The sequence below is a fragment of the Cotesia glomerata genome, linkage group LG7 (genome assembly GCF_020080835.1).
Source record: "Cotesia glomerata isolate CgM1 linkage group LG7, MPM_Cglom_v2.3, whole genome shotgun sequence".
Classification (NCBI taxonomy): Eukaryota; Metazoa; Arthropoda; class Insecta; order Hymenoptera; family Braconidae; genus Cotesia; species Cotesia glomerata.
In genome coordinates this window covers 11,270,888-11,342,976 of record NC_058164.1, presented here as the reverse complement: position 1 = coordinate 11,342,976, position 72,089 = coordinate 11,270,888, and the positions used below count along the sequence as shown (strand labels likewise).

General features: G+C 29.7%; 8 protein-coding genes across 11 annotated transcripts in view; 1 reads left to right on the top strand and 7 right to left on the bottom strand.

Moving 5' to 3' along the window:
- Positions 1–1,386, bottom strand: part of LOC123269965 — a 2,508-nt gene extending 1,122 nt beyond the window's left edge. Inside the window, exons 1-3 of the mRNA XM_044735922.1 lie at positions 812–1,386; positions 555–731; positions 1–476 (exon numbers count right to left, since the gene is read on the bottom strand). The exon at positions 1–476 is cut by the window's left edge and continues 33 nt beyond it. Coding sequence (XP_044591857.1) covers positions 1–476; positions 555–731; positions 812–1,044 — 886 coding nt within the window. The 5' untranslated portion in view covers positions 1,045–1,386. The remainder of the gene's footprint in view (positions 477–554; positions 732–811) is intronic.
- The window catches only part of LOC123269093, a 25,183-nt gene extending 13,638 nt beyond the window's left edge, over positions 1–11,545 (bottom strand). Inside the window, exons 1-2 of the mRNA XM_044734621.1 lie at positions 11,212–11,545; positions 2,105–2,142 (exon numbers count right to left, since the gene is read on the bottom strand). Of these exons, the coding sequence (XP_044590556.1) occupies positions 2,105–2,142; positions 11,212–11,545 (372 nt within the window). The remainder of the gene's footprint in view (positions 1–2,104; positions 2,143–11,211) is intronic.
- Positions 11,546–15,617: 4,072 nt separating this feature from the next.
- Positions 15,618–28,891, bottom strand: LOC123269957 (protein bicaudal C homolog 1). Of its 4 annotated transcripts, none has more exons than XM_044735910.1 (11): positions 28,773–28,891; positions 27,760–28,004; positions 27,569–27,612; positions 25,660–25,729; positions 24,609–24,688; positions 21,666–21,881; positions 21,349–21,588; positions 20,074–20,629; positions 18,425–19,267; positions 17,983–18,102; positions 15,618–17,841 (listed from the first exon to the last, which is right to left on the bottom strand). In XM_044735910.1, exons 2-11 carry the CDS (start codon positions 27,980–27,982, stop codon positions 17,711–17,713), a joined length of 2,523 nt encoding a protein of 840 aa, XP_044591845.1. In that variant the 5' UTR covers positions 27,983–28,004; positions 28,773–28,891; the 3' UTR covers positions 15,618–17,710. The 4 variants fall into 4 exon arrangements, with proteins under 4 accessions (XP_044591845.1, XP_044591846.1, XP_044591848.1 ...); XM_044735911.1 differs by having other exon boundaries at positions 18,425–19,255; positions 28,773–28,890; XM_044735913.1 differs by lacking the exon at positions 28,773–28,891 and adding an exon at positions 25,944–25,989 and having other exon boundaries at positions 27,760–27,831.
- Positions 28,892–39,603: 10,712 nt separating this feature from the next.
- On the bottom strand, positions 39,604–50,588 carry LOC123269967. Its single transcript, XM_044735924.1, has 4 exons — positions 50,218–50,588; positions 40,551–40,808; positions 40,206–40,256; positions 39,604–40,129 (listed from the first exon to the last, which is right to left on the bottom strand). Exons 1-4 carry the CDS (start codon positions 50,314–50,316, stop codon positions 39,614–39,616), a joined length of 924 nt encoding a protein of 307 aa, XP_044591859.1. The 5' UTR covers positions 50,317–50,588; the 3' UTR covers positions 39,604–39,613.
- Positions 50,589–50,924: 336 nt separating this feature from the next.
- On the top strand, positions 50,925–58,326 carry LOC123269090 (UPF0746 protein DDB_G0281095-like). The gene is made up of 5 exons (XM_044734615.1): positions 50,925–51,219; positions 56,807–56,934; positions 57,011–57,424; positions 57,517–57,588; positions 57,676–58,326. Exons 1-5 carry the CDS (start codon positions 51,039–51,041, stop codon positions 58,324–58,326), a joined length of 1,446 nt encoding a protein of 481 aa, XP_044590550.1. The 5' UTR covers positions 50,925–51,038.
- On the bottom strand, positions 51,442–53,143 carry LOC123269972. The gene is made up of 2 exons (XM_044735929.1): positions 52,302–53,143; positions 51,442–51,580 (listed from the first exon to the last, which is right to left on the bottom strand). The coding sequence occupies exon 1, from the start codon at positions 52,887–52,889 to the stop codon at positions 52,305–52,307; it is 585 nt and encodes a 194-aa protein (XP_044591864.1). The 5' UTR covers positions 52,890–53,143; the 3' UTR covers positions 51,442–51,580; positions 52,302–52,304.
- Positions 58,327–66,770: 8,444 nt separating the features above from the next.
- On the bottom strand, positions 66,771–68,276 carry LOC123269087 (ATP-dependent DNA helicase PIF1-like). Its single transcript, XM_044734611.1, has one exon. It carries the CDS (start codon positions 68,274–68,276, stop codon positions 66,771–66,773), a length of 1,506 nt encoding a protein of 501 aa, XP_044590546.1.
- A 910-nt stretch (positions 68,277–69,186) lies between these two features.
- LOC123269086 lies at positions 69,187–71,852 on the bottom strand. Its single transcript, XM_044734610.1, has 3 exons — positions 71,222–71,852; positions 70,948–71,004; positions 69,187–70,403 (listed from the first exon to the last, which is right to left on the bottom strand). Exons 1-3 carry the CDS (start codon positions 71,406–71,408, stop codon positions 69,187–69,189), a joined length of 1,461 nt encoding a protein of 486 aa, XP_044590545.1. The 5' UTR covers positions 71,409–71,852.
- Between the last annotated feature and the right edge of the window lie 237 nt (positions 71,853–72,089).

Here is a 72,089-nt window from a genome sequence, read left to right as displayed (position 1 = left end):
TACAAACACATACGAAATGTGTACCACTACTTCCAGCAAGAATACAATAAGTAGGCCTCAAACTAGCGAATTTAGAAAATCCGATTGCCACTGAATTATATTGCGCTTTGAAGCTTTGGTACAATTCTTTTAAATTACAAAGAATCAACTTTTTTTGTACCCTAGTTCGATTTCCATCACAATCCTTCACAGATTTAAAATCTTTCATGCCCGCTAATTGTTTTGAGTTTTCTTCGCTTTCATAAAAATCAATGACAAGTTTTTTTACATCTAATTTAAGCGGCTGATTGCCTGGAACTTTTGTGGGATTCAAAGTATTAGTAGTCATTTCACCAGAGTCTAAATCAACATTCTCAGATTCACTGATATCATTTTTAAGATTCAGTACCATTTTTCGAGAACAGTTAAATTCAGATGCTATACGACTGACTTCCCAACTGTCGGGTAAAATTGAAAGCAGCTTCTTTTTTATTGATCTGTAAAGCAAACGATCGATCGTATTAATATGAAAAAATGAAGATATTTTAAAATGATCGATTGTTAAAAAAATTTACTTGTCACTTTCAGCGTTATATAATTTCTTCACTTTAGCTATCATGGAACAATGATCTTGATTAATTTTTCTGTAGGTAGATTCAGGTACTATTCCAAATTGTGATTGGAACTTATTCTCTAGGGCAGCATAGCTCTCATCAAGTTTTTTTACTCCATAATTTTTTTCAGAATATAACCTTAAATTAAACGCATAGGAAAATAATTAAGTAAGTTTTCACTCAGTAAATGAAAAACTTAATCAATAGAAAATTTTTACCTGTCTTTTTCAATAAGAGGAATTTTCAAAAATCGCTCTAAAGAATGATCATTGTAATCACATAGATTGTCGCTAAAATTACTGACAGTTCGAGATAAACTGCTTCCTTGAGTACAAATTTCAGCTGATATACTCAGACTTTCAACACTAATTTGACTTGAAATAATTTCCTCTTCCTCTGATGCCGGCGGAATATATTCTTTGACACGGAATCGACAACGCACACATAACATTGAAGTGTCATCTAAGTCAGGAAATTTCCAACGATCTTCGTCGGGAAATTTTCTTAAATCTTTAATTCCTTTTTTATCGAAAAGTTTCGTTTAATTAGATGTCAAAAGTCAATATTAAACACAAGGCCATTAATTTAATTGGTTCTACGTAGAGGTTATACATAAGAGGTCAAGTGCACTGTATTAGTTACTTACGTGACTCATTGAATGAATTACAACAATTTACTGACCGTATACGTTTACTTATGGCGATGAAATATCAAAGTAACGCAACAATTATTACTTAAAAACTTGAGCAATTATATTTTTATTAAGAACAAACGATCCGAAAAGAAATCGCTCAAGAAAGAATCACAAAATGAAAGTAAATAGAGGGAGTTGTGAGCGCCATCTGCACGATAAGTGACGAAGTATAGACTCATCTTTTAAGCAGGTGGTTCAAAACTTCTGAGTACTATAATTTTAGTATTAAAGAGAAAATTATATTACTATTCTGAATTATATTACTGCATAGTGAATCTAACATTTAATTTAATTTTGACGAAACAAAAAATATGCACATCGGCAAAACGCTATATTTTGTGCAAAAAACTCTCAGCTTTCAGAAAAAAAATTCAAATTTGAAGAATTTTGGGCTGCACACCGAAAAAAATCAATTTTTCCACTTTAATTCGATTTTTAAGAGTTTTCTGATGAGTTTATGAAAAAATAAATATTTTCATTCAAAAGCTGAGAATTTTTCCTACAAAATACAATGTTTGTCGATTTTGTTTAAAAATGTTTTTCATATCAGAAAAATTGACGAAAAAGTTGAAAAAAAAATTTTTCCAAAATTTCAAAAAATCATAACTTCAAGACCGCTGCGTATTAAGAGCTAAAACTCTCAGGAAATTTTTGTCTTATGATAGAGAACACCTCCATAAATTTTAAACATAATCCGCGAGGGTCGCCCCGTAAAAATGTTCTTATTTGGTGGAATGACCCAAATATATATGTATTTGAAGCCCTACTTGGTCACTCTACTATTGAGGAAAATAAAATACAGTTGTTAACGACTTACTCTTTGATGTGAGGTGGAAGGTTGGCTCTTTCGCAAATCTAGTTTTACTTTGTATTGTTTTCACACTTGCACTTTACAATTGTCTGATTTACTTAACATTAATGCACACCCACAACTTCTTAAAAAGATCACTGAGCCAACCCGGGATGCTGTTTCGCTGCTGTTGAATCTCGTCTGTCGCTGTTGAATGCTGTTGATTGTAATCCACTCCTCGTTGTTGGTCCTTCACTGATTAATGTTTTGTTGTTGAATGTTGTTCACTACCGTTGATTGAAGTCCTCCACTGGTTGTTGATTCTTTGCTGATTACTGTTCTCCGTCGGCAGATGTTATTTATGGTGTTCCGCTCCAGATTCGTTGATATAAGATTTGTAATTATGACAAGATGGATCAATTATTACCTGTGATAGCAGCAGAGTATTGTCAGTCGTGAAAATACTGTGTGGCTACTGTATCACCTCTTCCGGCATTCGCCCTACGTCCACAGGAATAAACCACACAAAAAACCTGGGTGGAAGAGTGGTATTGATGGTTATTATACTAACGATTGAACTGTCTATGTCACTCGATTGATCACTTGCACTTGATTTTTTTAACAAAGATATTACACAGTTTGAATTGTTTTTTTTTTTTCGCGCCCGTAAATTTGCGAATCCCACCGCTGTCACCACTGTTATGATCTGATCCGATGTTTAGTAAGTTTTTACTGCTGTAGATGTCTCAATATTATAGTTAGATTCGGCTCAGATCGGCGGGCTCTTTAAAATTCGCTAAAGAATACGAAAGTATTCCTGTTACGGACTTTCGTGAATAATAATTAATATTATTATTAATTTATACTAGTTAGGATGAGGATTTAGCATTCGGTATTATGAATGATGAGATTTTATATGCAAGTTATATGGGATATATTGTAAGATGTTTCATATACAGGAGTTACTTGCTTACCGCTATATCTTAATTTTCCTAAGTTTTACATCGAGTTAATAACTTATTTTAGAGGGGAGATTTTAGCTTTAGGGTTGGATTTATTATAAGAATGATTTCTAATTGGCCGATTTCTTCAAGAGTGGGACTCAAAAGTAAAAGTGACGCCTTCGCTTAATTTTCTCTCGAAAAAGTGAAACTAACCATGTGTTTAACACATGGCGTCGTAGTCGTTGCCTGGTTAGAAGAAAAGCCATAAAAAAGGGAATATTTAGTTTAGCCTAGGATAATAAAGTCCTTTATTCAAAGTCGTAAATTGTAGTATTTTACTAGAGTCTTTAAGAAACAAAGATGTATTTGTTATTTAAGATTTTAGTTTCTCCTTTTTATAGCTTTTCTCGAGATATTATATTTTATTTTCCTCTCGAGTGACCATTCTATATTTAAGTATTCCATATGTTTTATTTTCTTTGTTACGATGTTCTTAATATTATTCTTATTATTTTTCTACAAATAATTATTCTTATAATTATATTATTAATCAATTATTTGTCTGATTTGAATTTAAATAAACCGCTAATTTATATCCTATGTAGATGGCGGCATGTGCTGCTGCATTGTGGCGGTCCGGTCGCCTCTCTCACGCCACAGCGGCCTTACACTGAACTAAATATACCTCAACACCACCAACGACGAGAGAGAAAACTACAGACCTTCCCGCCTACAAATTATTATTATTATTCTAATTACCAACCGACATTACGCGCTACAGCTGTAGCTCACTAAAAGTTTATTTATTTAAATGTAATTGTTTAAACTAAGTGTTCGTTTATAATAAAGTTTATTAGACCACGAATTTACTGATCACCTATTTATTTAATAGTAGTAGTAATTTACCCGCTACAGCATCACACTGGTAGACTAGTGGCACCGCACACGGACACTTCCAACATGTGCATGCGTATGCACATATATGTCCATGTGCGGGATAAATTCAGATTTCTACTTTATCTCGGAACGGTCATTAAGCTACGTATACTTTTCATCTCTGTCTTTTAATTGTCAAATTCTGTGAGCAGCGTTACTTTGTGCATTAAGATTAGGCGTAGCTGATGAAGTTTTGTTTATAGTGAAATGAGAAAATAATAAATGAATTTTAAAGTAAAAATTAGAAATGAGTTTCGTTAAAATTAAAAATGAAAATGTTCATCACAGGTAATTTTACGGCAACATTTTCATTTTTAATTTTAACGAAACTCATTTCTAATTTTTACTTTGAAATTCTTTTATTACTTTCGCATTTCGCTATAAACAAAACTTCAGCTACGCCTAACCTAATGCACAAAGTAACGCTGCTCACAGAATTTGACAATTAAAAGACACAGAGATGAAAAGTATACGTAGCTTAATGACCGTTCCGGGATAAGGTAGAAATCTGTATTTATCCTGCACACGGACACATGCGCACGCGTGCACATGTTGGAAGTGCCCGTGTGCGGTGCCACTAGTCTACCAGTCACCAATGAGCCAACCCGGCTTCCGTATAAAACATGAATATCACTTTCGCTCAACTCGAACATAAATAAATTAAACATAATTTTGAAGTCAAGTTGAGCTCAAAATGAATAGAAATTTTCTGCCAATTTAATCACAACCTTGTTCTCTTCAATTCTTACCGTTTAACTCCACCTACAAATTCCGGCAGTAGATTTCCGCAAAGTTACCCTCACAATGCTCATCCGGGATTATTAAATAATCTTTAAATTTTAGGCTGATGGTAAATTTTGATATAAATCTACAACCGAAATTTATCAAATTTATTGATAAGATGATCATCTGAATCATGATAATAGTATCTGTAATTTAATTTTAGATTGCTGCTGTTAATTAATTGTAAATTTACAATATATCTTGTAGTCTAATAATACATCAGCAAGATTTTGGTGTAATATAACCTGTGAAAAATAATTTTTTTGCTATTTTTCTTTAACTGTTATCGAAATTTACGAAATAATCTTGGATTTTAACGTATTAATTTTTAGTTTGAAAGAAATTAAAAAAAAAAACTCAAAAACCATAATTGTTTTCTAAACTATAGCTCCTACTGACTCCAAATTGTGTAGGAATATTCTATATATGATGTAGAAATGATCTAAGAACGGATTTTATAACAGTTTAGCTCCAAATGGGATTGGAAGGGTAAGTGTTAACAATGAAAAAATTTTAATTTTCAAGCCATAGCTCACATAGACTGTAAATTTGGTAGTAATTTATTATTTGTGATGTAGAAATCATCGAGGACAGAATTTTACGAAAATTCTTCTTTCAAAAAAGAGTGGGAATATTATTTGTAAAACATTTATATTTTTGAAATACAATTTCTACACCCTCGCGGTCTCGAAATCACTAAGGATCCATGGTGGGTACATGAAGGGTCCACTGAGGAGCTACACGGGATGTACTGTGGAACGACAGTGGATCCACTGTGGATTTTGTGACGTTTTGCCATCGTGGTTCCACTGTGGTTAAGCAAAGGCTTTCTTGTGAATCTATTGTGGTTTGACTGTGGTTCGATGGTGGTTTAGCGGTGTTCCGACTATGGCTCCACAATGGTTCCATTGTGAATTTGCAATGGTTCCATTCTGGGTCCCGAGTCGAAATTCGAGTTCTGTTTTAACCGTAATTTTTTTATTATGAATAATAATTATTATTGTTATAAAAAATAAGTAGTAGTAATTAATAATAATTGTTATTAACATAAAAATTTTTAATTAACAATTATTACAATTACTACTATAAAAATCGTTTATGAACACAAAAAAGTATATAAATTAATTTTTTAACAAAAAAACAAAAATTAATGATTTCCCCAATTTGGGAGAGTATTTTTTTACGAACAGGGATTATTTACTGTCCAGTTTGTACAGCTAAGGAGTAAGGAGGTAGGAGGAGAGGATTACTTATGCTAAATTAATCTAATACACTCCGTAAATAAAGAAATAAATAAAAATCGCGTTGCCCTAACCGAGAACCGAACTCGAAACCTATCGCTCGCCAGACTTACGCGCTACCCGCATCGCTACACGGCCGACTGAGAAAAGTTGAAGCTCAGTAGTCACATAAACTTTTTAAATGACGCGTCTTCAAATGACTAAGTTCTAAGTGGAATCTGAAAAGGAACTTTACGAAGAAATTAAATGAATAATAATAATTATATCTACAGACATTCAAAATTGAAATTTAGTTTCCCATTCTCAATTATTTATCTTATACTTCTATTTTCAATTGTAAGATTCGGTAATTATTTATTTTCACGGGGTGTGAAATCAACATGTTTAGATTATTTTCTACTTAATAGATATTTTTTTTTTTTTTTTAGAATAAATCTAAAATAGAAAAATTTTTCAAATTTTTTTTTTCAAAAATGGTAATTTTTGGGATAAGAAAAATTATGAAACATGTCAATTTTTTAACTAAAAATAAATTATGAAAAATGTCAAATTTTGGGTTAAAAAAAAGTTTTAGCAAAATATCTAAAAATTAATATTTTTGAAGAATTTTTTTTTCTACTTGTAAAATATTTTTTTTATTAGAGTAAATCTAAAATAGAAAAATTTTTTTTAATTTTTTGAAAAATTTTCATTTTTGGATTAAAAACAATTGTGATAAATTTTAATTGTAGAATAAAAAAAATATGAAAAACGTCAATTGTTGGATTAAAAAAAAAAACTGAAAAAATATCAAAAAATTAATATTTTCGAAAAATGTTTTTTTTTATTTGTTTATTTTTGAGTACCCTTTTCTGAGGTAGTTATTGTTATTATTATTATTATTATTATTATTATTATTATTATTATTATTATTATTATTTATTTACTTATTTATTTTTAATTTTTAAATGTCAACTTTTCATGAAAATTTGTTTGAAGTGATTGTCCCGAGCGATTCCGAAATCTTATTAGCTAGAAATCTTAAAGAATTCAGCAAAAAATAAAAAACCTTTAACCAAGAGTATTAATCGATTCCAAAAACTAATTATCTTTTTAGCTTAAAAAACAACGCCATTTTTGCAATTGCTGAATACAGATATTTTCTAATTTCACTACTTTTGTTTTAGGCACACTCACCCACTCGGTTTCATGGTATTATTTATTTAATAAAAAAAGTTGAAAATTTGTTATCTGACCGTATATGTAGAATTCATCTGTCAACTCTACAAATTCAAGGGGGTCTTCTGGTTTAACGCCCTGATTTTTGAGCATTTTTTTAGGATTTTTTTATAAAGACCAATGAGGAGATAGAACTTTAAACTTTTTACTATTTATTTATACATATTTCAAGAGTGTATAGTTGAATTTTCAGCCATGAGTGGAACCACAGTAGAATCACCACCAAATCACGATGGATCCACGATGAATCCACAACAAAACCACAAATTAACTTACGGTTGAATCACAGTAAAACCACTGTGGAACCACGGCAGAGTCACGACAATTCTACTATAAAACCGTAGGTTGAACCATGATGGAACCACGATCGAACCACAATAGATTCACAGTTAATCCACTGTAAGACCGCTGTTGAACCACGGTGGAATCGCAATGGCAAAATGGCACAAAATCCACAATGGATCCACCGTGGTTCCACCGTGGCTCCACAGTAAGTCCACTACTACCGTGGTTCCATCGTGGATCCACCGTGGTTGCTAAACTGCAGACATGAAATTTGATAAGAACAATTTTTTTTATCATGTATATATGAATTAGTAATGAATTTTGCGAAATTCCACCCCTACAAAAAATTACGGGGGCGTTAATATAAAAAAAAATATTCTCAAAATTTACATTTTACAGATTTAAAATCGGTAGGATTATTTCTTTTATTATGAACAAGAATCAAATGGAATGTAGTATGTAAAAATATGAATTATACAAAATGAAATGAAAACAGTTAGTAATAGTTCATTAATTTTATACAATAAAAAAACCGTAATTTGGCCACACTCGAGATAGAATGATAGATTTCTTGAATGGATATTAAGAAAATTTTTTTTCAAAATTTAAAAAATTTTGAACCGATTTGAAAATACCATGGACGAATAATAGCTCAAACTGACAAACATTGTGTAAACTTTAAGATAAATTCAACAGGCTTGAGCTATTTTTCACTATTGAAAAATTGTTTGAAGATAAAGACCCAAAACATATTTATTGATTAACTTTTTTTTAATTTTCCTAGTCACAAAATAAATTGAAAAAATTATCAGAAGTGAATGAATGATAGCTCAAATTAAACAAAATTATGCAAACTACTGCACGACTCATGATGCGAAGCATCAGAGAGTGCTTTACGATCGAAAAATTTTTTTCGGCTCATTTTGGCGGCTATTTTTATTATTATAGCCTTGTTAGTTCACGGAATCAAGATATTTTGCTTACTATTGTCGAGATAATTTAATGGAGATTATTTTCATACTTTTTAAAAATTGATTTACTGCAATAGAATTGGAAAAAAACACCAAAATAGGTCAAAAAATTTTCCTGTCCGTCATGTGTGAAACCCGGAAACACTGTAACTTGTGAAAAAATCCATTATTTGAGTTAAATTTTTTTTTTTTAAATTCTAATCGACGATTGTAGGTCACTGAATGCGAATGATTAATTAATTCAGTGTCGTTTAATTGCAATTAATAAAAAACGAAAACTACAAGACTGTATATCTATATATATCCATGTAAAATTAACATGGATGGTGACATATCTATAGATATTATGTACATTTATTCCACCAGAGGCGCTTGTGCAGTATCTTCCTAGTACAGCTGTTTTTTCGGCAACTAATTTTGAACGACTTATGTTTTTTTTTTTTTTTCATTTTATACATCATTTTATAATCATTCGAACATGATTATGAGCCATTATCAAAAGATGTTGCTGAGGCTATACATCCGATTTTCACAGATTTCAGCAGTGAGAATTTATTGGAGATGTGTAGGTGGTTTTAACCAAAACAACAACGAGAGCTACAATCAACTGATTTGGAAAATCTCTCCCAAAATTGTTCCAGCCGGTTCGAAAACTGTGGAAATTGCTGCATACATAGCTGCTGGCATATTTAATGAAGGAATGGCATCACTATTGTATTATATGAATGCAATAGGAATTACACTTGGGCCCAATGCGCATTCATATTAGTCTAGTCAACAAGTTCAAAAACGTGAAAAATAGAGATAAAGGTCCTAAAAATATGAGCGATGGCTCATTCGATTCGGAATCACCTCTAGAAAAATGTTTTTGAAGGATTTTGGTGCAGGTAAAAAATTGCAATTGTTATTAACAAAATAAGATGGAAAAAAAACGATATTTCGTTTTTTGTTAATAACTCGAAAAATATTAATATTTAAGCAATTTTGAAAAAAGCCCGTTAAAGAGGAGAAAATTTCCAAGAAAAAAGTCCGTACTCCCGGAACTCTATCTCCATTATTTATAATTTTAATTTGACGTTGAAAATAGGGCTCCGCGCGGCTGTTACGGCATGCGCGCGCCGCCGCTAAAGAGAGCTCAGCAATAAAAATAATTTTTTTATAACATAAAATGTGATTTTAAAAATTTGAAAAAATTCTAGTATCTTCTTAACACTTGAAAGAATCGAGCCGCGAAGAAAAAAAAGTTTAATCACCATTTTTGAAAAAGTTATCTAATTGTTAACTAACAAATTTTTTCCCAATCTCCGTTGGCATAAACAATGGGATAAAAGGTATAAATAATTGGCCTATAAATTTTAAACTTCATTGGAGCCCTTTTGATATATATACTTTATAAGATCCTGCGATAAATTTTCATTAAAGTTTATTAATTTGTTAATTATGATTTTTATAACTATTGAAAAATTAAAAATCTAAAAAAGTTGATAAAAATTTTTTTTCAACTAATATTTAGCTATGCCTGTTTTCACATTAAGCAATGGCAGTAATTAATATAGGTTATGAATTTTTACGTAATTTGTTTATAAAATTGTTTTAAACAAATAGAGAAATTCAATATTTTTGAAAAAATTTTTTTTTTTGCTATTTGGTTGTCCACAACACATTATGATTTTTAAAAAAAAAAATTTTTCTTAATTTTAATTTTTAATTGTTTAAAAACGATTTTTTCATATTTCGATTGTTTAAACAATTAGTTAAGAAAAAATTTTGCTTTTAAAAATCATAATTTACACTTTTAAATAGTTTGGCAAAAAAAAAATTTTTTTTATTAATTATTTAATTGTTTATTAGTTTAACAATTTGTTATAAACAAATATTGACCAACGTTATATTTTTTTTCTGAAGCAGAAAAAAATTATAAAAACAGCCATATATAAAAAAGTTCCAAAAAATTTTCTTTTTATTTATTATAATTAATTTTAAATATCATACGGTACGGTAATTATCGCCACTACTTGATTTGTCAATTAAAAAATTGATATATCTTTTAAACTATCAGAGATACGATAAAGGACATTCAGGTCTTTTTTATAGAGAATGAATTTTTCTTTCAGATGGATCTAAGATCAAGTTCGTATCTATTGTTTATTAGCTATTACATGCATTTGTTTATAAAAATTCTGTATTTTTTTGACTTTTTCGTATCTTTTGTGATCTTTAACTTGTTAAATTATGCAGATACAGCAAAAAACCTTCAAACAATTTTGTTAAGGGATTAATTTTCTAACATATTAATTGTTAATCATACTTTTATTGCTAATTGTTTAAACAATATACTTACTGTGTTTGGTGTTCATTTGACTGGAGCTCCGTTGAACATAAATGTATTCTATTTTATTATGTAAAAAATCAAAATTCTTTTTGTGTATATTATTTAAAATTGTTCCCGTGATTTCCTAAACAGTTTAATAGACTTTTCATCGAGATTCTACTTATTTATTGTAATTTTCATCCCAAATTTCTTGTTTTTATTTTATACTGCTATATTCAAGTTCTTAAAAAATAACTTTTTTTCGGTTAAAGTATATAAGATTTTTTATAATAATGAATTAAGGTGGTTGAATAATAATAAAATTTGTTCGATTACATTTATTATCTTTATTTTTATCCTTTACAGTATTGCAAATAGTTTTTACGGTTTTTATTTTATATTTGACGTTTTCTTTTTTTTTCCAAAGGAGAAATTCGTGAAGTACTTGGCTCATCAACGTTAGAAGTCCGAGAGACTTCCACCGTTTCTTCAACTGCATTATCCTCTTCTATTTGATCTTCTTCTTCCTTTTCTCCTTCTTCTTCTTCTTCTTCTTCTTCTTCTGAATCAGTATCATCTAATCCATAGATCGATCGTTTGAATTTCTCGTAAGCTAATCGTTTTGTATTTCGCTTTTCTAACTCTTTTTCCGAAATATAATCAAAATCATCATCATCATCTTCTTCATCTTCGTTGGCGTTTTCAGTAAGTTGAACCAGGTCAGTAGCATTTGAACAGCTCTCCCCTTTACATTCTTTACATGCTCTAGTACACTTCATCCCAGCTTTTTTGCAACTACAATTTTTGCTGCAATTTGAAGTTGAGCAGCTGCAGTGTACCAGTTTCAGTAAATCTATTGGTGCCAAAGGTTCTGTGGTTCTAATCGGTAGAAAGAGAGTTTCTGTTTTCTGCCATCCCCAGTCTTCAGGATTTTTAAATTACCAAGCCATGTCTGCACTTGATAATAAGCTCTTAAAGAATGTTGATGTGTAGCAGAAGCTGTTGGTGGTAAAGTTGCCAAATTTACTGCGGTAGAGTTTGTGACACCAGTTGAGAAGCGTTCGATTCTGCACTGGTTAATCGTATCTTCTTTAGCTGCAAATAATTTCAGCATAACTCGCTCTCCAGCTTCTTTTATCTCGCTGACTGACGATTGAGAGTTATAAAACTTTTCTACTTCCTGTTTCAAAATTGGGTCTTTCTGGATGCATTCCAGTAAGCTGTGTTTACCTTTTTCTAAAGATGGAACTTACTGTATCACACCCGGTGAAAGCATGGCTAAATAGTAACAAATTCTTAAATTTAGCGTTTTTATCAGCTTCGTAAATTACATCTGGTGTTTTAAAATCTTTGGCTTCCACATAGCTATATATTTGTCACTAGGTGCTAAATCGATAATCATTGCAGCCAAATCCACATCTGTGCCTACCACGATAACTTTTTTATCGAACTTCTGTGTTAGTTCTATTGCTGTATGTACTATCAATACATCCGCATCTTCAATTGCTTGGGAAACAGTGAAGCTATCTTTTTGTTGTAAATAATTAATTAGATACTCAACAAATCTCGACTTATTTTTTAGATTTGAAAGGAAGAAGTCTTTATTTCGCGGAATTGGCATATCTTCAGTAAACTTTACCTCTGGAGAAATTTTATTTCGTACTCGTCTGTAGCGCTCATAAGATTTGACCCCAAAGTTGTCGATGTTATAACCATCAAAAACAATTGTAGCATTCGCAGAGTAATGATTGCAAACGTATGCTGAATAATCCTCAAAGACTTTTTGAAATGTTCCATCCTTACGCCAAGTAACTTTATGTAAGAGAAATCCACCATCGATGACGTAATTGTACTCAGAAGGGTCTGGTTTAAAGAATTTTGTAGACTGAAGAGATTTATACAACTCAGACTTATTACTTTCTCTCATTAAGCCTTTATCATTAAATAAGCTCATAGGGAACGGAGCAAGTTCGTGAAGTAAAGCTGTTTTTACAATGTCTTTGTTATTAATCATTGATGCTACAATGCGTTGAAACAAAAGTGTAGTATTGACCGTGATTGGTTCTTCGTCTATTATACAAAGTGGTGTTGTCTTTACAAGAGTTCTCACACAATCCTTCCTACTGAACTTATATGAGTCCGCATTAGCTCCAACCATTTTTGCCAAACTTTTCAGACCTTTTTCGATAGCTTTATGACAATCAACAGTTGAATCGCCGACTAATCCAGTTGAAAGTGACATAATTTTACCTGGTCTTGAATCAAAGAGCCCATGTTCTAAAAGCCAGGTCTTGAATGAACGAACATCTGCCCTATCTTTACTCCGACGAGCGAACGTGAGATCGACATGTTGATCAGAGGTAGCACATCTCGAATTGCTAAACGATTCAAGCTGGTCCATTATGTCGTAAGCATACGGCATGCCTTGGATGAATCGTGTTAGAAAATTAATCCCTTAACAAAATTGTTTGAAGGTTTTTTGCTGTATCTGCATAATTTAACAAGTTAAAGATCACAAAAGATACGAAAAAGTCAAAAAAATACAGAATTTTTATAAACAAATGCATGTAATAGCTAATAAACAATAGATACGAACTTGATCTTAGATCCATCTGAAAGAAAAATTCATTCTCTATAAAAAAGACCTGAATGTCCTTTATCGTATCTCTGATAGTTTAAAAGATATATCAATTTTTTAATTGACAAATCAAGTAGTGGCGATAATTACCGTACCGTATGATATTAAAATTAATTATAATAAATAAAAGAAAATTTTTTTTGGAACTTTTTTATATATGGCTGTTTTTATAATTTTTTTCTGCTTCAGAAAAAAAAATATAACGTTGGTCAATATTTGTTTATAACAAATTGTTAAACTAATAAACAATTAAATAATTAATAAAAAAAATTTTTTTGCCAAACTATTTAAAAGTGTAAATTATGATTTTTAAAAGCAAAATTTTTTCTTAACTAATTGTTTAAACAATCGAAATATGAAAAAATCGTTTTAAACAATTAAAAATTAAAATTAAGAAAAATTTTTTTTTTAAAAATCATAATTTTTTGTGGACAACCAAATAGCAAAAAAAATTTTTCAAAAATATTGAATTTCTCTATTTGTTTAAAACAATTTTATAAACAAATTACGTAAAAAATTCATAACCTATATTAATTACTGCCATTGCTTAATGTGAAAACAGGCATAGCTAAATATTAGTTGAAAAAAAAATTTTTATCAACTTTTTTTAGATTTTTAATTTTTCAATAGTTATAAAAAATCATAATTAACAAATTAATAAACTTTAATGAAAATTTATCGCAGGATCTTATAAAGTATATATATCAAAAGGGCTCCACGAAGTTTAAAATTTATAGGCCAATTATTTATACCTTTTATCCCATTGTTTATGCCAACGGAGATTGGGAAAAAATTTGTTAGTTAACAATTAGATAACTTTTTCAAAAATGGTGATTAAACTTTTTTTTCTTCGCGGCTCGATTCTTTCAAGTGTTAAGAAGATACTAGAATTTTTTCAAATTTTTAAAATCACATTTTATGTTATAAAAAAATTATTTTTATTGCTGAGCTCTCTTTAGCGGCGGCGCGCGCATGCCGTAACAGCCGCGCGGAGCCCTATTTTCAACGTCAAATTAAAATTATAAATAATGGAGATAGAGTTCCGGGAGTACGGACTTTTTTCTTGGAAATTTTCTCCTCTTTAACGGGCTTTTTTCAAAATTGCTTAAATATTAATATTTTTCGAGTTATTAACAAAAAACGAAATATCGTTTTTTTTCCATCTTATTTTGTTAATAACAATTGCAATTTTTTACCTGCACCAAAATCCTTCAAAAACATTTTTCTAGAGGTGATTCCGAATCGAATGAGCCATCGCTCATATTTTTAGGACCTTTATCTCTATTTTTCACGTTTTTGAACTTGTTGACTAGACTATATGCCGAAAAAGAAGATGAGAAGCGCGTGAGCATTTCCGATCTCAGAGCGCGTGAGAGCACGCGAGATGGAAGAATGGCTCGCAGACAACATCAGCTTGAGTTATTAGAAGCTGCTGAATCGGCGGAGGGTGTATTATATGGTCCTGGAATAGACAACTCCATGTAAGTTAAAAAAAAAAATTTTTTATCCCATGTAAAGTGCATTCCAAACTTTAAACGCGTTTTTCTCAAAATGGTGTTTTCAAAGTCGGTGACCAACATTACTTGAAAACGGCTAAACCGATTAGTTTCAAATTTTAACACGACCTTCTTAAATATATTTTTTAGTAATTAATCGAAGATTTTTTCTCTCCGATAAATATTTTTTTTTTATCAACAATTTAAGGCCGAAATTTCGGTGAAAAATCGATTTTTTTTTGAGAAACCGCCATTTTGTCAAAAAATTTTATTTTGCTTATTCCTTCGATTAATTACTAGATTTAACATTATTTTAACGAAATCTGTTTGGTTTTTTAATTTCAGATGATCCAGTTCCGAGATATAGTGGTCACCGCAAAACGTCTTTTTTGAGAGGAGCTCCTGGAGATCAGCTGTAGCTCTTTTTCAAATAAATATTTTTACTAGTACTAAGTCTTAAAATACAGTTAAAAGATACCATAATATGTGTATAAATTTTTGGATCAATAAATTTAAAAGTTTTTTCAGAAAAAATTCTGGAAAATTCACTTTTTTTCGGCCGTCTAACTGTATATAACCCCTTATTAAGAACTGTGAGCGCAATCCTGCTGACATGGCGCGTTCTATCATATGTATATATATGTGTTGCTTCATAATCATATATAGCTTTAGTATTTATAATAGTTATTTATTAATAGAAATAAATATTCAATATTATTAATTTTAAATAAATTTTTTACTTGTATCAAAATAATAATAATATCAAAATCTTCAACAAATTTCCACATGCTACATTTTATTACCAATAACATTAACAATATATTTTTCGATTGTTTATATCTTTGAAATGATCAAGAGCTAGATGAATCAGATTGAATTGAATTAAGTAGTTTTCAAAATTGCATAAATTGCTACTTGATCATTTTATCACATATACATTTTTTATATCATCATTTATTATTGGATAAATAATAAAGCCTATTCTTTTACAAAATTTAGACTTTGCTCTCAGTTAATAAAACATGCAAAAAGAAAAAAAAATTTTTAGGGGAAAAAAAATTATTTTTATCATGATATTTAAATATGAGTGAATGGTACAAGCGGTTTAGAAAAACAATTATTGTAACGAGGACTAATTATTTAAACGAACACAAGTTTTTTTTTTTAATGTCGTTAAGATCAAAAGTCGTTATAACAATTCGAAGATTACTTGTACTTGCAAAAAAAATTATATCACGATACTGTTTTTAATAATTTAATGTATTAATTAACAAATATTTCAATTACTTGCTTTTAAAACTCTATGTTTAGTCAAAAAACTATTAGTGGTAAAAAAAGAGAAGATTCACAGTATTTTATAGTCAATTATAAGAGCGTTTGTGAGCAAAGCTCATTGCCTAACGCATTGAAGTGGAAAAAAAAAAAAAAAATATTCAGTAAATAAATTAGTATTTAAAATATTTTTTGATTTAATTATAACTGTTTGCGAGTGCAGTGGCTCAATTAAAAGCATATTTCCCTTCTTCACTCATTTGATATTAAAAGAGAGATAAATTAATAAACTATTAATTTTTAATACACTGAACTGACAATTATCATACAATAAGGGAAATTTTTTCATCATGTTAAAGTTTTCAATGCACAATTTATCAATTCATTTAATCGTGTGATACTCAATCACCGGCATGCAAATAATTGATTTCACTACGTAAATACATATGTCGTCTTCTAAAAAGGAATAAATGATTAATAGTAATAATAATAATAATAATAATGATAATAATAATACATAAGCTATTGTTTAACTAAGTAAAACTTGAAAATTTCAATGTTCATTTTTCTAATTCGAAGCTTGGAGTTCAAATATTATATTAATATATTATATTATATTAATAAGATGTAAATATAAAGTAACTTTTACATAATGAATTTTCAAGCTCAGTCGAATAAGAATAATCATCTTTTTAGAAGACGATGCATGTATTTAGACGTAGTAAAGAAAATTCATTATAATTAACCTAATTAACAAACTCGATTGCTTATATTCATACTTTAAGGATGTGTAACTTAGCTATATGATTGATCAATTCACGAACACGTGAAAAAATTTATGCATGCGCTTAGCAGGTAAAAATTGCGGATTATTATCTTGTAATCATCACGGATGATTTTGTACAATCAGAATTTATAATCCTATCACTTATCACTTACATTAATATACAGTATATACACGACATTTATACCGATAAAGTTTTTAACTCATGTTAATTTTGAGCATCTGGTATAATTAACAATAATAAATAGATTGAAAATCAATTTTCATGCTAAGCTTGTAGGTTAAGATTTAATAAATATAATGCAATATGAATATATATAAAAAAAATTGATTGATGATCACGATTTTGATAATGATGATGATTATCTCTAACTCTATATATCTATAAATAATATTAGCAATAACAAATTTGTGTACCGACTTGAAAGAGATCGTTTGAACTCAAATTTAAAATAAGAAAAAAAAATAAATAAGTAAAGAGAAAGAAAAGAAAATATGTATGAAAAAAAATTAATATACGTAATCAAGTTGTTCCGGTACACAAACATAAACTCTGGCCTTTTTCTTGAGGCCTTTAAAATATTGAATGCAACGTGTAATTTTAATAAATATATATCCCGCAGTCAAATCAGCTACTATCATATATCATCTCGTAATATTTTTGTATATGATAGTAGCACTGATAAACATTTTCTACCTCGACTATTACGATTTTTGACTTAGAGTAGAAATAGGAATTTACTCGATATCATCATTACCACTTGCCCTCGACGGTAGTAGTAGTACTCGATATTCCAGAGCTCGATGATGCGCTCGGAAGAGAAGATTTACGCTCAGCTCCAGGTGCTACGCTTCCCGAGTACGGCATCGACCTTTTGTTCAACTCTGAAATAATTATAATATTCTTATTATAATAGTCATTGTCATATTATTTTTTTTTAGTGTCATACTGATATTATTATTTTATTTAATTTTAAGTGCTGTAATTATGAGAATGGGTTTTTAGGTCAGTAAAGCAGTACATACCGGCAATGAGAAGTAAAATTCTACGTCTAGCACCCCAAGCTTTGATACCAATCTCGCATAAATCTTTGTCAGTCAACGAGCGGAACGTCAGCATGTCTATTTCGTTAGCCACTAATAAACCTGTGTTTTTAAACAAAAGCAATGAAATTATAAGTAGTTATTATTCATTGAGATGAATTAAATAGTTAATATGATGAATTATGCGCTTGAAGCAGTGTTACATTGATAATTATTACATTGCCATGGTGGTCACAGATATTTTGTTTTATACAAAATTAGAGCAAGTAAATTAAAATTTTAATTTTGCTCTTGATTATTAAAGAAAAAAATCCTCAAAAAATGATCAATAAAATTTTTTTTCAATTATGCGACCAACATAGTAACTTAAAACAGTGATGTTGTAACTAATAATTAAAATAAAAATAATAAAAAAATGACTTACGTATGTACTTCTCCATCCCAATACCGGTCAGCATGCTAGCCATGTCGGTGTGGGGGCCCTCAAGCACTTTCTGAAGTCGTGACTGAGGTGTATGATCGAGGTATGAAGAAATACCAAGCATGCCCTTATCTTGAGCAGAATCTATACTTGAGGCGAAGGCTAACGGTGTTTTAGGACCGTCCCAGAGGTCCGAAGTCTCCTTCGGTTTAGAGCTCACCGAATAGTCTAAAGATGTCACGGTAGCTGGAGGCATTGTCTGGCTTAGTCCATAACCGGACCACGTTGGAGTTGGTACTCTGTACTCCGTTGACTTGGGGATGTTTTGCATCGCTTTAAATGCCATAATTTTCTTCTGCTCGTAGTCAAACGCTGTGAATTGACGGCTCGATGTTCGTTCGTTAGGTAGCTCATTAATTCCGAAGTCAGAAAAGACTCCAGAGATGTCCATACTTGAGTCTGAGAATCCAATTGGAGATGGAGAGACATTACGCGGACTGGCTGATGGACTTGTTAAAGTGCTTGAAGCGCTGCTGTATGAAAAGTAGTCACCAAGAAGAGACTGGCCATGGCGATGGTGATTGACACTTGGGTGCTGGTTAACACTTTGGTGCTGGTTGATAGCAGCTGGAGCCAAAAGATTACTCTGCATCGCTTGACGAGTAGCTGTCAAAAGCTGAACATTTGGATGATTTATTCCATACGAAGAGTAAACCGAACCAGCCGATCCACTCCAGTTTGAAGATAAATTAAATGAACCCATCGATGTTGGAGATAATGACAATGGTGACATGCTGTATGGAGAGGTGCTTTGCGAACTCATTGGTGTTATGCCTAAAAATTTGACTATTAATTATTTAAAGTAAAATAAACTACACTGATAGAAGCATTTATCAACTTCTTACAAGTCAATTATTGGAAAAAAATTAGTTCATTATTAAATATAACTAAATATTTTTTTAAATTATAGTACATTAATAGTTAAATAATTTTTTTGAAGTAGGATAAAAGACCCATTAGTGGCGGAGACCCCATTACTGACACTTTCTTTGATTTTGGTACTTATTCAATTAATGAAATCATTAATTTCAATAATGAATATATTATTTCTAATCTTTAAGACCTTTAGATCAAAAAAATTTTTAATTTTTATTCAAAGCAGAACATTTTTTCATTGAAAGAAAAAGTGCCACTAATAGGGGTTAAAGGTGCCACTAATGGGGTCTTTTACCTTATGTCTTGTTTACGGTGTGAAGATTATTTATAAATAAATAACGGTATAACCTTATACAATTAAGTTACGATACACCAATCATTTTTATCGCAAAAAAAAATTCAGTCACTTATTACAACTATTTTTTTATCATTAATTTTATTTTTTCTTTATCTTGTTATCAGAAAATTATCAATGAACCTGATCTAATAGAATTTTCTATTAAAGTTATGGAATTATAAAAAGTGCCAAAGTGGAATTTTTATACTCACTTTTTAATCAAAGTCTGAACAAATATTTATTAACAGTTAATAAAATTTGTTTAATACATATTTTATTAACTACTAATTATCTAATGTTATGAAATTTTATTAAATACTAATAAATCCTTCTATCAATGTAGTTTTTTAAAATTATCTATAACAAAATAGTTTATTACCTGCAGAACTTTCCGTTCGGCCACGCATATTAGTGGACACAATACCAGCAGTATTACCAAGAAAGAGATTTGAAGCGTTAGGAATGTTATAAGTGTCAGGGATCATCGCATGAAGTCTTGGCTCTTTTAAATTAAGAATTTGTCTTCGAGCTTCATAAATTCTGGTTGCATTCTTTTCAACGCCTTTTATTACGATAGAAATAGCACTGACTTTTGGCTTGTTTCGAACGCTGATAAAGACATCTTGAGTTTGCATGAGTTGTGAAATGGTTTCGGAGTCGAAGGTCGGCGTTGCATCTTCCGGGAAGTCAAACATTACAACTAGCGGTAGTGAACCTATAAGATGCTGACGTGCCAAGTAGACATTATTAATCCCACCGGTAATTATGACGTTACTCTTTTTGAGACTGGGGATATTTGGGTCTCCAGCATCCGGGAACATGATCTGTGTAGAGGTGCGCTGCATTATCAACTTCAAGTTATTGCTCTGTTTACCTAAAACCACGCTATGATGCTGCGGAGAGATTTCCATCGACATTTGAACGGATATTTGACTCTGAAAATAAATTTATTAAGCAATAAATACTTACTCGTACGATATACATCGTCATTGAAAACATAATTACGACTTTATTTGATAAAAGAATAATAAGGAAATGAATTTCGAATTGAATTAGTACTAAACAAATTATTTTTTATGATGGATCTTGACCCTGTGCAAGTAAAAGTTGTATTTAAACATATGTAACTGCTTATAAAATGTTGTTTAACGTTTATTATTTTTTATGTCGACTTAAACACTTGGTGTCAAGGTTGTGTTCAGGTAAAAAAAATGAAATACTAATTATTCTTTAAAGATTTTTTGTGTATATTAATTGTATAATCGTAATAAAATTTTCAAATCTTAAGAAGTAAAATATAAGTAAAAAGAATGTATATATAGATGTTTATATAGACATTTATTTTTTTTGTGTATTAATGTTATAGTGGTAATAGAATTTTTAAATCTTAGTAAGTACAACAAGTAAATATAAGTAAAAAGAATTGAGATACTTATTTTTATATAAACATCTATTTTTTATAAACAAAAAATTAAATGAAAAAAACATTTTTTTTTGAAAAATCTCAAGAATTCAAAGTTATTGTAAAAAAATCTACAAATTTTCAAATAAATTTCAATTAAAAACACTGCTCAAATGTTCATATTATTTGCTAAATATCAAATATTATTTAATTACGCAATTAAATTTATGCAGATGATTATGGTTCGCTTACCGCTAAATTTTTGCACAAGTACCCTATTAGTCGGGTAGTAGCCTCCTTGACTTGATGTACCTCCCATTCGCAACCTTTAACCACTACGAGAGTAGCGTGTAATTTAGGACGAGTTCGAAACATCACTTGTACATTAAACTGCTCTTGAATTTTAACAATGCATGGACTGGTTGAGTCAGGAACAGCTTGCATTGATCCCATTATCGGTAGCTCGAAGGAAAAAATCAATGGAGTAAGATTCTGTAAAAGATAAAAATTTTAATTGTCGAGCAAATGTGTTATCTATAAAAAAAATAAAAATGAAATAACGTATTTACTCTAATTCGAGCACGAGCTTTTTCAACACCTTCCATATCTCCTGCGATAGAAACTTGATTGCTCTTTTCTTGATGATTACTGCGATTGCTGTCGGGAAAGTGTATGTGACAACCGGTCTCTTCCATTACGCGCTTTATTGTTAATCCACCTTTTCCAATTATGTGTGAATGATCTGTGTAGCTAACGTCAAGCTTCATCGTCACTCGCAATGCTTGCTGCAATAAGTAAAAAAATTAGGACGACGGTTGACCTTAAAGGCCATCCCTGCAACTTCCCGCTCATTTTGTACTTAAGGAAGTTCGAGCGTAACTAATGAATCAAAATAGTGTTAAAATTTTTTTTTAATTTTAGTTTTCCCAATATTCGTCAAAATTCTTTATTTTAATTTAAAATAATTTAAACAATTTAATAATTGATGATTTTTACTTATTTAATAAAGTAAAGTAATAAAATGACTTTGGTATTTATTACTTGCCGGAATAAATAAACAGATTTGGTAATAGCGCGCTTGATTATTATACCCATAACTGAGACGTGGATGAGTGTGTGAGTTAAACATTTCTCTCTCTGTAACTATATTTCTATCCTTTTCTTTTTTCTCAGCTGTTGACAAATCTTTATTCGAATAAATAGCTGACGATAAATGAGTTACAAACATAAAATTTGACTTTAAATATTTCAAAAATTATATGGGTAATGTATTATTATTAAATTGTTTTTATATTTTGCAATAATCCAAGTTTCTTGTGTATAGTTTTTTATCCGTTAAAGTTGGGAGGTTAATATTGAAAAAAATAAAGTCTCGACAAAAGTTTGTCCGCCATAAGAGCCCGTGTATAAGGAGATAAAATATGTGATTTTTAAAATTGAATATCTAAGTAACTAAATGGTGAATCTTTTTTAAATTTTGGGATTAAATAAATTACGTATTTATTTATACATATACTTAATTTCAAAGCTCAAAGTTGGAAATTATTATTATTATTATATCGTTTTTACTTGTATACCTATTTTGGTTTTTACAAGACTGTAACTCATATTCTCCACATTTTTTGCTATTACCACAGTAATACCACTCAAGTGCCTCTTTTTTTATCATATAACATTTATAATGTTATACCTGGCTTTCGCCCCTTTTAACTAACACTTGTTTCTTTTGCGTTCAACTCTTTTTATAATCAACATGTTCTCCACTTTTTATTATCAACATGTTCTCCGCTTTTTTATAATTCGCACATAACTCTATTCTCAATGCGGCTGTGGACCGACTTGTGCTTTCTGTACTGTATTTACCCTATTCCTCACCCCGTTCTATCGGTTGTTGGAATAGTGGCGATGGGGAAATCACAGAGAAAACCCATGCCAGTACAGTCGGCTACCGGAGCGATCTCCGACGGTTGGTGTTGGAACTATTCGAACAACCGTCGGGGCTCGAACCCTCGCCTCACGACAAGATGCACGAACGAACTAACGGGATAATGACTTAGTCCGCTCGGCCATCCTGCCGCAAGTTGGAAATTATTTTTTACATTAGATTCGCTCGAACTTCCTTAAGAGCGGATTAGTTGTTGGAGTTGATCGATAAAGCCGTTTAAAAGTTATTCCAAAAAAACCACTTAAAAAAAAATTTTTTTCTTAGTTTTTTTGAGATTTTTTAAAATTTCTCAAAATCTATCCGTCCGAATAAGTTCAAATTCTCAGGAAATCTAAGTTTGAGGGACTCTTTAGAATGCCGTTTGGTAGGTTCGGATCGGTTTAGTGGTTCAAAAGTTATAAGCGATTCACATACTTACACACACACACACACACACACACACACACACACACACACACACACACACACGCACACACACACACACACACACACACACACACACACACACACACACAGAGTGACAACCTCGCGGAGATAGTCAGGGAAGCTTCCTGTGACCTTCAAACTTCGAGATCTGATGAAAACTCGATTTTTGCAAAACGAGGTGAAAACAATAACTTCCCGATTTTTGAAAATCTTCGATTTTCTTAGCGGGAAGTTAAAAATGATTTGATAGTTAATTTCCATCAAAGCTGATGCAATACGTAATTGTTTTTTAATTGATACAATTTAAACTGCTAATTATTAACTTCTTAATAATATAAAGTAACTTCAACTTAAATAAAATGTTTCACAGCTATAGTAAGCTTCCGACATTACTTTTACAGGTCAATCATTTTATCATTATTTGTATTATATTATTGATACAAAAAACTGAACCATACGCGCTTATAAGTTAAATTATTATTATTTTTACATTTAATTTTTTATTATTATTCTACAATTATCCAATTTATTAAAAAATAATGTATTACTATTCAAAAAAATTTTGAATATTATTATCAATAAATTTTATGATCATATTTTTATCTAATTGTAATTTTATTCTATATATTAAAAGTTTATTCTAATTATACTGAGTTATATTTTTCCCAGCAATTTGTTCATATATTTACATTTATGGAGTGTAAAAAATATATTTCATATTTTCATCCAAATTCATTATATTTTTTTCAAGAATAAAAAAAATAATGTAAATAGAAATACAATTCTAGTATTTATCTTACTTTTTATTATTATAATAATGATTATCATAATAAAATATTTATTCATGAATTATTTTTAAAAAATATTAAAAATAAATAAATCAATAAATTTATTTTCTTATATTGATGATTGATTATCAATTATTGATTCATTAATTCTATTAATTGATAATTATTAAAAAATTATCAAGTTAATTGAGTTGTGTGTCGATACATATGGATGTTAATTTCAATCAAAGATACTTTATCAACTAATTTAAAATTTCTTCAACATTAAATATTTCCAACACTCTACTGGCATTTAAAATTAATCGACTATCGAATGCAGTAATTGTAAAAATAAATTTAATAACTAAACTTACGCGTGTGTCCAGGATCTGCATGATCTTCTCTTTGGCAGCCTTTACATCCTCTTGACGACCAACGACCTTTATGTGTGGATCTAAAAATAACCGTAAAAAGCAATTCATTACACAATGAACAATAAATAATTTCGACATGCATTTATTTATTAGTCTACAATAAATTATAATTTAAATTATATACAATATGATGATAATAACATAATTGAACATAAAAGTTTCAAATTTCCGTCAATCATCGGAATATTATTTAACGCAAATGATTATCGTATCGATATGAAAAAGGAGGGTCGAGTGCGTGGAAATTACCACAAGGTCGCGGCCATATACGAGGACGATTGTGACTTTGGGTTTCTAAGTGTGCAAGCTAAGCGAAATAAGTGTGATGAAATCTGAATAGAAGCTAGAACAATGAGGACCAATGAGAAAGAACAAGCTATGGAAATTTACACAATTACGCTTTTAAAATAAAATATATTAATGGCTCACACTTAAACAAAACTTGATTCTACTTTTTGGTATATTTTTTTTTATAAAAATAATCATAAACTAATAATTAACACAAGCATTAATAACTAACAGTCATCATAATGATATACATGTGTACATTAATGTTACTGATAATTAACTATTTGAGATAGGTCCGGAGTAAAAGGAATGAATCACCGAAAAATTTCCATAGCTTAGTTCAATGTTTCCACCTAGTCTTACGACACCTAGTATACTTTATTATATTAATAATAATATCAACAATAACTACAACGATAAATGTTTTTTCTAAGTAAATTGAGATTACGAGTATATATTTATAAAAAACATATGACCTTGTAGCAATTCAAATGAACAAAACTAAGAAAATCAGATGGTAGATAATTAATAGTATTATTACGTTAAAAACGATACGTTAGTCACGTAAGATTGTAAATTGACGTAACTTGTGACACGAATGCGATACTAACAACCGCGTGACTTATATAAATTAATATTGATAGTTAATTTTATTGATATATAGTCTAGCTATTAAACTAATATATAAGAATAATAGAAATACCTTTCTTTGACTTTGCACCGATTTTCAATCTCGCTGGCCAAGAAATCATCGTACTTGTTTGTTCCATAATCTGCAATTATAATCTGTTATTAAACTTACTGTTAAATATAAATATTTCTGAGTGCTACAAAGCATGATCACTGTTAATATTGTTAAATTATAAGCGGAGTTAAATTTATAAAAATTAATAGCAAACGTCAGTCTTAATTAAGTAGAGCGAAGCTGAAATGTGCAAAGTTGTCAAAGATCAAAAATTTGCAAATAAATATCTTTAAAAATATTACCACAGTCATCTTGAAGCTATGCTCGTTAGCTTCCCGTTACGATGAACTAAAAAAAATATATATAAATATATATATTGTTTTATTCAAATAATTCTATAATAATTTGAAGATTAATGTATATTAGCATTTTTTTAGCAGTGATAAATGTCACTTGTCTTCAACAAGTTATCAATGTGTTGACAGAAACCGGTGGAACCAAGACTAGAGGGATCTATTTATCACTTTCACCATATTCGTGTCATCTTAATTTCCATCAATAATAAATGCATTTAATTGCACTGAAATTTTATTAAGTTTTTGTTATTAATGGACAAGATCAACTTGCCTTGTAAAAAGATTTTTAACTATTTATTTCATGAAACTATTGTTATTGTTATTTCTATTTTACTTAATAAAATGAACAGGTTTTAGATAGTGCTAGTCATGTACACTAACTCGCGATGATTTTGCTCGCAACTCGCAAGACAGACTGACTTACTGACTGACTGACTAATTCAAGATAACGTAACGGGCACTTGGTCGCGAGCTAGGTCGACCTCCCACTCAATAATTCCCCTCCAAGTCTTTTTACTCGAACTTATTTTTCCTGTCTCTCATACTATATTTTTCTTATATTTATAATCTATAATCAATTTACAAGACTGTTGTCCCTGAATTTATTATTATTATTATCTTTTTTTTGTTTTTAATGATAGTTAATGATTTATTGCATGTTTTGGTTACGTTAATTTTATTGAGCTCGATAAAATAAAAGCATTCAATTCATATTTTAGTCTAATATAAACTTATTCTTTACTTTTACTTTATGTTATCATAGTTTTATAAATAAATTAAATTATTCTATTTCTTACATTTATTGAAAAAATAATTGATTTGAAAAAACATATTAAAACGTTCAATTATATTTATTGAAACTTCAAATTTAAAGAATAGAGCATAAAGCTTCAATCAATTTAGTTGTGTTTTGATGATGAAAAAAATATAATTGTTTATCTAGATACTCAATTCTTATGAGAGTTTATGAAAATTAAAACCATCAAAATAAAATTAATTACTCTTTATACTGAATCAAAAAAAAAAAAAAAAAAAATCAAAAGAAAAATTAAAATAATTTGTTTCACATAATAGAATCATTAAATAATGAATATTATTGATAAACATTTGTTTTTCAATTTTAACTAAATAAAAATAATATAAATTAAAATAATAATAATAATAAAAACGCGAATTATTGTTCATCTGAACCTACTTAAATTGAGTAAAAAATCTTAATTATAATTATTTTATTATGATTCATATATATGTATCTGTATGTTTGTATGATTAAAAAGCGAAATAATAATTTAATAATTATATTAATTCTCACAAGCAACCTGCAGTATGTGAATACCGAGATTTACGAATTATGAATAAGAAAACTTTAGTTTAATGATTTTTTGATATTTCTAATCACACTATAAGGTAAAAGCCCCAATAGATGATCACGTACCAGTATATGGTCACTCCATGTATTTGTATATCTATATTCACAAATATAGATTTCATATAGACAAATATCTAATACAAAGTGTAATCTCATTTGTTCCCAGGTATGACAACAAATAAAGAGGGATTACTTTTCATACCTTTTCAAAGAATACATCGGCCCGCTCCAAAGATTCATCTTCCCCTGTAAATGAATAATAATGAATGAACGAAACTAAATGTAAATATCAACATCGACACAAAATTATAATAATATCTCCTGACACTCACACAACCAACAATGAAATAGTAGAGTTTAATTTAAGGTAGAATACTCTGTACTTGTACATACCTGTCAGCATTTGTTCGAGTCGGCGACGATTAACGCGAAAACGTTCGCGTTTCAGATCTTCGAGGTTGTCGATACCTAATTGGCGAGCCAAAACTGTAATGTCCTCGTTGTAGTCGAACCCTTGGTACTCGGAAGCTGCTGTGGTGGTCGTTGCCTCAGATGTTTCCGACATCGTCTCCATTGGCCTCCGGTCCTCTGTAAATCCCAAATTGTCGGGCTTCATCTCGGAATTTTATTTATTTAATCTGGAAATATATTTTAATTAATGTTCAGACAAAAAAAAATTTTTAATTTTTTGTCTGGTAAAATTAAAATAAATTACAACGCATGATATTAAAATTCATGTTCAGTTGACAATTTAGTTTTAAATAAATTATTGTGAAAAAAAATTTCAGGCATAAGAGTTAAAAAATATGAGTTTGATAATTTCACTTCAATTTTGCGTTAATTTAATTAAATTTTATTGATTTTTCATTGATTTAATTTTAATATTAAATTTTAGTAATAATATTAATATTTGGTACGTATTTCATTTCATTTTACAAAATGGGTAATTTTTATATTTATTTTAGATTTTAGAACATAAAACCCGAATCAAGGTCAAACCAAAATGGACGCCATTTTTTTCTGTTACTACAGATATCAATAATAATAATGATTCACAAGTAATTAAAATATAAATTTACAACTTAAACATTAATTTAATTAATAAAATTATTTTTACTAAAAAAAAAAAATATTATTATTTAAATCATTAGAGATTATAATCTGCTAAGACAAATATTGAACGAACACGAGGTAAAGGCACATTGCAAATAAACAACTACACACATTCTAACAGTTCAACTATTTTTATTATTATTAAAAAAAGTTTTATTAAAAAATAACACGAATTTTAATAAGTATAAAAATGATGTTAAAAAATTATTAATAAGATTGCGTAGTTTTCAAAGAAAACACGGTGAAATTCGCGGTAAAAAGCGACATTCTTATTACAGTGACGCAATACTTACAACACAAAAGAAGCGCGTAGAGACACAGATTGATATTGCCGGTAACGTGCGAACGGAGCGAGGCTTCGCGCTGCAATGAATGTGAGCTGTGAGCAGATCTACAGTAAGCTGCGGAGGTGTTATGTCATTCAATATGTTGACGAATCACATACAAGTACATAGAAAAATGAATCAGACTAGTGACGGAGGAGAGAGTGCGGTGACTTAGAAAGTAATACAAAGGAAGAAGAAAGGATGAAAGTGTAAATATATACAAATATAAGGAATTAAGTATACATGTAGTGTAGAATAAATAAGGAAATTTGCTGAGTCATTAAAGAGAATTTGATGAAGATAGAAAACATATTTATCACTTATTATTGACGGATGTACGTACTGGTTAAACTCAACAACAAAATTAGTTTTGATGAAAATCATCAAATACTTGCTTTATTTAGGAGACCCTTGACTAATGCATTGTTGAATATATATATTAGTCGGATGTATAAAAAATACTAATACTATTTAATTATCAGTGTCATATTAGTATATACGCATAGTGTTAGCGCCGTTTTAAAATAATACATAGTTATTTTTTTATTTATAGTATTTAGTTGATTTGGAATTAATAATAAAGCATCAGTTTGTGTTATAAACATGTGCTGGATATACTTTCAAGTGCTATTGTCATTATTAGTGATTTATTTTAAATGAGTCCGATATGTTCTTTGATGAAAATGGAATCTGCTAAATGAATGATAGTTTTCATTCTATCGATCTAGATAGCCTAAATCGGTCCTAACGTGACCAAGTATATAAATAAATTTTTATATGATTTTTACTAAAGACTTTTTATGATGTGTACTTACACAAAATCATATTTACATACACACACTTCTTTTTACAATTATGTTTGCTTACACGCAATCATACACACACTCACACAAAGTACAACGTACACACACATGCAAATTCAAAATTCGTTTATCTACACCATACATACAGGAACACACACACACACACACGTGTAATTTCCTTGCATGTCACCATTTTCCTCTGCACTAGCTTTCTGTCTCTCTCGCTCTGCGTGAGGTAGCTATCTACCATATTTCTCGTCTCGCACAGTCGCTTCAGCCAACTACTCTCTCTCAGGTTTATCTTACTGTTATAACGCGCTTGTGATTGGTTGCCTTATTTTAATTATTAACTAACTATTTATAGCTCAGATCAAAAAGTGGCGAAGAATTTTTATCTCCCAAACTAATTTTCTATCAAATGTATTAGGTAGTTCAGTCCACGACTTACAGGATATCCTGCATGTAGTCTCCATACTGCCTTGACCCTTCAGTACCCTCGCTATGAGAATTTTTCTCACGCAACAACATTCAACTTATAGGATGTCGCTGCAGTGCAAGTGAGACACTAAAAAGAACGTGGGTACTGAAAGGTTAATGTAATTTTGACCATGCCACGATCACCTGAAATCATCACGCTACTGATATCCAAAAACTTTAATGCTATTCTCATACTGACGTCAAATAATGAGGATATTGAATATGTTGACAGTTTTAAATATCTCGGTGTCATACTTGATCCTGGGCTGTCCTAGCCATCAGATCACGTAGCCAAGACCTGTAACGCGCCGGAATAACTTTCAAAATATTCAGCTAATCAACTCCAAACATCAGAGATACTTGTTGCACTTAAAAAACTGTGTCGAATGCCGCCAAATAATTACGACGCGTTCAAAAATTACAGCCATTGAAAAATTTATAAATTATCGCTCTTTTTTTATGCAAACTTTTAAATTTTTTATTTTGAAGATAGCTCAAAGAGAAAGCTTTTAATTAACTAATTGAAAGATTTTCGAGCGTTTCAAGCACGAAAAAAGTGAGAATTCCCACATATGGCCTGCGGGTCAACCACTTCAGATTTTTTCTTCTGACATTTTAGATTTTTTAGCTTATTGTTAGCCACCAATATCTTCACTAATGGTGTAATTTTCACCCCACATTACTTACGTACGTATATTTTAATGTTTTTTCTATATATAATAATAAAAATATATAGTACTTCAATAATGTGTATACAGAATAAATTTACTTGAATCAAGTAAACAAATTTGAAGAACTTCATCTTCTTGATTTTAGTAAAAAAATTTTTAAACTGAAAAATTTTTTTTGATTTAAGTAAATTTTACTTGATTCAAGAATTTCCTCTTGATTCAAGTTAATTTTTTGTCAGTGTACTTAATACATCTCATTTATTTTTATAAAATAATATACCAGTGTTTTTCTTAATAAATAGATAAAAATAAAACCAAATAAAATAAAAATTTTAAAAAACGATCGGTGTAACCGTCGTCCAAGCGCATAAACAAAGGAACAACATTCTTGGACGTTCTGATCCGAGAAAGCCCTTTAACGGGTTAAAGACCCTTCCGTTTTTCCCACTCTATAAATTTACGAACAGCACGCCATTATTTCATGGTATCATATGAGTACTATTAAACAATGTAATCGGTAAAAGGATACTCTGTAACACTATATAAATTATTGTAAGAATCATCATAATATAAATTTTTATCAATTAAAAAACAAGGATCGTTGATACGATTGTAAAATTTTCTTCGTCTATGTTTGTAAATAAAAGCTAATCATATTTTTTTTCCAGCAAAGTATCTGATGAAATTTCATGGTGAAGATACTCTTCATGATTTCGCTCGCTCCATCTTGAGTAATAACATCATCATTACAGATGAGCTTTTGAATGAAATCCCTGTTCATATACGAGCAGGCCTGAAATTAGACATGATCATGCCTGTTCATGTATGATCAGATCTGTTTATGCATGATCATACCTGAAGAATCAAGTTCGTTCAAGCCTAGTACTTCAGGCCTAGTAATACACGATCATATTTGAGGCGTTATATACTCCATGTATGGTCATGCCTGACTAAGCATGAACGGGCATGATCATGCCTGAAGAGTTAAATACGTTCAGGCCTGATCATGCATGGTCATATCTTTTCATACCTGGTATCAGACATGATCATGCCTGTTCTTGCATGATCATATCTGAAGCGTTAAATATTTCAGGCCTAATCTTGAATGGCCATGTCTGATCAAGCCAGATCGTACTTGTTTTTTTGAATAAACAAAATATTTGGTATTGTCTATGATATATTCGTCAATTATAAGATACACTACTTTATATTTAGTCTGGAAGAAATGTTTTATCGAGAGCCAAAAATTGTAAAAATTTAAGTTCATTATACTAACATCAAGAAGTTTATCATCAACCTTTTCGATATTGTGGAATTTGACAAATTTACACGGAAAAAAAATATTACTCTCAGAGCCATACTGTAATGCTACTGTAGCTATCCCTACTTTACTAACTGTTAGATTCTTACTAGAGCCATTTAGTAGATCGCTCTGACAGGAATACATTAGTTAGCTAAAATAGCTAAACCGTATTGCTGGGAGAGCCAAACGGAATTGCTGAGAGAAGTAAACACCTCGCTGTAGTCTCAGATTTCGCGCGCAGTCTTATGTGTTGACATATTTCATAACCTCAAAAGTATTTGTTTTGTTTCACGTGAATTCACTGATGACTACCAAATAAAATATTATTTATGGATTGATGCAAATTTATTTATTATATCGAGTAATAAATTAATTTTATAATAATGGATAACTAATAAATTAGTGCATAGCTTATGTTTTTTTTTTAACTTCCCGCTAAGAAAATCGAAGATTTTCAAAAATCGGGAAGTTATTGTTTTCACCCCGTTTTACAAAAATCGAGTTTTCATCAGATCTCGACGTTTGAAGATCACAGGAAGCTTCCCTGACTCTTCCCGCGAGGTTGTCACGGTGTCTGTATGTGTGTGTGTGTGTGTGAAAGTATTTGAACCGCTTATAACTTTTGAACGGCGTGACCGATCCCATCGCGGTTGGTGCCATTCGAAAGGGCTTGACCAAACTTAGATTTTGAAATCTATTTGGACCGATTCAGATCAATAGATTTTGAGAAATCTTCAAAAAACTGAAAAAAAATTTTTTTTCAAATGTGGTTTTTTTGGAATAACTTTTAAACGGCTTGATGGTTCAACTCCAAAAACTAATCAGCTCTTAACCTCAAAAAACCACGTCGTTCGCCACCAGTCTGGTCAAAATCGGTTGATTCGTTCGAGAGATATCGTGAACGAAAGAAAACCGAAAAAAAGTGTTTTTTCGGAATAACTCCAAAATTCCTAGCGCGATCAATTAAAAATTTAAGATTCTTTGTGAGGCTTGAAAAACTGTGTCGAATGCTGCCAACCGCGTGAAAATCGGTTTATTCATTCAAAAGTTATTGCGGTTAAAAAATTCAAAAAATAGTGTCTTATCAAATCTCTATCAGACTTTTGAGCTCGAAGAGCTCAAAAACATAGGAAAGCAATCTTTTTGAGCTCGGAGAGCTCAAAATAACCCATAAATTGTATTTTTAAGCTCGAAGAGCTCAAAAACATCATTGGTGCAATTTTAAGCGCCTAAGTATGGAATAAGCGGGAAGTTGCAGGGATGGCCTTCAGGGTCAACCGTTTTTCTAATTTTTTTTTTTTATTTTTAAACAAATTTAAAATTAGTTAAAATAAAAAAATTATACTGAAAGTTTTTTTTTTCTAATTTTTAGACATTTGTTTTTAATTGTAATTTTCGTATATTTATTTATTATTTTTTAAAAATTGTCAAACTTCTGATTATAATTTTATTTAATGACGTTAAAGTTAACAGTCACTTGATAATTTTTTAATTTTATTTAACAAATAAATTTTTTCTGAAAAATTATTTTAAAAAATTTGCATTTATAATTTTTTAAAATTTCTACATGTCAATTTTTTTAAAAATTTTTTTTACCATAATTTATTTGTTAAAAAAATTCTAAAAATTATTAAATATCTGCTAAATTAATTTTCAATATTTATTAGTGATAAATAATATGGAACCATGTTTTTATTTAAATTATAATTTATTATGATAATTATCACAATTTTTTATTGACCTTTTTTATGTCATTTAATTTAATTTTTTTATTCAATAAAAATTAAATAAATAATTTCAAATTCATTAATTAATAAATATAATTTTTGAAATTATTATTTATTAATATTATTATGTATTGAAATCATTAATATAAATATTGTTATTCAGTTAATAGATATTCCCGAGAAAAAATTTTTCTATATAATTATATATAATCATATATGATTATATATGGAATCACATATATAATTATATATTATATATGAAGCAATATGCAGCCATGCAGGATTATATATAGTTCCATATACAATTATATATAAGTATATATAATTATATATAATCATACATGATTATATATGGAATTGTATATGAGGTTATACATAATCATATATAATTATATATGACTATATATGGAGCAATATACAACCATGCCGGATTATATATAGTTCCATATACAATCATATATAAGTATATATAGTTATATATAATTATATATGACTATATATGGAGCAATATACGGTCATGCAAGATTATATATAGTCCCATATATAATTATATATTGAAACACTAAATTTTTGCTTAATTTAAAAATTTAATTATTTAGACCATTAAACCTCGTGGATAAGAAATAATCGCCTAAACTTCTAAAAATTAGGATTCGCTGCTCTGGGATATTCCGCTCCCGTGAACCAATGAGTGTCTTTGTCTTTAGATGATTTTATTAGTTTGAGACAGAAGTTCTCACGCGTGCCAGTTAATTTATTTTACTTACTTACAAATTTTAACTGCAACGATGACCCTTCGTCTTTGATTGACCCTTTGGCAGGTTGTAGATACCCGGGAAAAAATGATCAGACCTGACCATGCCTGTTCATGTATGATCAGGCCTGAAGTTAGACCTGATTATACCTGTTTATGTATGATCAGGCCTGAAATTAGACATGATCATGCCTGTCCATGCCTGCTCATGTCTGAAGTGTCAAATACGCTCAGGCCTGTTCATGTCTGATCAGACCTGTTCATGTCTGACGGGTTAGATACGCTCAGGTTTGATCAGGCCTGTTCATGCCTTTTCATGTCTGATCAGATCTGTTCATGTCTGAAGCGTCAAATACGTTCAGGTCTGATCATTCCTGAACAGGCCTGTTCATGTCTAAAGGGTTAAATACGCTCAGGTCTGATCATGCCTGTTCAGTTCTGATCAGGCCTGTCCATACCTGTTCATGCCTGAAGGGTTAAATACGCTCAGGTCTGATCAGGCCTGTTCATGTCTGAAGCGTTTACGCTAAGGTCTGATCAGGCCTGTTCATGTCTGATCAGGCCTGTCCATGTCTGTTCATGTCTGAAGGGTTAAATACGCTCATGTCTGTTCATGTCTGATCAGGCCTGTCCATGCCTATAAAAGTTAATTAAATTTACCCTACGGTAGGTTTTTAATGATAATCAAAATACTTTTATTTATTGAATAATAAAATATACCGTTTATTGATAATTTACAAATTTATTAATCGAAATTAATGTACATACACTGAACATATTCAAAAATTTTTTCTTAGCATATTTGGTCCTTAGCATGAATAGGTATGGACATCAGGTATGATCGGGCCTGAGCGTATTTAACGCTTGAGATATGAACAGACATGGACAGGCATGAACAGGTATGATCAGGCCTGAGCGTATTTAACGCTTTAGACATGAACAGGGATGAACAGACATGGACAGGTATGATCAGGCCTGAGCGTATTTAACACTTCAGACATGAACAGGCATGACCATGTCTAATTTCAGGCCTGATCATACATGAACAGGCATGGTCAGGTCTGATCATTTTTTTCCGGGTAGATCTGATCAGACTTGCATAGTCTGAGAGAGATGTGATAAAAATTTTTTCTTTGACGAAAAAAATTTTTTTGGTCATCACAAAAAGTGCAAAATTATTTTTATCATTACGTTTAAATAATTTTGAAATAAAAAATTTGTTACATTTCCTATGGGATGTTTTGCTATGCTCTGCTTCTGCCTAATATTAAAATCATTACTTATTTTATTATTTAAATAAATGTGATGTTATAATGAGATTCGGTTAAATAAATAAATTAGGACTATCAAAATATATTATAAAATCAATTTTTATATTATATTTATGATAAACTTATTCGATACGTTATGTACTTCATAGAATTGTTGTCTCATAAGATAGCAGCACAGCAGGCGGGAACTTCAAGGCGCACGGATATCACCAAAGTTAAGTTAAACTTGTAGTATTTCGGTAATGTAACTTAACAAAATAGAATATTTGTAACAATAGAATGAATATTATTTAATATTAGAAATATAAGAGTGAATTAGTAGTAAATTATGGTGAATAGTCACCTAATAGTAGTAAAAAAGGAATATAGGATTAATTGATAGTGTTTTAGTGAGTAATCACTTAATAGTGGTAATAGTGGTATAGTAGTAAATTGACTAAGAAATATCTAACGTGGTGGTTGACACCGGGGGATAGATCGAAGTGTCGATCAATGCTCAGGTTTTGAGGCTCGTAGCTGATTTTCCCCTCCTCGTGTCGTCTTGTGACAATCGTGGTCATTAATTTAAGTATGTTTTTAATATTACTGGAAAATAGCAGTTTGTAAACTAGAACGTTTATTAATTCTAAATTTGGAAATTAGTTGATAATAACATTTGTGACATTATTTATGACTGAATTTATATTTGCCACCAATTTTACAAATGATATTATCAACTGATTTCCAAATTTAGAGTTAATAAACGTCCTAGTTTACAAACGGCTATTTTTCAGTATATTAAAATCATACTTAAATTAATGACCACGATTGTAGATTGTAAATCTATACTAATAAATGGAGAGCCGGTTTTTTTGTTCGGTTATACTGCGAAAACTACTGAACCGATCGAAATAATACTACCCTGGTGGAAATATTATTCTGATAGTAGTCTGAATCATAATTGTGGGACTCTGAATCAGAATGTCACCAGTCTGAATCTCTCTGAAAATGTCATAATAAGAGTCGGTAAGTAAGATAAAAGCAGATAATGTCGTTTTAGGTTATTATTTGACATAAATTTCGGACTCTGCGAGAAGACTGAATCAGACTTATTCAAAGCTGTTGATAAAATTTTAAATGTGAAAGAATCAGACTTTTTCAGAGATATTATAAATTAATATTAATAACTTTTATTTCTCGATAACTTCTTTTATTAATTGAATCAATAACTTATAACACTTTACATTATTTTTTCTTTTTATTTATAAAACAGAAATATATGTTCATTATTAATTAAAATGAAATCTATTCTATTTATTATCTCAATATTAAAAAATTTATATATAAATATAGTTTGAACAAAGTTTTCAGAAGCAGAATATAATTCTCTTTATAACTAATTAGATATAAATCAACTATTTTAAATAATCATGATATAAATATGATTTTTCGATGTTCCTGTTCATACATCAGTCAATAAAATTATTTCTAAAGTAATTGATTACATACTTTTGTTACAAATAAAAATAAAACTATTTATCTTGTAAATACTTATCAAATACATAATATCATAGAATAAAATTTTACATAAGATTTATAAATTTTGGTAAAGAATATAATTCTATTTACTGTTCTATATTTTTTGACGCGCTTTCTTTGATTTTGTATTTAATATTGTTGAGTTTCATCAAGAATATTTTTTTTTATCTTCTCCCAATTGTTGCTGGAATTTCTGGAGAAAAAAAAAAAAAAAAAAAAAAATTGAGCGATTACAATCATGACCACATTTTTTACTGCCTATTATTTCAATAGATTGTTTTTTCAGAAACTAAATGCTTAACTATGTCAATACTAAATATATACAACGAATAATATTTGAACGTAATATAAATTTTGTTATTCAATGGATTGAAAAAAATTCTCTTTGTTCAAGAAAATCATTTTGAATAATTTTATTTTCTCGATTGAGGTACAAAAATTTTTGAACTGTAACAGTTTTCTTGACTACAATGAATTTTACGTAGTTGAAGATTATTTTATCTTGATTCAAGAAAAAGAAATTCGTCAAAATAATTTTCTTATTCCAATAGTTTTTCTCCTGACTTGATTTAATCACCATGACATCCTTGTGGTATCCGAATGACATATTCTCTGTCTTTCACTTCCGTCTTAATACATGGTTCCTTAATCATATCTGGCTCACATACATGCAGATTATTTGTTACTGTGCATTCCTCAATGTTATAAACTGTTACCTCCCTTGTTGAGTGGAAATACGAGTTCTGTCTAATAATTTCTTCATAAAAAATATAAATTTTTCTGTTATTTTCATCCATGTCGAAGAAACAAATATTTTTTATTTGACCTATTTGTCCGTTAATCAGCACTATCAGAGAATCATCTTTTTTTTTACACAAACGATAATTGCTCGAAGTATATCGGTTAATGTTGTATATAAATCTATTAAAAGATTTACATTTCTGTATTTCGTTACTAATTTTAGTGTTCAAGAGTTCTCGTTCAGTTACAGTCAATTCATAATTTTTACCTTTACTTATTAGAGTGCAGCCTCGTATATCAAATGTATTTTTTAATCTTCCTGTTAAGTTTCTTTCACAAAAAATTTTGAACTTGTCGTATTGACTTATATTACCTTTTAATGGTGTTAGTGACTTTTCAAAGATATATCTTCGAGCAACTTGAATAGCAAGATTGGTTGGACTTTTCTCCATTTTCAATACAAAATGATTTTCATTTTCAAAATTAAATGTATTATGATATGATAATGGTCCTAAGTTTCGAACACTTTTTTCCATATGTAGTAGCAGATGAATATTATACGTCATAGCTTCTTTGCCAAAATATTCTTGGTAAAAAATTACATACTTAATAAGCAAATATCCAGCTGTACTCAGTTCTTCTTCCTTGATTTTTTTAGACAGCAAAATATTTAGAGCTTCTGCTAATAGAGCTAAGTGATCTAAATATTTATGAGGGAGGACATCTTTTAAACAAATCAGAGAATAGAAGAGTAGCCATGATCGCCACTCAGATGCTTTCCAAATTTCTCTTTCCGTTATTTTCCTAGGTGATCGAGTAATACAGGTGGGATGTTTGAAATTCATTAGCTTAGTATTTATAAAATCCAAGTGATTTGGGCTTCCAACATAATATTCTTTGCCAAACGACGATAAAATAATTTCTGTGTGTTGTTTAATTGTCCCCAATAAAATAGAATGCATGTAATCGGGTGACATGCCATTAACGAGATCAAAATATTTTAAATTCATTAAAGGGGATGGTCCCCATACACCCAGAATATCTTTTCCATATTCATTTTTACCCGAAAGAACCATATTTTTTTTTATTGATGCATCAGTTCGGTCTTTTGGGATATATGTACTAACAATAAATTTTCTGCAACCATTAACTGATTCCGTAGGGTGCTCGCAGAAAGTACATCCATATAATCCATTGTACTGTTTCATATTGAGCATTTTACATCTTGCCACTGAATCAACAACTGCACAAATCGGAAAGAATTTACTTTTTACAATTTTATCGCCTACTGTCCATTCAATACCTTCTTCAGATAAGTCATTTGCTTGATCAACAAATGGTTTCAAGAAAAGTTGCATGTTTGGTTCCTTATTATTGACCCATATACCTGACATAATCATATGTTTCTTTTGAAGTTTTGGAGGTAATTCATTAATTGCCGCATATATAGGCCAAGTTGTGAATTTACTGGATTTATATGATTGACAACCATCTGTGTTAAATGTGTACGAGAAATTAAATTTACTCGATAAAGGATTATTAGCTATGATAATTTAGTATAAACTTCTCCATCAGTAATATTTTCAATCGTATCTTCATCCGAACCATTTTCAGTACTTTCAAAACGTTTAAGTAGCTCTTGCTGTATTTCTGGGTCATGCAGTATCATCTTTAATTGTACTCTCATGTCAAGAGTTATAAAAAACGAAATATTAGGTGATGGATTAACATTTTTACAATTCTGACAAACCAATCCTTCAATATTTGATTTTTTCTTTTCTCCATAGTAAAATAAACACTCGTCGCAGAATAAATGATATGAAATAATATCTTCATTCAGGTGTAATATTTTGAACAATTGATACTTGGAATCGGGAACCAAATTTTTGCCGAACAGCGTGTTGATCATTGATAATATTGATGTGATAGTCTTCCACGTAAGTGATTCTTCGACTCCTAATAGAAGAGTCATTAATAGTGCTTCTCCTCGAGAAACAGATGTGCAATTACAAAGAGGTTGACGATAATTATCATCAGCAATATGTATATTATGTTGACCCTAAAAAAATTAATTGAAGTTAGGAAAATAGTTTATCAAGAACTTTATTAACTTTATACTTAAGCTTTACTCATACCTCTTTGTGTACATCACTAGAATTTTCACACATTAATGGCGATTCTTCAGCCTGTAAAAAGGACACAAAGTAAGAATATAATTATTACAATCACCCGAAAATATTTTATTAATTATTTACAACTGGGGTTCACCCTATTTTATAGATTTTTTTGAAAATTTATTAAAATTGTGGTAATCAACTATGTTTTTTTAATTGTTCATTTTTTTATGTATTTTTTAAAAGAAATATATATCAAAATTTTCAAACAAAAAATTTCGTTGAAAAGAATCAAAATTAAAATGGTGAACCCTACTTGTAAATAATTACCGATATTTTTAGGAGAGAATGCTATAAGATACTTACGTCAAACCAAACTTCTTCTTGATTATAATCTTCATATAACCACGAATTTTCGGTATTATTTTCCAGATTCTCATTCTCTTTGTCTTCTTCATGACAGCGTGATATGTTATCTGTGATTGACATATTTATTTTTTTATCGTTAATAAAAAGCCCTCCTGATATTTTCATTTTATCGCCATCAGGTACCATCGGATCAAGTAAAAAATCACTATTGTTGTGACAATGTTGTTGAGAACTCGTAACGTCTTGCATTTTTGCCTACAGAACATTCAAAAGTTTATTATAGTTTACAATAGGGTTCTGCGCGACTTTTGTCAAAACGACAGCAGTTGCGCAGAACTCTATTTTGAGCAATAAGGTAAAAGACCCAATTATTGACACTGGCCTAGTTATTGACACTTGCAATTTTATTTTAATTAAAAAAACTAAATCAACTCTAATAAATAAATAAATATAATTTTTCAATTATAAATTTTAAGATAATTGCTTTTTTAAAAACATTTTATTTTTTTAATAAGAATGTGGGGGTCATATCTTCCACCCACTCCCGGGTAGTTTAATTATTATTATTTTTAATTATTTATTATTATTTATAATTATTATTATTAAATAATATATAATTATTTAATTATCATTATTTATAATTAGTGATATTATTTAATTATTATTATTATCATTTATGTTTATTGTCACTATTTAATTTTTATTATTATTATTTATTAATAATAGTTAATTAATATAGTTATTATTTAAGTTGAAGTTTTTCTACAACGATATTAAGTATTGTGTTAGAAAAGTCTTAGTTGTGCCGCATCACCATAAATTATACCAGATTATAATTTACTTGGTGATGCCAAACAACTGATAAAATCTCGTCTGCTGCAAGAGCATTTTTGGGAAATTTTATTTTATTGTAATTGTATTGCAAGTAATAAAATTCACATTTGCAGCTGACGAGACCCTAATAAAATTTATTCTAATAGGATTAAAAATATGTAAAATTAGTCGATAAGAAGCTTAAGGATTTTTCCCAAATATTTCCACAAAATATTCTCAATAGCATACCTTTTTCTAAAGAGAAATTAAGGGATTAAAAACTCTTGTCGCCTGGCCAGCGACCGGACCCAAGACCTCACTAATTGCTCTCTATACCTATACCTATATATATATATTTCTCTCTCTCTCTCTCTCTCTCTCTCTCTCTCTCTCTCTATCTATCTCTTTTAACTAAAATACTTCTACTTTTCTATAATTTGAGAATCTATCCTGTACATGTACCTACGTATATCAATTCTATAATTTGTGTGTACCTAGAGAATCTTTCCTGTACATGTACCTACATATATCAATTCTATAATTTGTGTGTACCTAGAGAATCTTTCCTGTACATGTACCTACGTATATCAATTTTCCATACTTACGTACAAACTAAGTACTCCTACCCTTAATATATTTTCTATATACTTCCATCGAGTACCCCCTACCCCAGGAGAGGTCGGAGGCCGAGATGGACACTTGAAAATTTTGAGTTCGACGGAGTGACCCCTAAGCTTCGTATCGCATAATTGTAACTTCACCTCGTTTTAAGTACACGCGTGTATTAGCCATTAAATATATTTAAATAAAAATTATAATTGTATATCTTCGTTTACTTCACTAAATAACTCAACGCCCTTACATCCCAAAAGAATAAAATTGCAAGTGTCAAACAACTAGGCCGGTGTCAATAACTGGGTCTTTTACCTTAAAGAAAAATTATTGTTTTTGAAGCTAGAGTTCCAGGAGTCGAGACTTTTTTACACTGATAGAAGGATTTGTTTATAGTTAAAAATATTTGTTAATATTTAACAAATCATTTATTAGAGACCACTTTTTAGTCCTTAACAAATATTTCTTAGTATTCAAAAAGATTTATTAATATTTAATAAATGAATATCAGATTTATTAAATACAAACAAATCATTTTAAATACAAACAAATCATTTTAAATACTAAGAAATATTTATTTGATACTAAATATTGGTCTCTAATAAATGATTTGTTAATTATTAACAAATATTTTTTGATACAAATAAATCCTTCTATCAGTGTAGGAAGTTCGAGCGTAACTTATAATTCAAAATAATGTTAAAAATTTTTTTTACTTTCAGTTTTCCCAATATTCGTGAAAATTCTTTATCTTAATTTAAAATAATTTGATCAGTTTAATAATTGATGATTTTTACTTATTTAATAAAATAAAGTAATAAAATGGCTTTCTTATTCATTACTTGCCGGATTAAATAAACAGACTCGCCAACAGCGCGTTTGATTATACCCATTACAGAGACGTGCATGGGTGTATGAGTAAAATATTTCTCTCTCTGTAACTATATTGATATCTTTGTCTTTTTTCTCAGTTGTTGACGCGACGGTGCCGAATATTTATTCGAATAAATAGCTGACGATAAACGAGTCAAAAACATCAAATTGAACTTTAAATATTTTAAACATTATTTCGGTAATGTATTATTATTCATTTTTTTTTTTATATTTTATAATAATTCAAGTTTCTTGTGTATACAGTCAACGCTCTCTGTATTTGACTCGCCCGTACAGGACCATTCTCTGTATTTGACTCGTCCTTGTCCATAAGAGCTGTGTAAAATCGTCAAATACAGAGGAAGAATGTGGTCAAATACAGAGAGCGGTCAAATACAGAGAGGTCCAATACAGAGAGCGTCGACTGTAGTTTTTTATTCATTAAAGTTGGGAGGTTTATATTGAAAAATAAAATAATTCTCGACTATAGTTTGTCCGTCATAAGAGCCCGTGTATAAGGAAATAAAAAATGTGATTTTGAAATTTAATATCTAAGAAACTAAACGGTGAATCTTTTTAAAATTTAGGGATTAGATAAATTACACAGTAAAAAATTTTGCGTCTTTGCGTAAAAAAATTTTGTGTTAAAAATTTTTGTGTTAAATTTTAACACTTGTATGTGTTGAATTAACACAAAAAAGTGTTAAATTAACACAAAGAAGTGTTAACTTTTAACATAAAAATTTTTAACACAAAATTTTTTTACGCATTGACGCAAAATTTTTTACTGTGTACGTATTTATTTAATAATTTATTTAATGTGTATGATAAAATTTTAAGATTCGTCCAATATAAAAAACAATTTTTTTTTTGTGGGAAATAATGTTGTAAACTACTTAACAAAATCGTTATTCTCTCAATGAATCTATTTTTTATTTTTGTTTTTTTTTTTTTTTTTTATATTGAATTTAAAAGTTTTTCAAATTATTATAAAAGTACTGCCAAGAAAAAATAAAAAAAGGCAGTAAATGATCTTATCTTTTTGACTGAAAAGTAGATGTCAATTCATCTCTTTAATGATTGGTTAAAAAAATACCGGTAAAATAGTGTTTATATAAAAAAAAAATAAATCTTTTTTTAATTTTCCACGATCTTGTTTGGTCAAACGGACAAGTTAAAAAAAAACCAATGTCACTTTATTACTATCTTTTATTACCCTGGTTAAAAATACTGATTGAAAAGAATTGAGAAGCGGTCACTCCATGCAAACTGTATATCTATATTAGACTGGGCCAAAAAAATTAACTATTTTTTTTTTTTTTTTGTATATCGAAAATATTATTTGGGATGACAAAAAAAAAATGTTGTGAGAATTTGAGCCCTTAATATTTATATTAAGAGGTCTATCATCGCAACTTTTAATTTTTTTTTCCGGAACGGGTTTTTGTCTCATAACTCCTAAACCATCGAGGTAAATGAAATAAACTTAGATGTTTTTTGAAGCAAATTTAATTGTCTACAAAAAAAGACTGATTGAAATTTTTCGTCAGATGAACCGTTTTCTTATAAACACGCCTTGAAAATTGATAAGATTTCAGAATTTTATTGTTTAACTTTGGAATTTTGTAATTCACTTAAAAATTAGTATCCGGAAAAAATTCAATAGAGATTCTTGAAGGGAATTTAATTTCCTACAAAAATGTCTCTTAACATTTTTAGCTAAATTCACTCCTTTGAAAGTTATTCAAAGTTAAAAGTTGATGTCAAAATAAAATTCTGGTTTTTTTCGCTGTAAATTTAATTTTTTTGAGCCCATTGAAAATTTTGATCTTTTTATAGATAATAATTTTTATTTTATCAACAGAATTATGAAAAAATTTGAAAAAATCATAATATATTTTTATTTATTGGCATTGAAAAGCTATTTTCTGCAGAAAATTGCATTTTCACTGTGTTTTTGATAGTTTAAAAATAACAATCATGTTGTTTTCTCATTGAAAATTATTTACTTTTTATTTAATACAAATTTATCTACGAGAATCCGCTTTGATTAACAACCTCCCCTTACTCCCCTTGTTTCATTTTTTCGACATCAATCCACAGTACTACATCTCATGAGATTACTCTCTCATTTTCTCAATAATTGCGTCGCTTAATACAAAGCCAACCGATTGAACATAACCTCAAAACAATATTATTAATTATTAGTATCGTATTATATAGCGCCACGATGTTTTATTCATCTATCACCATTTCTAAAAAAAAAAGACCCCTAGTTCGACCTTCACTTTCGGTATTTCTTACATTCCATTGTTCTACAAATAGAGAGGTTATGTTTTTAGATAACTGTAGCATCTTTCTTCATTGTTAATTGTGGATCGAGCGTCGCTTTTAATCTCAGTATTCGTGTTGTGAGTTGTGTGTCTAATTTCTAGTGTTGTTACAATTTTTATTACAACCTGACTCTCTTTATTTGTTGTGATTTTTGATTACGTAAATATAATTGAATAATATCAAAGAACTGTATCAATATGACAACCGAAAAAATTAATTTGATTGGTGTTCCAATAGCTAAAATTAATGGTCGTAAACTTCCCACTATAAAAGAAGTTTTATTATTATTTTTTTATCATCACAAAGTTCTTCATCTAAAAGTCAATGAAAGTGCAAAAAAAAACTGCAAATATAGTTCAAGATTGTTGGAAAAATTTACAAATTTTAACCTCCGGGCTTCGAAATACGATTAACAAAATACTTGAGTTTTTCAAAAAATGGCAATTATTGCAGTGCAATAAGAAAAGAATAAAATCACAAGCTCAAAAACAAAAAGAAGTGAGTTTTGAACAAAAAATTCAACAGTTATTTAATATCGCTGGAAAAAACGGTCTAAGAAGTTTGAATGGAGAGATCAACAACTTTTCGGCTCAGAAACTATTGAATCAACCAGAAATTTCTGATAACTCCAGTTCACCAGAAACTTCGAGAAAATATGTTGAAATTATGGAAACCGATGAGATAGGTAGATATTTGGTATTTACAATAATACTTGATTTAATAAAATTAATAACTGAAAAAATAATTGCAATTTATTCTGTTCCCGTAACCGTATACAGAAAAAACAATTCTTGACTAGAAGGTAAATTATCTTGGCTCAAGAAAATATTAAGGAAGATTAAAAATTTCTTTAATGAAGTCAAAGTTTCTTGACCCCAGAAAATTTCTTTTTGCTCCAAAATAACTTTTGTCTTCCTTAAAATTTTCTTGGTGCAAGAAGTTTTTTTTCTGTGTAATTTTTATGCTCAGCATAACTAATTGATAACTAAATATTATGTAATCTTGTTATACTTTGATCACATTTTCTTGTAAATAATATCAAAATACTTTTCAGAAATAGATTTGGTTAATGATAATAATAATAATGAAATTACACCTAGTCAAGAGTTACTAACATCGTCGCAGTCAACTATCAGTCAAATTTCAAATGTTTCCGATTTTGAAACAGAATTGTTGTCTGAAAAAAATACCAAAAATAAACATTATCACTCCAAATTTAGCAGCTGCGCTTGATCGTGCAAATGTTAGCAACAGAAATGCTACATATATTTTGGCAGCTACCTTACAGAGCGTTGGAATAGATCTTCGGAATGTTAATTTAAGCTATAAAACTATCCAACGAAATCGTATACTTCTTCGAAAAGAAATAGCTGAAGGGTTAAAAAGACTTAAAGTTCAATGATAATTACGTAGTTCATTGGGATGGTAAATTGTTAAGCGATATTGTTGGCGCAGATGTTGTAGATAGACTCCCAATTCTTCTGACATCGTCTGGCGCTGAACAATTATTAGGCATTCCAAAAATTGGAGCAGGAACTGGAATTGAGCAAGCTTCAGCAGTAAACTCAACTTTGAAGCATTGGGGTGTCAGTGATTATGTCAAAGCGGTGTGCTTTGATACTGCATATACAAATACAGGTAAATCAATACTATTAACAAAGTATTTAGAATTGAGAGATTTTATTTTTCATGTTTGTTTTAATTCATTAATGATTCTATTATTAAATAGGCATTCATCGTGGCGCTGGCGTAGAACTAGAGAATCTTTTAGGGCGAAAAGCTCATTTGGTTGCCATGTCGTCATCACGTCATTGAACTACTCATTAAAAGGTGTTTTTGAAGTATACTGGCCAACGCAAAATGGCCCAAATTTTTCAATTTTTGGTAGATTCAAAAATAATTGGAACAAGATAGATAAATCAAAAATACAGTGCAGAAATTAATGATCCCTATTGTTGCTAAAGTACTATCAGAGAAAAAAGATGAAACATTGGATTTTATTGAAAGTTATTCGCTGGTATGTTTAGTTACATAATATCATTCACAAAAAGCACTCAAAAACAACTTTCTTTTTTCACTATACACTGAGAGAAAAAATTTTTTTAAGAAAAATGCAAATAATTGAAAGAAGTTTTTCTACATTTGGAAAAAAAACAATTCTGAATGAAAATTCTCAAGTTATCTATCTAAAATTGTATTTTGTTTTTTATTTTTTAATCAGTTAAACTATTTTCCAACAAAAAGTTACTGTGCGAAAAATTTTGATTTCTTCTGCAAAAGAAATGAAATTGTTGAAAATTTCCAACATATCAATGTCTTGTCACTAGAATGCCCATATTTTTCAAAAGAAATTTTTCCTTTCGGTAAAGTTAAAAATATTTGTGTAATGAAACAATTTAAACCCTAAATGAATAGTAATTTCCTGGGGACGAGCGAATACAATTGATTTTAAACATAGACAAAAATATACGTGATTATCTTTAACTCGTAATTTATATTAAATTAAAATTGATCGAATTTTGTACTTTGTTTTAATTGAAATCTTGTTCTTTTAGTATTCAAAAACGATTTTTAATTATTAATTCTAGATTAAGAAAATCAGTTTTTTTCATTCGTACTCATTTGTTGCAGAAATATCTTCCGAGGAATGATTACCGAGAATTTTTAGAGTTATCGTCAATTTTTTAGGAGTTATTCCAAAAGATAATTTCACCTTTAAACATCCAGGAGCGATGAGTCATGCTCGTTGGATGTCGAAGGTAATTTATTGCCTGAAAATATATATTTTTAGGGGAGAATTTAAGCTGACCCCTCATGAATTAACTAGTATTCGCCAAGTATGTATTTTCATAATTGTCATTTATATAAAAAGCTTGGTTCACTTCACCTTCTGCTATCTTAGCTGCAAATAATGACTTAATTTTGATGCAACAATTGATACTCTATGATAAAATTAATTCATCTGTATCAAAAGGAGCTTTAAAAAAATGAGCGATCATTTGTGGTATTTAAGTGACAAATTAGCCATAATTTCTCTATTTGACGATGCTGTAGATCCGGAAGTAAAGAAAAAATGGTAAAAATTTGAAAAATCGGAACCCTATAAAAACTAAAGCCAGAAAATATGAATTTGACTACAAAAACTTACATGAATTTTTACACAAAGATGTAAGTGACTTCATTTCAACAGAATCGTTAACAATTTTAAAAGACTTTGACTTGCCACATGAATTTTTAAGTGAAGAAGTCGACAAGTGGTCCAGCATCGATAGTTTTCAGGAATGTCAACAATTTTTTTAGTAAATTGGCTGTTGTCAATGATGTCGCGGAACGTGGTGTAGCGCTAATTGAAGATTACAATCAATGCCTTACTAAAGACGAAGAACAGCTCCAATATTTATTACTAGTTATTAGTGAGTATCGGAAAAATTCCCTAATTGCAATAAAAGTACGTTAATTGAATGATTATTCCGTCTTTTAATTGTTAAATATAATTATAGATGTACTAAAGTTTTATATTGTTTTCCTTATAGAATATAAATGATTAAAATACATACAATGATATTTTTGTGCTATAAAATTTTTTATGAATGATACAGTCGATGCTCTCTGTATTGGACCTCTCTGTATTTTAACCGCTCTCTGTGTTTGACCACATTTTTCCTCTGTATTTGACGAATTTACACAGCTCTTATGGACGAGTCAAGTACAGAGAATGGTCCCTGGACGGGCGAATCAAATACAGAGAGCGTTGACTGTAATTTGATTTTGTTTCTTATTGAATGTGTACTATATCATTGATGATTAATTTCTGCTAAGCATTCGTATTAAGCGACGCAATTATTGAGAAAATGAGAGAGTAATCTCATGAGATGTAGTACTGTGGATTGATGTCGAAAAATGAAACAAGGGGAGTAAGGGGAGGTTGTTAATCAAAGCGGATTCTCGTAGATAAATTTGTATTAAATAAAAAGTAAATAATTTTCAATGAGAAAACAACATGATTGTTATTTTTTAAACTATCAAAACACAGTGAAAATGCAATTTTCTGCAGAAAATAGCTTTTCAATGCCAATAAATAAAATATATTATGATTTTTTCAAATTTTTCATAATTCTGTTGATAAAAAAAAATTATTATCTATAAAAAGATCAAAATTTTCAATGGGCTCAAAAAAATTAAATTTACAGCGAAAAAAACCAGAATTTTATTTTGACATCAACTTTAACTTTGAATAACTTTCAAAGGAGTGAATTTAGCTAAAATGTTAAGAGACATTTTTTGTAGGAAATTAAATTCCCTTCAAGAATCTCTATTGAATTTTTTCCGGATACTAATTTTTAAGTGAATTACAAAATTCCAAAGTTAAACAATAAAATTCTGAAATCTTATCAATTTTCAAGGCGTGTTTATAAGAAAACGGTTCATCTGACGAAAAATTTCAATCAGTCTTTTTTTGTAGACAATTAAATTTGCTTCAAAAAACATCTAAGTTTATTTCATTTACCTCGATGGTTTAGGAGTTATGAGACAAAAACCCGTTCCGGAAAAAAAAATTAAAAGTTGCGATGATAGACCTCTTAATATAAATATTAAGGGCTCAAATTTTCACAACATTTTTTTTTGTCATCCCAAATAATATTTTCGATATACAAAAAAAAAAAAAAATAGTTAATTTTTTTGGCCCAGTCTAATCTATATATACAAAGAAAAGAATTGAAATTATTGAAAAGAATTCGAATTTGATCATTTTCAATTCTTTTCAATCAATATTTTTAAACAGAGTAAATAAATAGCAGTTTGTAATTGTTCAATTAGTAACATTTTTGAAAATTGAGATAATTAATTCTAATGATTAGTAGAAGCATACAGGGTACAAAAAAACTTAAGAACTATTTTACTTGTTAGTAACATCATAACCTTCTTCAATGAACCATGCTTGAATAAAAAAAAAAAATTCTTCTCTTTTCTAAAGATTGTTTTAAAATTTTTAAAATTTATATATTCAATTAAGATAGATATTCATACTTACAGCATCTCGAAGTTCTTTCATTTTTTGATAATAAGTCGAACGTGGTATCACACTATCGCCGTAGCGATCTAAGTATAATTTATATGGTCCTCGCCGCATGATACTATGCTTATGTTGATAGTTTTTGTTGAAAATATTAAGTTGAAAATAACAATTATAAAATATTGAAAATTTGTACCATAAAAATTATTTACAGAAAATTTTTATTTACACCACTGTTATAAAATATTTACAGCCGAATTTTTCGAAGTACGTAGTATAAAACTTGCGAAGAAATTCGTAAAGAATAAATTTTAAAATCGTTTGTTGGATGTTTTTTTAAATAAATATATTACGTGATTACTCTGATATGAACTGAAGTTGTAATACACTAAAATAAAACACAAAGCACTCAAATATCTCACTTAACTAAAACTGTCACTCTGTTATACCTCGTAAAAAAAGTTATCCCCACTTCAGGCAACCACGTCTAAGCACATCAGAAATAGTCGGAAGTAGAGGTAATTTTTTCTAATGGTCTGGCTGCACAACGTGTCAACATGAGACTTAGGGCATATAGTATATATTTATACATGTATATACAAACGGAACTTTGGCACCAGACTCTGTCGAGTCCGCAGAAATACACGAAATATATAGATATATACATTAGCATCGAATAAAATTTTATCTTACATAGAAAAACTGCCCCTTAAACGTATACCGAGTACAAATTTCTTACGATAGTGGTAGGAGCTTAGGCTGTTTGTGTTATTTTCTAGCAGTCTTATCATAACTCTCGTGTCGGAAGCATCAAATGTCTACAAGTTTGTACATGCAAGATGAGTCAATCACCAAATAAATATGCCCTCATTGAAATACCATCGAGGAACAAAAAAACTATGATCATTGATACAGAACAAATAATCGATTTTCATAGATATAATGTGTTAAATAAAAATAGAATGTATCATTTGAAAGAAGATGGAAAACTTGTGAAGTGTGGGATTTTAAGTATTGCCGGTAAGATATTGAGTTTACTATTATTATTTAATTGTAACTATATTAATATAATTTTTAACGTTCATTTGATTTTATACATTAAAGTTGTATGAAAAAAAAGTATGTCCTATCGCAATATGTTTAAGGGGGGAAATACGTGTAGATGGCCGTTTTCGAGCAGATTTTAATCAATTATTTAAAGGTATAAAAAATTAATATTATTTATTCAAACTTTTGGGTTATTTTATACATATATTGAAGAGTAAAAATTTACATTTACAAGAATAAAACTTAAAAAGTAGTAAAGATATCAGCTGATACATCTCGTAGGTTGTCGTCCGACTTCGCAACTGGTGTACATCATGGAGGCCATAATTTTTATCTGAAATCAATGCATCAAAATTATAACTTTTTTTAGACATGTATCTTCTATATGAACCTCATTTTAAAGAAAAAAAAAAATTTTCATTTTTTGACGGCTGTGAAAGTAAGTCATGTTTTTTACCTTTTTTTGTTTATTGTTTAGTATAAAAATTAGTTAAAATGAAAAAATTGCTTCTGATTGAGGTTCATATTCAGCACAATTATGTAAAGAAATAATATACTAAATTTGAAGATGATTGGTTAAAAACTTTTTAAGCTAGAGTGTACACTAGTTCGAAAAACTAGTTTCGAGAAAAACGCGTTTAAAAATAAGTGATGAAAAAGTTAAGGTGACCGTCTCTTTTTCTCATGCAATAATTTCTCGCGACATAAATTATCAGCAATAATTTCTTGTTCGATATTTTCACAAAGGCAATATTTCTCATTGTCAAAATTTATTTGGTATTATTAATTATTATTAAAATTAATATTTATTCAATTATGAATTTTTAATGATAAAGTGAAAATAAAATATTTGAGAAACTTTTAAATGATAATTTTTTGCTCTGTGAGAATTTTTAATCAAGAAATTTTGAGTGAGAATTTTTTGCATGTGAGAAATTTTTGTATGATAAATTTTTTATGAACAATTTTTGTTTCGATAAATTGTTACTGGTAAATAAAGCCACGGTGCCAAAAGGTTAATATAAAGTTGTATTAAACGAATTGAAACAACTTACCAATTAATCAGCTATTCCAGCACCATATTGTAAGCCTTCTTCAGCTTCATATGCTTCATTTTGAGCTTGTAGCTTTTCTTTTCGTGCTTTTCGGGCTTCTTTACTGTCCAAGGAGCTGCGTCGATTCTGACGGGTTACGCGCTGACTGTCGGATTGTTGTGCGTGATTGAAGCTATTGTTCCCAACGATGAGACCTAACTCGTTCATGACTAATAAAATACTTGAACTGCCTTCATTGAATAAGCAAGCAGCCAAGTATGCAGCAATTTCAATAGTTTTTAAACCACTATGCAAATGTTTAGGGGCCATACGCCAAATAGTTGAATTAAAACTTTCATTAGCATTTTGAGTATGGCCTCCTAAACATCTCTCCAATAAATCTACCCGGGATAAATCCTGATAAATTGGAAAAATCGCTTTTTGAACGTCAGGATACAAAGGTGTCGGATGTTTTGGAGGTTCTGTCCCCAGAGCTTTAGCTTCGTTCCACTTACACCAGCTATCTACACCCTTTGGACATTTGTCATGTTGTGGATTATCATCTGTTGATATCATATGGAAATAAGTTGCCAATATCTCATTTTTCATGTCTTCAACGCTATTTACATTTCTCCTAATTGCTAGTCCATAGTAAGTGCTTAATTTTTTTATTAAAACTTCTGTCAACTTGGAAGTATATGAATGACTACCTACTCGACCCTAACCGACCGCTCCGTTCAGGTAATTATGTTCTCGGGCGCTGTACCGAGCGCACTTACTAAATCGCTTGTAACTTTTGAACGAATAATAATTTTGACCTGAAATTTTAACTGTATATTTTTCAATAGTTTTACAAGCGATTTATGAAAAAAAAAAAATTTTGAATTTTTTCAAGCCTCTACACGTATTTCCCCCCTTAAGCGTATAGCTTATACAGATGACGTATTTAACATGGGTATAAGCTATACGCTTAAACGTATTGCGATCGGACTTATACTTTTCTTTCAGTGTACTTAGTGAATAATTCTCAATTAATTTAAAAATAATTATATTCAGTTCATAACATAATTATATCTACACTGTCATAGTAATACGGCTAAAATTTATAAAAAAATAAATTGAGTGAAGTAAAAAATATTAAATTACAAGTTAAATGGATCATACATTATATTTAAAATATAAATATGAAAAATCACATTCAAAGTCGATGAATATTAATTATTTGCGTCAACGATATCTGTGATTGAAAATAATGATATTTTATGTGTGATCTAAAAGAAAACACAGTTTTCTAGTAAAACTTTAGAAGTAAGTTGTTCACCTTGATTGCAACTGTTAATTTTGCTCATTAAACTAAAATAATCGATATTATTATGATGAACTAATAAATCTTAACTGATTTTTTTTAATGTTAATAGCAGTAATTTTCTGTTCGAAAAAGAAATATTTAAGCTTTACAATACAATTTTATGAAAATAACAATTTTCAAAAAGTTTTTCTACTCTGAGTAAATATATAGAAAAAAAATTAATTTAATTTCATAGAAACATTCCTGAAGAGTTTGATAAGAAGATTACATCGAAGGACTTCGTTGTTTTGATTTCAATAAAACGATTTTTAAACTAAGAAATTTTTCTTGATGGAAGTTAAGGAGGTTCGAGCGAATCTAATGTGAAAAATAATTTCCAACTTCGAGTTTTGAAATTAAGTATTCGTATAAATAAATACGTAATTTATCTAATCCCTAAATTTTTAAAAAAATTCAGACGGACAAACTTTAGTCGAGACTTTAATTATTTTTTTCAATATTAACCTCCCAACTTTAATGAATAAAAAACAATACACAAGAAACTTGAATTATTGTATAATATAAAAAAAAATTGAATAATAATAATAATTGAATAATAATACATTACTGATATAATTTTTGAAATATTTAAAGTTTAATTTCATGTTTTTGACTCGTTTATCGTCAGCTATTTATTCGAATAAATATTTGGCACCGTCGCGTCAACAACTGAGAAAAAAGAAAAGGATATGTAGCAATATAGTTACAGAGAGAGAAATATTTTACTCATACACTCATGCACGTCTCTGTAATGGGAATGGGTATAATCAAACGCGCTGTTGGCGAGTCTATTTTTATGTTTATTTATTCCGACAAGTAATAACCCTGATTAAAAAAATGAATTGAAAAGTATTCAAAAGAATTGAACCTATGCAACAATATATCTATATTGTATGTATATTCACAGATTCGGTAGAATCTGGCGCCAAGTTCCGTTCAAATCCGTTGTAAACGGAGCGCCAGACTACCGACTATGTTTACTGTAAGCAGAACGGTTTTTTGAGGCTGCGAAATTTTATTTAATTCTACGGTACTTTTTTTACCCAATTTGTTTATCATAACAGTAATTCATAATTTATTTCACCGTATTAATTAATTATATTCACTTATAACAATTTATTTACTTGAAATTATTAAATTTTATCAGCACATACTATAGCTCGCTCACAAATTTCGATCCTGATTTTTTTTTGATGGAGAAAGGTCAGCGCCACAGACTAGATAAAATAAAAATGTGTAGTAATCCTCCTATAGATAAGCAACTACAGTTAAAAAAAGTAATTCACAGCTTACATTTACGGCCGCCAGGGTGCACTGGAATTACATCTACATAAACTGTAGCTTCAAGGGGATAGTTTGCAGTAAAAAATGCAGTCAACACGAGATTTAAGTTGTTATCAATTGTAAATTTTCATTATAATTACAAAAAATACTAAAATCCGAACAAAAACAGTTTCACTGTAAAAAAGTCGCGCCAAGTCCACGTTCATAAGACTATTAGGAAAAAAAAAATTTTTTTTTTCTTTACAAAAACATACAAAATAAAAAAATTAAAAAATCCAAGTAACCGATATGATTGTTTATGATTTTCGGAAATTAAAAAAAATTTTATTGTAAATTTAAAAATAAAAAAAAAATTTTAGAACGTACTTGGTGTGCGTCATTATGTATTTCAATTTTTTTAAAGTCCTAGTAAATAGATTTTACGAATTTCATTAAAAGTAAAATATTTTGCAACCACGCACACTAAATACGTTCTAAAATTTTTTTTTTAATTTTTAAATTTACAATAAAATTTTTTTTAATTTCCGAAAATCATAAACAATCATATCGGTTACTTGGATTTTTTAATTTTTTTATTTTGTATGTTTTTGTAAAGAAAAAAAAAATTTTTTTTTTCCTAATAGTCTTATGAACGTGGACTTGGCGCGACTTTTTTACAGTGAAACTGTTTTTGTTCGGATATAGATATACAGTTTGCATGGGGTCAATTTTTTTCAATTCATTTGAATACTTTTCAATCAATTTTTTTAACCAGGGAAATACGAAAGTCATTTTATTATTTTATTTTATTAAATAAGTAAAAATCATCAATTATTATACTGATAAAATTACTATTAAACAAGTAAAAATCATCAATTATTATACTGATAAAATTACTATAAATTAAGATAAAGAATTTTCACGAATATTGGGATGAATGAAAGTAAAAAAAATTTTAACATTATTCTGACTCAAAAGTTACGCTCGAACCTCCTCAACTTTTCTTGATTTAAAAAAATTTCGTTTTGATTCAAGGCAATGAAACTTCAAAGTTATTCTCTTGATTCAAGATAATTTTTTTTAAGCATGTATCTAAATTTAACTTTTTACTAAAAGTAAAATTGATTTACATCAATAACCATTGCGGATCCGAAAATCTTCTACACAATGTTGTAAATTTTGAATATTTTATAAAAAGTTTTCTCTAAATTAGTCCAAAAATAAATGCCTCGTGATAGTTATGTATATTAAAATAGGTATCGACAAAAAGTACAATAATAATAATTGAGTTGTACTGTTTAGAAAGGAAGTATATGAATTGAAATGACTGAGCTTTATGCATCTATTGAAAAAAGAAAATCTAAGTTTTAAATCGTTCTCTTTCGCGTTGAAAATAGTTGGTTGTAACTAAAAGATTTTTTTTTCTTCATTTCAAAATTCAACAAATACAACTAATTTTATTTGTCTTATTCTTATACAAACTTTAATACTTGCTAAATTCATTAATGTTTGTATTAGTGAATAAATAATTTTGTACGTGCATCTGCCTTTTACATAGTTAAATTAAATATTCGATTATTATAATTATAAATTATTATAAAACATAATAATTATTAATTATTATAATTATAACTTTTCTCACTACAATAGTATAAATATCTAATTAAAATTATATACATTACGAAAAAAGTTATGACTGAAAGAAAAAACTTCCAGCATAGTCGGTTAGAAACTTAAAAATATTAAATTTGAAAATCATCCTTTACTTATCACTAGGTAGAAAACAATAAACATACTTTAAACATTAACTATTTATAATTAAAGAAAAAATATTTTACATTATAATTTTAATTACAATTTAAATCTTTGTAATTTTTATTTGTAAATAATTTTATTAATTAATGTTTTATTTTAGCATCACGTACCATATTGCAAAATCCAAATACAAGATTACGGCGACCTAAGTACAACGAATCATCTTTAGAATCTTCAACTGAAGAAAATAATGAATTGCCGCTTCATGCGACACAACAAAAAAGGAAGGTAATTATCATATATAACAATACTATTGTAAAATCTCTATATCAAAACTTAATTTGATCTTTAACATTTTTTTTAGAACATAAAACTTAATGCTAATTGCGCCAAAAAAACTATGAGCAAAGATATTTTAAATGCCTACAAAGCAAAACGAAAAGAAGAAATTATGAAAAAGAAAGGAGCAAAAAAAATAATCAAATATAAACCCGATGGCGATAAAACACCTAGAAACAATGAAGTAGACAGCGGTCCGGTTGGTGAATTTGAAAACAATGCCGCAATGGCAATCGAAGAACATAACAAAATAATGAAAGTTGTAGAAGAAGATTCTATTGTACATGAAGAAGAAAAATCGGATAGAACTGTAGAATCAGAAGAAGAAGAAGAAGAAGAAGAAGAATATGTAGTAAAAGAAGAAATATTTGAACTCGGTTCCGACGCGGATGTAGATGATAACGAACAACCCGAATATGTGACGTCTGAAATAGCCGAGGTATGTAAATTGAAAGTTTAACAAATATACATTCATTGTGTGTTGAACCAAAAAATTATATCAGTCTAAATAAATATTTTTTTTATTAAAAGGTTAATGACGGTGCGATTTACAAAAATAACATAGACAACGACGAAAACAACTACAACTCGAATAACCAGATAGTAATGAAAATAATTTATCAATTATAACAGTATTATTATTATTATTATTATTATTATTATTATTCATTAAGAAAAAAAATTTTTTAGGAATCAAATAATGATCGAGCGAATGCAATGGTGGAAAAAAAATCAAAAGAAAGTAGACAACAAGATGCAGAAATGAAACGGCTTCGTCGACAACTGAAAGAGCAGAATAATACTACTAGTCAACAACAGCAGCAACAGCAACGGCAACAACAACAGCAACTGCAACTGCGAGAACAACTTCAAGAAGAAGAACGACAACGAGAAGAACGACAACGAGAAGAACGTCAACGAGAAGAACATCAACGAGAAGAACGTCAACGAGAAGAACAACAACGCGGCGATAGGAATGGTCAAATTATTGATCCAGTTTGCATCGGTAATAATATACTGGTGCCAGGCCTCACATATCATGAAGCATTTGGTGCCTATACGCCAGCAAAATTCATCACAATTATGTCACATGCAATTTGGGGTCATGAGGAACTTGCTCTCCGTGCAGTTGCAAGACGAAAAACTAATCAGTATAAAATACTTTTATCATCTACAAAAAAGCTTGTGTTACTGCAAAATTATCAGAAATTAAAAAAAAAAAGAAACTTGTCTCAAGATCTTATAAACGTCGAGACAACTAGATTTCTTACCTATCTAGGAAGGGCGATCACAAGTGCAGAGCGAAAGAAATCAAACCAAAATATAAACACCACGCGTTAACAAACAGACAATTTTTATTGTGACTTGTACTTTTTTCAACAGGTGTGAAAAAAATTTATCGAGTTGGAGTGACATATAAGACAGATAAAAAATTGTGTGATACTTTATAAAATCTTTTCTTGAAGAAAAGATCTAAACTGTTGCAACTGAAATGACAAAGTCATTTAGAAAGTTCCGAAAATTTTTTGACACTGGGATTAGTAGAAATATTTCAATTTTTAGAATTTAACATTTTACAAACCAAAAATGAGAGACCTATTAATTAAAAATATAAAAATGTATCTCTAAAAAAAAAAAATCTCTGAGTGCATTTTTTTATATTATTTAGTAAAATAGATTATATGTATGATTAAATTCTTAAAGTTGAGAATTGTTAGTATTTACAAATATGGTCGTATTATAAAACTAAGATTATACGAGATTGAAGATTTGTAATAGTCTTTAAAAATGACTTATCGTACAAATTATTATCTGGTCAATACTATATCAATTAAGTTCTTAACTATAATGGTTGTTATTCATACATCGTTTGATCTCATTGAACTATAATATTTAATCGAGGCTTATTAATAATTATAAGTAATTAATGAGAATTCATTAGATAAATTATGTTCTAAGTAATATTAAATAACGACTGACTACGTTCTTACTTAAAAAATTTTTTAGCAAGTATATCACTTGTAGCAAGTGTATCTCCTTGAGCTATTAGATTTTATAAGATTATGTTGGACCCATTTTAAAAAGTATTGTGAAAAAATTTTAAGCATAAATTTGGCCTGTTCAATAATATTTAAGATTTATCAGATAGCGTCGCGTGCGCAAAAAGTGAAATTTTTCTTATGTTTAAAAGATAATTAAAAATTATTAATGTTACGTTAATTTTTTTGAGTGAGCATGAATATAAAAAACTTTTATAAACAGCAGAAATTGATTACATTCAACAACTATTGAAAAATATATAAAAATTTAACTAAAGATTTGCAAATCTCACAGAAATCAACAAAGTGATTCAACTGTAAAAATATTATTTTATTTATTTTCGATTAAGAAATAGCTTCCCTGGCAGATTCGTGGTCACGATAAAATGATCGTGAAACGACGGTGAATGTACAGTGAAATCACAGTGTCGACAAATGATCGTCGAATGACCGTCACTTGACTATCGAACGGCCATCGTTTGACAATGAACGACGAGTATCATTGTGAAAGTTTTTCATTGTTACTTTATGATTTTTATTCTGTATAGTTATCATACTTCACTCTTGGAAAAACCAAATTTTTACTTGACTTCTCCGATTTTTTATCTGAGTAAAAATCGTAGATCATCGATCGATCGTCTGTCATTTAACAGTTATTTGAAAACATATAAATTGTCAAAAAACCGTAACTTGGTGGTGGATGCACAGTAGTCTGTAAGTGAAACGAGCGTATAATGTCGGTAAGTCAGGAACAAGTGTTGTATTTTTTTCATAGTCTTAAATGAAAAACCATAATAATTTTTGTTTATGAAAAATAAAATAATATTGTTTTTTTTTTTTTTTTTTAATCGTTAGATATTTTATTCAACAATTAATTAATTAATAAATTATAATTTATTTTCAACTTAACTTTAAATATTTTCTGCACGTCTAATATTTTCACCGTAATTCCAAAATTCGAATCCATTATTAAAGATTTGAGTTTTTTTTTTTTTTTTAGAGACGAAAACTTTAATTTCAAAATTACGGAAAAATTGTTTGCTATCAAGAAAAAATTATTATGAGATATTTTTTTTCAACAATTTCTTTTTCAGATCTTTTTTTATACAGTTAATAATTTCACCGTAATTTCGAAATCAAGATTTTCGTAATCATCAAAAATTTGAATCATTTATTACGATTATTATTTTGAAGTCATGGAAAAAATATAAATTTATTTAAGCTATTTTTATCTGTACAATGAAAAAAAATGACTTGGTTTTGACACTTTATGAGGTAACTGATTTAATCGTTTCGAACAGTGTCGCAGATAGCCGAACTGGTAAAGTTTCGGGCGCGCAACTAGATGAGTCGGGTTCGAGCCCCGGCCTGTCCGAAATATTTTTTTTTATTTTATTGTCCGTGACAGTAGCGTAAAATTATCGTATTTCGACAGTATATTGAGCGTACAGTGTCGGTCATAACGTCGTAGATTCACTTGCGTATGCACCGTATATATTCGATAAATTTATAGTAGACATCGTTCACAACGGTATCCGATGCTGACTGACAAACCACTCGGTAAAAACGAACTTTATACGGTGAAACGATCGTGAAACAACCGTCGATCGACCGTGCTTTCACCGTGTCGCCGAAACCGCCAGGGTTATTTTTATAATAAATAAGATGATAGATATTAAGCATTAGATATAAAAAAAAAAGCTTACATACCACTATAAACTAAGTCAAATATTTAAATGTTTTGTAATTTTATATTTAAATAAAAAATATTACAATTCGAAAAAATTTGTCCCAAGAATACCGATCTTTCTACAGTTTGACATATTCGTTAGAATTTATATTGCTGTAAAATTTTATTTCATTTCGGCAGTAGAAAAAAATAATTTATATTTTGTTATATCTCTGAAAAAGTCTGATTCTTTCACATTTGAAATTTTATCAACAGCTTTGAATAAGTCTGATTCAGTCTTCTCGCAGAGTCCGAAATTTATGTCAAATAATAACCTAAAACGACATTATCTGCTTTTATCTTACTTACCGACTCTTATTATGACATTTTCAGAGATTCAGACTGGTGGCATTCTGATTCAAAGTCCCACAATTATGATTCAGACTACTATCAGAATAATATTTCCACCAGGGTAATGCCATAAGATGCAGCGTTTTTCGGAGAAGGTTTTACTATATGATATGTTGGTGATTACTTATCCGGAACCTATATTTTTTTGACTTAAAAACAATGAATTTTTATTGTAACTAAATTTATTCTGTTCGATTGTCATTTGTTTAAAATAAATTTTTTAACTCTATTGGTTATGTTTATATACTAGGCAGATTTCTTCATTTATAAGACCTGTGAGACCTGCAATTTCTTTAACTGAAACTTTCAATGCTCATTACAAATTTTTTTTTTTCATATTAATTATTATTCATTTTTGTAAGAAAGACACGGGGATGTTATAATGATTGCACATTGAAAGTTACAATGAATATTAGCTAGAATAATTATATGGATAAAAGGTGCATGCCAATTCGATAGAATTGGGAATCTGTGCAAGTCAAAACAATACTCTAATTAAATTTCAAGTCTAGATCTAAAAATGCAATTCTATAAAGCGCCCAGTGGAGCAGGCGAGTAACAGCTAGTATATTATATACGAATCATATATAATTCTGTTACTCCAATGATTAATAATATTTTAATCTAGGGGACGGACGGGCAAGACGGAGAGGGCGGGTAAAATGAATAATCGTTTTAAATCGCTGGTCGGTCGATAGAAACATTTTAGACAGCAATCTATCAATCTATTATGTAACTACACTTACCGTTATCGATAAAGCATTGGTTTTGCATACTTGTGGGAATTTTTTTTTATAAATATTGAAATTTAGGAAAAAAAATAAAATTTTAAATCGTAAGTATACAGTACTTAGTTTAATGTTGTTAAGGACGATGCAGATTTGATTTTTTTTCTTCATATTCAGGACGCGGTTGATATTTTTGCGACGATTGTTTTGATTGAAATGTATTTTCCAATCAGTATTCGTTTTACGCGACCTGAGTATTCATTTTGCCCGCCCTGGTAGGGCAAAACGGATAATGTTGACTTTTTTTTAATTTCGAAGAAGAATTTCTTTGTTATTATTTTTATTTTACTTTAATTATAAACTTCAATTACCCAAAAAATTATTAGCCAAAGTTAAGAATGGATATGATTGTAATATATATTTGTTATTTCATTTTCAAATTAACATATCCGTTTTGCCCGTCCTTCCCCTATAGAGTTAAAGATTAATTTAAACTTTTAAAAAAAAATATAATTGAAGTAAATTGAGATAAAAAATTATACATAAAAACTTATCGTACGAAAATTATTATATTGGAATGCCATGATACAACCCTATGACTGATCTGTGGAAGAAAAGAAAAAATTAAAAAATTGCTATTAAAAAATAGGAGTTGGTGGTAGAAGTGTGGAAATTTATGGTTGTGTGTATTTTCCAATCCTAAATCATAATAAAATGAAAATAAAAAATTTTTCCGAAAAAATTTAAATTACAAGATTAAAATCCTTATTAAAAAATAGGGATTGGTAGTAAAAGGGTAAAAATTTAGGGTTGGATGTATTTTTTAATGCCACATCATATAAAAATAAAGTTTGAAAAATCCAAAAGTGCACGACTCATGATGCTCATTTAATTATGAAATATAAAAAAAAAAAAAAAACAATTCGTTCAAAATTAGTTGCCGAAAAAACAGCTGTACTAGGAAGGTAATGCACAGGCGCCCATGGTGGAATAAATGTACACATACATAATATGTATAGATATATCACCATCCATGTTCATTTTACATGGATATAAATTAGGGTGCTTTTTTTTTTTCAGTCCCATCGTGAAATTTTGTTGCAAGTACCCAAAAAAAAATACCCTGAAAGTTTGGACCCTTAATATTAATATTAAGACCTCGACCCAGGCCTTTAAAGATTTCCCCTTAAAAAAACAGAAATTTTGATTTTTTTATGTTTAAATTTCTATAGCTCAGTGGCATTTCATAGCATTGCTTCGACCGTGGACGGGTTTTTTCAGAATTGAATGCTCTACAAAAGTGTCCATTGCGGCCAAGCCGTAACTCGAATCGGCGAGGTAGTACAGGCCTCTAAACTTGATTTTTCCATGAAATTCGCGTTTTTTCGCATTTATCTCGTGAATGGCAAGAGCTACAGAAAAAATGTGAATAACAAACTTGTAGAACATTCAATTTCCTATAAAAAAGGTCCTAAGCACCAAGTCGCTAAAATCAATATTTTCGGAGATATTTACCCGAGTCGAAATTTAGAGCCCAAATAGAGCCTCCTAAGGTAGGACTCCGGTCGGATCTATTCTCATGTTAAATTAAGTCCGACTTTAGACCCCAAAGTGGTACAAATTTCCGTTTGTACCACTTTAGTGTCTAAAGTCGGACCTAATTTAACACGTGCATAGAACCTACTTAGAGCCCAGAAGTCCGACAGGATTACTATAACGCATGCAAAATTTATTCTGCGCACACCAGGCCCCTATGATCCACCATTTTGTTATTAACTATAAAAATATTTTGAATAAAAAATTAATAGAAGAGAACTTTTATAGTTTTTAGTTCAAAGTGCATTTTGGACTCAGAAATTTACCAGATATAACATACGTTAGTCTAAACTTAAACACTCGCCTACCTAGCCAGAAGAAATAAATTAAATACGCCCTAACAAAGATTCGAACACACGACTCTACAGACGCGAAGCCGATGTATGCCCGGAAAATAACGGAAAACCCGGAAAATAAAGGACGGATGACAGCGAAGTAATCCGGGAAGTAACTTACATAAAATAAATCATTAATGAATCAGAAAATATTAACAGAAATAAATTATTTATTCATAAACGGTGTTACTTAAAACTAAATCTGCTTTCCAAATAACAGAGTAAAATCCTTTATGGAACAAATATAATAGATTTCAAACAATTAAACCAATATAAACGATAATTTTAGATATTAGCTTTTCAATATTATTTACAAACGTAATAATAATTAATGTAAGTGTAATGCTTTAATTAGTAATTGCTGGCCATTTCAGGGACCCACACGAGGCTTTCGGGATAGGTACAAGTATTCCCTTAAAATAACCCTTACTCGCTACGGGATCGACCCGATAAATCGATAGTGAATTTAATTAAACGATAAAAGAATAAATTATTTAAGCCAGGAGACAGCGGTGTGCGGATATTAATCGATCTCAACTTGTGAGTACTCACCAAAAAGGAAACTCAACCCAAGGCACCAAATCCACACTCCTTACAATAGCGGAGGTCCCGCGTGTATACCTCACACCAAGCGGGCCACCGCGTGTCTGCTCAATTTTTTCACCGTAAACCGTTCGAGGCCTCGTGTTCGACAACAAGGGCCTCTCTACCCGGGAAAAAATGATCAGACATGAACAGGCATGAGTCTTCAGGTCTGATCAGACATGAAAAATGACCATGCCTGATCAGGCATGAATTGACCTGATCAGACATGGTCAGGTCTAAAAGCCCATTGTTACTTTTAATTAATTATTTTGCTTAATTTTATGGATATAGTATTTAATAGAGTCATACGCAATTCTCTATAATAAATAAAAATAAAAAAAAAATGATTACATATAATTGTACGGCGGTATCACCAGCAGTCACCCATCCAACTACTGACCACGCTCAATGCTGTTTAACTTTGGTGATATCCGTGCGCCTTGAAGTTCCCGCCTGCTGTGCTGCTATCTTATGAGACAACAATTCTATGAAGTACATAACGTATCGAATAAGTTTATCATAAATATAATATAAAAATTGATTTTATAATATATTTTGATAGTCCTAATTTATTTATTTAACCGAATCTCATTATAACATCACATTTATTTAAATAATAAAATAAGTAATGATTTTAATATTAGGCAGAAGCAGAGCATAGCAAAACATCCCATAGGAAATGTAACAAATTTTTTATTTCAAAATTATTTAAACGTAATGATAAAAATAATTTTGCACTTTTTGTGATGACCAAAAAAATTTTTTTCGTCAAAGAAAAAAAAAAGGTGTGTGTGCGATTCACACACGATAGAAGTGAAACTTCAGTGAATCGACAAAAGAATGAGATGAATATTTATAACAAGGGTAGGATAATTACAAAGTTTAATTGTTCAAAAATGAAAGTATTTTGATTAATTTTAAAAGATATTTTATATTTTATTTAACATATGTTACATAATCTATTACTCAAGTTCCATATTTTCAGTTTCAACAAATGATACAAGAGGCTTATGATAACTAAAATACGATACAAATATTTTAGTTTCAATTTGGTTGATATATCTTTGGAACACTGCATCTATTACCGTTTTTGATCTTGTAGTTGATTGAGTGCGATTGTTACACATTTTTAAATAAAATGTTGTATCGAGAAACTCAATCAAAGGAAGCGCTGTATCTGATGCAAAATTTATGTTAAAATCCCCACTTAAAATCATCGGAATTTTATCATAATTCTTTTTGAGAATTCGCGATACCTCTGGGGTATATTTGATCAAATTTTCATGTATAAATTCAATAACTGATTTTATTGATTGGTTGGGAAAAGATGTAAATTGCTACGATCAAAATTAAATCTCCTTGGTCATTTCTGCTCTCACAGGCACATATTTCTCCAACTTTCGAAAGCTGAACAGACAATGATTCTAGCTGTTGTGCATTGAGATCCATTTGTGGCGTAACAACACGGGCTCCATCATTTACGTTGTGATAAATTGCTACTCCGCCTGCCCTCGTACGTGGTCTTTGTAATTAACAACAATATTAAAATTTGGAATGTCTACAATATCTTCATTATTCATCCATGTCTCCGAAAGAATTAAAAAATTTGACGATGACACTATATTGTCATGTTGCAGATCTTGTACATGAGCTCGTAAGCTTTGACAGTTAAAGGTAAACAGTAACATCCCTTTTCTTTTATTTAAGAAATCATATAAAACATTTGTAATTGTCTCAAGTCGATTCAAGTTCAGCCTTCGAAATTCATGTTGTAGATCAATTGTAGATACTGACGCTCTTCGGCCATGGTAAAATTTTTTATCTCCTTTTTTTGAAACGAGATATAAGCCGTTTATTGATGTAACTCGTGATAATGCGACGTACAGGAGTTGTTGAACGTGTGATTTATCATATTCATATACAATCTCACCAAAAGTAGCTCCCTGGGACTTGTGAATCGTCATTGCACATGCAGAGACTAATGGGAAATGATTACGTTTTACAATAACGGTTTTATTAGGTACTAGTGGTATAGATGATGTTCTGCGATCTATTGGTACTGCCAGTGGATGAAGATTATTTTTGAATTGATGCCGCTGCCTTTCTTCTCAATTTTTCTCCGATTTTTGGAGATTCTGGAAATTCTAGCCATAAACGACCTATCTCTCCTTTGTCATTATATTCAATGAAAATTAATTTTCCCGTCGCACCATTTGCTAATCCATCTGATACATCGATGTTAGTTGTTATCATGTATGGTTTGTTCAAAACCAATGTAATTTGATATGGCAAACCTCCTGTATCAATAGTTGACATTTTATGTAATTTTTGACGCATAGAAGTTTGCTGTTCAACATTTCTACATCCAATATATATATCAGTTGCCTCTGAATTCACTTTTTCTTCTATAGAATTCAAAATTTTATTGTTGTACAGCAACTGAATGATTATTAAAAAACAATCGTATACCGTCTGGACAAAGTCTCTCAGCTTCTTCTTCAGAGTAAATCCGTGACTCAATTAAATCTAGCTCTTCCTGATCTAACAACTGTCCATTACCAATTTTTGTTAATATTGTTGCAAAACTTTGATTAGCTTGTCGCATAACTTCGTTTAGTTCGAAAAATTTCAACCCTCGCCATAGTGTTGAACCTGCTATTTGTCGTTTTATTTGTTTGTAAATTGGGGTAGCACGAACTGGCGGTAGTTGACGTAGATCACCAATCAAAATTATATCTAATCCACCAAAATGGACTTCAAAATTACCGGTGATTTGCTTTAACCTTGAATCTATTTGGGACAACAACTCGGCTCCAATCATACTAATTTCATCGATAATCAATACACGAACATATTTAAAAAGTGATCTATATTGTTGGGCTACTTCAATTGATAAAGGAAGCAACTTTGAAAGACTTATCTTCAGTGCAGTGTGTACTGTTGTCCCATTGATAGCCACAGCAGCTTTACCAGTAGAAGCACAAGCGATATAAGCATTACAAAACCCATCACTTTCAGAATATCGATTATAAATTTCCATTAATAATTTAATAACAAATGTTTTACCACATCCAGCTGGTCCTGTAAAAAATATTTGCAGCGGAGGAGGATCTTCCAACTGAAGATTGTAAATGATGTGCATCAAAAGTTCCTTTTGTTTTTGGTTTGCCATTTTCATCAGCTCATAATATTGGTCGTTAGGCATTAAATTTTCTTTCCGTTTTGCAATGGCACCAAGTTTATTTAGGGTTGCGAGACGTAAATCACTGTTTACATCCGAATTCGGATTGTCATATAGCGTTTGGAATGGATTAATTTCTGGAAATCTAGTGGCAATATCATGAATCTCATCGTCATCGTCTGCTTCTTCATTTTCGCGACATAGTTTTCGGCATAGCTCTATAGTTTTATTAATGTCTAAGTCAGATTCAAACTCTTTACGTCGCTCCAGAATTTGATTTTCATTTTCGTCGTAAATCCTAATAAATTTCATCTCTTCAAGAATCTCGAATTCTTCATTCCGAAATGGGATATGCAAAGTCACCATTTCTCTTTTATACTCATTTATATCTGAGGCTATGTCATAATTCCTATAACGAATGATGCGTTGTTGCTTTCGACGAATATAATCACCTTGCGAATTTTTAGTAAAATTAGCAACGAATTGTGCAAGTGATAATTCTTCCATTTCTTGTGGCCGCTTCTCGTATTTATCAAACCAGTTTTCCTTCCAAATACTTGTTGAATCTTCATCGATATTTAATTCATCTAATTCTTTTTGTGTTCGTCTAATACGCTGTCGTTCAATAGGCCAAACGGTGGGAATATAAACTATGGAGACTGAACTTCTAGACATAGGTTCACGAAGAAGGTACCACGCTGCTTCCTGGCTTGTTAATTCAACGGTGTTGAGCATATTAACACTCATTTTCTAGTTATTTCTACTATATCAAACTCAGGGTTTTCATCCATGATTTCATGAATTTGTCTTTGTAAATTACTTATACCCCTATTAGTTTTATTGACATATTCAACAACATACGCTGCACATGAGTATTCTTCGATAATAAATTGCATATCTGTATTTGATTGTAAGACATTGAGAATAAAAGGATTGAAAGGGTTGTGCCATTTTTCTTTAGGTTGTCGCTTCAAAAATACTTTAGGTCTGGTAATTCCAGCTTCAAGAATATGAAAATAATCATTATCAGAAGTTATATGATTTTGTGCATAAAACATTTCAATATTCTCGTAATCATTGTTCTCAAGATTAATTTGTATTTGTTTATACCGCTTAGCGTAATCAGCATATCCTGGATGATCTTTCTGCATTGGTTTTAATATTGTAGTGGATTTACATGGCATAAATGGAGCATCAAATCGGCATTTCTGAGGTTGATTGGCATGTACTTTTTATAACAGGTAAAGGTATGTTTGTGACTTTGCAAGCGAATATGTCCAGAAGCTTCTGATGAAGAAATTGATATCAATTGATCAATCATCATTACAGTATCTTGATAGTTTGTACCAAGAGGATCTGATGGAGCGTCATTCAGCCACAATAAAATATGTGCATGAGGACTACCACGATGCTGAAATTCAATTCGTTTAAAATAGTCGACAACATAATAATTTCCAAATGGGCTGTTCTTCTTTGATTGGAGAATAGTTATCAATATATTGACTATTTTATTAAAATAGATAGCACAGGTCACAGCATCTTCATTCACTAGTGTAGTCTTAGATATGTAATCCAGTGACGCAGCTTGTTCAGCTGAAATTTCAGTACCGTTATTTTTAATTTGTACAATAATTGTATTAAATTGGTCCATCCGATTTCATTGGCACTCAAAGTAAGAAACATCGTAGGTTTTCCTAGTTGCCGAATCATCGCAAAAGATCTCTTTTCGATCGCTCCAATACCATACTGAATTTGGTATTGAGCGCAGAAAAGCTAAATTACTTTCGATACAATTATTAATGTAGTCAGCTGACTCAACTTGCTGCCGTGTAATATTAGTATTTTTTCCCACATGTTTAAATGCAATCGTAAGCGAGTCAAGAACTCTTAACCTCATAATTTTCATTGCTAGATATAATAAATGATGTGGAGTAACTCCACGCCGATCTGATCTTCGTAATTCGCTAGTTGCTATTGCGAACGGTGTTGCATTTACTCCCTCTCTGAATTTTCGGAAATGACCCAAATAAATCGATGGGAAAGAAAGTTCTTCGGCATGTTCATCAAAAATTATACTTTTGGGAATATTATATTCTCCAGGAGCGATCCGTAAATACATATCTTCATTCCAAAGTAGAGTTTTCTGTTGTGCTGTTAGACTCTCTTCGACCGGTATATCTTCACTCATTTCTTCTAGATCGATTTCATTATTACTATTATTGTTGAAGAAGCTTTCATCAATTTTAATATCGTAAAATAAATAAAGTGGAGTTTGAAGCAAATACTGAAGCCATGCACGAATTGTCCTTTTATTAACTAGTCCCATTAAATAGCTTGATCTATGTATTATTTTTCTTTTAATGTGTACGTTAATACAGTAATCATCATCGACATTACGGGGTAAGAGTTTTACCATATTGTTTACCTCGACTGGTACATTAATGATTTGTCCATAAATTCCATATTGCCCATGAACATGTCGTAACCGTCGAATTTGCATAAATGGAACTCGTGGTGAGACAAGTCTTTCCGAAATTAAGTCAAGCGGTGGTAAAACCTCAGGTATTTTTTCATATTTAAAACCGTTATAAGTAGACATTATAGGAATCACTTTCCTCCCAATTGCTTGGTAACACGTGTTGCACAGTAAAATATCTTCAACTGTATTGTAATTTTCAACTATTACCCTTAATAATTGTTCATCTTCAGCACGTGGTGATTTTAAATCTAACTTAAACCACAATCGATCACAAACGGAGCACTTATGACCAAACATATTGTTTAAAAACTTGTCGTTAAATTCTTTATGAGCAAACTTATTTCGACGAAACCGTGAGTATGGAATTTCTGGCTGTACATCTACTGGAGGGTTATCTGAAAAAAACAATTCAAAGTATGTAACGAGTTATCTATCGACTGTGTATTGAGAATCAATTCCTTAAAAAACTAAAATTTTTTACATCGTAAATTCGAAAAATGTATATAAAATTAATTTTAAAAACTCATTTTAAGATAATGATTATTTTCAAATATGGTTATTAAATTATATGTACCATTTAAAAATTATCCACTCTTTAGTTTAAAAATTAAATTATTTTTTTAATATCATTTTAATTTTGAATTTTTACAATTTATTTTACCATTCAAAAATATTCATCCGTCTTAAAATTGTTTTTTTCCTATAAATCTAAATATTAAATCATTTTGTTAATTTAAGAATTATTGAATTATTGAATATAAGTTTAAATTAAATGAAATTTTTTAATATTTTTAAATCATGAATTGTAAATTAGGTACATGTTTTTAAATTAAATTTTTAAGTTTTTAAGTTTTCATTAAAATTATTATTAAATTGAAAAATTTCTTTAAATTATTTAACATTAAATGATGAAAGTTAGTATTAATTATTAGTACTTACAATCATTATTTACTAAATTATATCCCGTTGGAACACTATTTTGTTGCTGAGAGTGGTCTAAAACAGAAAAAAATAAATAAGGTTAGACACATAATGTATTGAGGTTATATATATATATATATATATATATATATATATATATATATATATATATATATATATATATATATATATAATCCATGATCAGTTTAAAATAAAAATCAAATTTATTGATTGAAAAACATTGATATATTAGTTTATACTTAAAACAGGATTAAAAAATATTTACACTTACCATTTATTACATCAGTCACATTGACACTTATATCAGACCATCTATTTTGATTGTTCAATAATTGTTTTTTACGTGCACGAAACTCGCGACTACGTTCTGTTGAACTTTTTGCTGAATTTTTTTTCATTTTAATTTCATTTTTTTTGCGTCGATATTGACGACACATTTCGGCATTAGTTTTCGGCATTTTATAAAATTTATTATTTAGTACAAGATATAAAAATACTCACAAACAGTTAAATAATAACACACCACGCTATCTTACTAAAACGCTGTAATACGCAGCCGCATACAGTGTACAGTAAGCTCACGTAGTTTTCACATGCACTACACACGTTAAATGCTCAAATACAAGCACGTATTAAACAGTGTGCAATATACATACACACTGACATCTGCTCTCTCGCTCTGGCTCACAAATTACAGGCGACTATGCTTAGAAGACGGGAGTGGGGACGCTACGAAGTATGGCACAAAGAGGAGAGACCGATAATATACAAATTGTATGTATATTTCTGTCTCATTCTTTCCCCTGGCTTCATCCTACACATTTTTGTATTTGTGTCTCTTACCTGTCGTTTTTTCGTTGCATCCGGTTTGAAATCACAACGATTCTAAAGAAGTTTCACTTCAAAAATTTTTATCACATCTCTCTCAGACTATGCAAGTCTGATCAGATCTACCCGGAAAAAAATGATCAGACCTGACCATGCCTGTTCATGTATGATCAGGCCTGAAATTAGACATGGTCATGCCTGTTCATGTCTGAAGTGTTAAATACGCTCAGGCCTGATCATACCTGTCCATGTCTGTTCATCCCTGTTCATGTCTAAAGCGTTAAATACGCTCAGGCCTGATCATACCTGTT

Bases quoted from the DNA above. Each gene is read 5' to 3' on its own strand.
- LOC123269957 (XM_044735910.1), bottom strand. From the start codon at position 27,982: ATGAAGCCCGACAATTTGGGATTTACAGAGGACCGGAGGCCAATGGAG. The intron at 21,882-24,608 runs GTAAGTTTAGTT...TACTTATTGCAG, and splicing joins TGCAGATCCTGGACACACGC to CAAGCATTGCGAGTGACGAT. The intron at 18,103-18,424 runs GTAAGTCATTTT...TTAAAAACACAG, and splicing joins TGGGATGGAGAAGTACATAC to GTTTATTAGTGGCTAACGAA.
- LOC123269967 (XM_044735924.1), bottom strand. From the start codon at position 50,316: ATGCGGCGAGGACCATATAAATTATACTTAGATCGCTACGGCGATAGT. The intron at 40,809-50,217 runs GTAAGTATGAAT...AATGTTCTGTAG, and splicing joins TGAAAGAACTTCGAGATGCT to GCAAAAATGCAAGACGTTAC. The intron at 40,130-40,205 runs GTATGAGTAAAG...TAATTTTTTTAG, and splicing joins CTAGTGATGTACACAAAGAG to GGTCAACATAATATACATAT.
- LOC123269090 (XM_044734615.1), top strand. From the start codon at position 51,039: ATGAGTCAATCACCAAATAAATATGCCCTCATTGAAATACCATCGAGG. The intron at 51,220-56,806 runs GTAAGATATTGA...GTTTTATTTTAG, and splicing joins TGGGATTTTAAGTATTGCCG to CATCACGTACCATATTGCAA. The intron at 57,589-57,675 runs GTAATGAAAATA...AAAATTTTTTAG, and splicing joins ACAACTCGAATAACCAGATA to GAATCAAATAATGATCGAGC.
- LOC123269972 (XM_044735929.1), bottom strand. From the start codon at position 52,889: ATGAAAAATGAGATATTGGCAACTTATTTCCATATGATATCAACAGAT.
- LOC123269087 (XM_044734611.1), bottom strand. From the start codon at position 68,276: ATGAGTGTTAATATGCTCAACACCGTTGAATTAACAAGCCAGGAAGCA.
- LOC123269086 (XM_044734610.1), bottom strand. From the start codon at position 71,408: ATGCCGAAAACTAATGCCGAAATGTGTCGTCAATATCGACGCAAAAAA. The intron at 71,005-71,221 runs GTAAGTGTAAAT...TTTCTGTTTTAG, and splicing joins TGTGACTGATGTAATAAATG to ACCACTCTCAGCAACAAAAT. The intron at 70,404-70,947 runs GTAAGTACTAAT...TGTTTTTTTCAG, and splicing joins TAATTTAGTAAATAATGATT to ATAACCCTCCAGTAGATGTA.